The sequence below is a fragment of the Blennius ocellaris genome (genome assembly GCF_963422515.1).
Source record: "Blennius ocellaris genome assembly, chromosome: 24".
Lineage (NCBI taxonomy): Eukaryota > Metazoa > Chordata > Actinopteri > Blenniiformes > Blenniidae > Blennius > Blennius ocellaris.
In genome coordinates this window covers 9810398-9869449 of record NC_137673.1, presented here as the reverse complement: position 1 = coordinate 9869449, position 59052 = coordinate 9810398, and the positions used below count along the sequence as shown (strand labels likewise).

The window sequence follows — 59052 nt, the reverse complement described above, 5'->3', positions numbered from 1 at the left end:
ATGTGGGAATCCAGTGTTTTCTTGTTAAAACATGTCTCAGTTGAATTTGAAAATCTGGAGCTTGAACTTTTTTTCTTGGTTTTTTCTTTATTCGTTGAAAATCAGAACCAGAATCACCCACAAGGGGGCGTCACCCCAAAATGGCAGGTTTTGATTGTCGTCAACACCGGAGGCTAATATCACGAGCCCACTTTAGTCACTTGTTAGCCGCTAATGCTAATGGGTAGCAGTTAGCGGCTATCACGTTGGTTTCAATGTTTATACCAATCCTGTTTGCCGCGAATGCTAATGGATAGCGGTTAAACAAATGAGTGTATTTCAAAAACCGACTGATGACTACTTTCAAATTGTATTTCTTTAACAGTCTCATTCTGTGATGAATGAATGAATGAATGAATGAATGAACCTTCCCTTGGCATGTGGTCAGGTACATTAGTCTGCTCTGCCTCGGGTGCGGAAATATGACAATGGCCGCCCGCTCCCCTCGGGAGGGGTTCCCAGGTAAACGAGCCCCGCTAAGTGCTTCCACCGCCACACCGGAGCTCTTTCTCTGGAGGAGAGGAAGCCAAACGTCTGCAGGGGACAGGTCGTCTCCATTCTACACATTTACCTCCAGCGTGTATAGCAGGAAAACAAGCCAGGGAGTGAAGTTCCTCCACAAATGGATTCAAGAACTGCAGCAGCTTTTTTTCACTTCAAAGGGCACCAAGACTTAAGGAGTTGAACATATGAAGGATATGACAGCTCCGTGAAATGTCAATTATAGAGTCGAATCTCTTGAAACGGGACCTAAATTCCAACTCCATTTCACCATTTGTTGGTCTTTGTTTGCTTTGGTTTTCTGAGGGATTCGGCTCATGCTTGTGTAGCTCCTCTTTATTCGTTCGATCTTGATTTAAAAGACTTGTTTTAATCCGGCAGCTTTGTTCGGGGATTACTGTCAACTCTTCCACAGAAGAGTGAGATTGGATGTAAATATGACGGTCTGGTCCTGCTCTCAGCGTCCCTCCTGTCAAAGAAACAGCCGCAATGGAGACGTGATGAACTCCGCCTGAGCATATGGCTGCCTGAAACGTTATTACAGCAACGTCCACCCGGGGGATTAGCGCTGGACCGACTCTCGCCTAATTAAACCTTGAGCCGCCCGACACGCTGCGCTCTGTCAGCCCGGCTGAAAACGGCATCCAGCAACAATCCCTGGTTGTTGTAAAAAAAAAACGTCATTTTCGTCCAGGCGGCTGTTTTAGTCACAAATTCTGGATGTTTTCATTGTTCCGGAAAAAAAAAAGTTAGGCTTCCAGGAGGCCGACCTGCCGCCTCCGCCAGCTCTGCCTGCTTTTATTCGTTCCCCCACCTGCGTATCTGTCTGTCTGTCATGGCCGCCTCGGTAATATATCGAAGCTCGCCTTTGTCTGCCGGCACGTTATTGATCGCGGCTGAATGCTGGCCCAGGGCTGGAGGACGAGGACGGGAATGAAATGTCCCTGTTTGGCTTTCAGCGGGAGATCTCAGGTGAATGGATGACGCAGTGAAGCTTCTCCAGAGAACACATATTCATGTGTTAAGGAACCGAACGAAGAACCTGTCCATACGCACCATAACCAACTGTTTCCCATCCACGCGACACCGTGAAAATGACAAAACGATGGAGTACATATGCCAGACGGATAGGTGGCACTGTAACGCTGCTACAGAAATGCATCAATAAATGGGAAATAAGACGCAGAGAACTAAGTAAGCTACAAATCTAACACCTGGCCTTATTAAAGTGGCGAGCATCGGTAGTTTGTGCAGCTCCACCCAGAGGGTTTTCGCTAATTTCCAGACCAGAAGCCGCTACTTTTCTCACACCCTTTAAAACCTGCGGCTCGAACAACAACGCAGCTTATTTATGGATTTTTGCGGGTGAACGAGCTTCATGAGGCTGATACATGGACGATGCGTTCAGGTGCATCACGTAACTCCAACATTTCTTCTTTTTTTTTTTACGTTTTGCGTTTTCGCGTTTATAGTGCTTATAAAATGCTCTCCAGAAAAAAAACAAAAAACGATTGGACTCCTGTTACGAGATCTCACAGAAGACTTCACCAGACTTTATTATTTGGGGAATACTTGATTTCTTTTTCTTTCTCAGAAGCTGTTGCGAGCAGACAAACCGCTCGGCGACAGGAGCCACTGGCGCTCTGAATAATGCATGTCAGTCCCGGTTAATAATAGCTCATTTAGCTGTGCGTTACTCTTGGTTTTGAGTGAAGCCGTTATGAAAACAAACGTGGCGGCGGCCTGCGGCGTGTGTGTCCCTTTAATCAGATTAAATCGTTACTTCTCTCCCAGTGTTGTCACGTCCTGCGGGAATAATAAAAGTCTCCGGGGACAAAACAATTTCTCACTAATCAGATTAGGTCCCCTCTGCTGACGACGGCGTTTTCATCCATCCGCTGAATCCTGACGGTGTCAAGCACACTGTCTTCTAGGAATCGATTTCAATTGTTTGGATCAAGTTTGATGAATGATGAATCAGAAACAGTTTTATTGCCAGGTACTATAAAAAAGTGGGGGGTGTGAGAGCTCAGTGCTGCTTCTCTCTGTGTTATGAGAAGGTCGTGGCCTCCCTTCACTCAAACATGAGGTTGTAGTTAATGAGAGGAGTGTTTCTCACTCCTCAGAGATGGAAAGAATGCCAAAACTCTCTCCTCACCTCGACACCGCCCTCATTTTGGACTCTCTGGTTTTGATTTGTGATTGTATTGCTTTGCAGTAGATCTAAGCTTCCAGCATCTGTGGTGACTCTCGCTGGGAAAAAGACTTACTGCACTTACTGAACTCATTTTCCAACACTGTCTCTAAATGAGTAATGGTTTTCTTGAGCAGCAGATGACCTTAACTGTGGGAAAAATATCTCCGATTTACTCAGTATGAGTAACTAAAGGTGGACAATGTCTTGAACCAGATCCTGACTCATCCTGTCATCAATAAGTAAATCAAGACAAACTGTTGATGAATCCTTCATTTGTCTGTCGTCTCCCAGATGAAGAGCCGTGGCTGAGTCTTCGTCAGTTTTTGGCCATGGCTGCCCATCGAATCATCCGAGTCGCTAACAACAACCACATCCTCCCCCGCTGCAAGTCGGAGGGCACGCTCATCGACCTGGACGAAGGGGTCGCCGGCGCCGGCCTCAACGATGTCAAAGGTCCGTGTTTCGCTCCAATATTCTCTCCCTGAGATGCAAATCATTCGTCATTTTAATTAAAAAAATGTTTTGCGCTTTTCTTGTTCTCCCAATTAAACTATTCAGTTGGAAAAATGGTGTTGCGTTCGCTCCGCTGGTTTTTCTCGTCATCACAGCTTTGTTTACATGCTCCATATACGCTAATGAGGCGAACTAAAAATAGATAGTTATGCTCATCTGCTCACTCGTATCTTAAAAAAGTCACTGACGGTCAGCTGATCAGAAATAAGCTCATAGTCATTTTAGTTTTATTCAATTTGTTTAGATTTTTTTTTTTTCCCAAAAGAAAAGACCTATTTGAACATAAAATCACATCATCTCATGAGCTTACGTGCTTCATTAGTTGAATTATATCTGTGTTTGGTTATGAGACAAGCACTGTTAACTGTAGTAATCAGCCAGTGAGTGTTTCAGTGTCTTTATCACAATGAGTGATTATAATCATAAAGCTCAATTTTGAGTGGAACTTCTAAATAGTGCTTCATAAATCACAACACAAATGCATATATATATATATATATATATATATATATATATATATATATATATATATATATATATATATATATATATATAAATATAATTAAACTAACCTTCACACTGTATTTACTTTAATTGTTTGATTACAGTATTACCTCATATTGTCACCTTCATATATTCGACTCAGTTTGAGATACAATTGTTCATCTGGAAGAGGCTGTTTCAAAAACGATGAATCGAGTGTATTTCCAGTGACGGCCTCTCTCTCTCTCCGGTTCAGTGCCTTCTCCCAGTGCCTTACGGCTGGACACGTCGTCCTCCTACGGAGCGGCGCAGGAAGTGGTCGCCATCAAGGATTATTGCCCGAGCAGCTTCACCACGCTCAAGTTCTCTAAAGGCGACCGCCTCTACGTGCTGGACACGTCCGGGGGCGAGTGGTGGTACGCCCACAACAACACCGAGATGGGATACATCCCCGCCGCCTACGTCCAGCCCGTCAACTTCAGGAACTCTTCGTTCAGCGACAGCGGGATGATCGACAGCCTCGGGGAGGGGTACGAGGAGGGGTCCAAGGAGTTCTGTGGTCTCGGGGAGTGGAAGTTGTCCCCGGTCTACAACAACGCCCCCTACTCTGTAAATCCCTTCGTCTGCCCGTTGGATCAGAACCACCAAGACGCAGGCGTGAGGGGCTCGGCAGATCTGATTGTCTTTGATTCTCTGGCGTCGCCCTCATCTTGTTCCAACTCCAACTTCAGCAGTGGACATTTTAACAATCCCACCAGCCCCAGCCAAGAGGTTGAACCCAACCTACACAGGGACAACCCCTTTTTTAGAAGTAAACGCTCCCACAGTCTGTCGGAGCTGTCCGTCCTGCAGGCACAGTCCAATCCAACCTTGCCGTCCTCGGGATTCTTCACGGGCCTCAACGCTCCGTCGCCGGAGCAGTTCCAGAGCAGGGAGGACTTCAGGACCGCGTGGTTGAACCACAGGAAGCTGGCCAGGTCCTGCCACGACCTGGACTCCCTGGGCCAGAGTCCCGGGTGGGGCCAGACGCAACCGGTGGAGACCAACATCGTATGCATGTTGGACAGCAGCGGCGGGGTGGTTCAGCTCCCAGACACCAACATAAATGTCCACATCCCGGAGGGGCACGTCAGCCAGGGAGACCACCAGCAAATCTCCATGAAAGCCTTACTGGACCCGCCACTGGAGCTCAACAGTGACCACTGCTCTACCCTCAGCCCCGTGGTTGAGATCAAGCTCAGCAACATGGAGATCAAGTCCTTCATCACGCTGGAAATGAAGGTGTCCGTCAGTGTCAAGAAAGAGAGCTGTCACACCACAGAGGTGCTTTGTGTTCGGAGTGACTGCAAAGAGGGGCCTTATGCGCCGATCCCCAATGCTTACGTTTACAAGGACACCGTTCAGGTGCAGCTGGATAGCCTGGAGCCGTGCATGTATGTGGCTGTGGTGGTTCAGGCGCAGTACGTTACCCGGAATACCACCGTTTGGGACCACGTTCAGAGGAAGGTGACTCTGGGTGTGTATGGACCCAAGCACATCCACCCTTCTTTTAAGACAGTCGTGGCCATGTTCGGGCACGACTGCGCGCCCAAAACGTTACTGGTGAGTGAGGTGGGTCGGCAGGCTGCGTCGACGCCGCCCGTGGCCCTCCAGCTGTGGGGGAAACATCAGTTCATGTTGGGATTCCCTCAGGACCTGCAGGTGGGACTGTACTCCAACATGTCCAACTATCAGGTGAAAGCCAGCGAGGGCGGCGGCGTGATCCGGGGATTCCAGATCAAACTGGGCAAGGTCAGCAGGCTTCTCTACATGATCACATCCCACAATCCGAGCAGCATCGCGGACTTTACCCTAAGAGTTCAGGTCAAGGACGCACTGGACTGTATCCTCACGCAGTTCTGCGTCCAGACGCCTCAACCACCACCAAAGAGTGGGGCGAGGATTACCGGACAGAGGAGGTTTCTAAAAAAAAATGAGGTGGATAAGATTGTCCTGTCCCCGCTCGCTGTCACGTCTAAATATCCAAAGTTTCAGGAGCGGTGCATTACCAGTCTGAAGTTTGGCAAGTTGATCAAGACGGTGATCAGGCAGCACAAGAGCACATACCTGTTGGAGTACAAGAAGGGGGATGTTATCGCTCTGCTCAGCGAGGACAAAATCAAACTGCGAGGGCAGCTGCGGACCAAAGAGTGGTACATCGGATACTATCAGGGCAAGATGGGGCTCGTCCACGCCAAGAACGTGTTGGTTCTGGGTAAAGTCAAGCCCATCTACTGGTGCGGGCCGGACCTCACCACGACCGTGCTGCTGGAGCAGATCCTCAAGCCCTGTAAGTTCCTCACGTACATCTACGCCACCGTGCGGACGGTTTTGATGGAGAACGTGGGAAACTGGCGGGCGTTCGCAGACGCCCTGGGTTACGTGAATTTGCCGCTCAATTTCTTCTGCCGGACCGAGCTGGACAACGAGCCGGAGAAGGTGGCGTCGGTTCTGGAGAAGCTGAAAGAAGAGTCGACCAACATGGAGAACAAAGAGAGGAAGTCCTTCCAGAGAGAACTCATGATGGTGAGTCTTTGCTATATTGAAAGTAGGGATGGGTACCGAATCCGGTACTTTTAAACGTACCGAATTTTCTGCTTTTGTAGATACCAAATCCGATACTTTTATATATGCAGACCAAATTCTGTTGGTACTAACGAGTAGCGATTCAAATCGAACGGTACAGTGTTTCGGTATTTAAACATGACCTTGTGACTGAGAGGGACTGGCAGAGAGAAAGCGCTCAAAAGTATGGCTCCACCTTTAAAAATGCTAGGCAGATTTTACACTCGCTCCGATGTTTTTGACGTAAAATGCGAGGCTCGCAGCAAGAATACTGCTAATATGAGGAAGCACTCGGCTTAGTATAAGATTCCTCTTGAGACACTGACTCCCTTTACAAAGACAGGGAACCTTTTCTGTTTTTGAAATTTAAATATTATGTTATTATACAAATGAACATGTATTACCACGTAAACACACACTAAAGTACCCGAAAATTGGTACCATTGTGCGCCGATATCAATTCCCAGGTACAGGGTATCGGTACCGTACCAGTTGAATTGTGAAACGTAACGTCCATCCCTAATTGAAAGCAACGCAAAATAGTTCAACTTATGTTGCCTCAAGTCTTGATGAGTTATGGTGATTTTCTGTACAACAAACCAACTATTCTTCTCTTTATATGCTGGCTCAGCAGCTGTATGACAAAAGCAAAAATAACAGTGCAGAAAAAAGCAGAATGTCTAATAAAGAATGAGTTGCTGCATATATCACGCTGTCGATTTCTGCCATTGAGCTGCTGCGACAATCACTGAGTCACAGTAGAAGTGCTGATGACGAGTTTCCTGAGCCAAACTCTCACGTTTAGGATTTTTTTTCTTGCATAATCCTCCGGGAGTAATGCAAGTTCACAATCAATGAATTGTCCTTGTGCAGAATAATAACCCAATGGAATGAAATTGCTCCCTTTGGCCTCCGACTGTAATGGCCGACTGAGAAATACCATCGTGCTCAGCATAAAAAAAAAAAGAAACGGAAGGAAAAGCAATAAGGTAGAGTTTCCGTTTGTGTTTAAAATAGTGTCAGAGTCTGTGGCTGCCGCAGCCCGAGGCGCCTCCACACCTGGAACATGAAACTTGAAGCATCTGGAGGAGAAATTGTAGCGCGCGTGCAGGCGTCGATGTGTGTTCTAGTCCCGAGACACTTCCTTTGGCTCAAAGGGTAAACCTGATGAAGCCTCAAGGCCAGTTCGTCCTCCAAAAGAAGCAGGTGAACGTTTCGACGCTCGAGGGACTGAGGCAACAAATAACGCTACTTTGAGAGCCCTGAAGCTCGTTAGCATGTAGTGAGGATCGGAGTTTACGCGATGCCCCTGAACGCATCACTCGTGCTGCAGTTTAAACCGTTCAACATGGCGACTCGGACACAAACTTTCTATTCTTGAACACTTCAGCAAAGTGTGTTTTCCGAAGACATTTGAAGTGACAAAATAAGCTGCACCGTTGGAAAAGTTAAGATGCCGCTGTGAGAGGACATGGCCTGCGAGGTTCGCCCAGCTCGGCAAATCCTGACAAAGACGACATTTTTTTTCTGCTGCTGCGACCACTTTTGGTAGTACACAGGGGCGCTTCGCCTCCGCTGAGGTGCGGGGAACTTACTTTGTGCTTTTCCCCTGCAGCTGCCTCGCTGCGTTTGGCTGCAGGTCACACCGTCCGTACCGTACGAGCCCGAAGAGAGTGAGCTTTGCTTTTATGTCTTGTGAAAGGCTTTTGTTCTGACGGCTACCTGCCACCCCCGCCGAGGCTCTCTCTCTCTCTCTCTCTCTCGCAAAAGGCACTCTGGGTTTTGTTATCTCCACACCAGACTTCATCCTTGACTCCGACGAAACAAGGACACACTCACACGTCCTTCACTGAAGTTTCCCTCTGAAGTCAGAAACACTTTGATCACCAGCGAGGCGAGATTTTGTCTCGCTGGCCTCGATGGGAAGATTTGTTTACATCTTTTTAAAGTGTTATTTATCTCCTGACCTTCATCCAGAAAAGTAATCTTATTCCCTCCTTCACTTTGACGCTCCATTCAAGTCTCAGTTTCATGAGGATTTAAAATCACTTTTAGAGTTACATTTATACGAGGTCATCAGTGGTCGGTTTTAGGCATCATTTATGCGTTTTACACTGCAACAAAAGGTAGCCCAAACATAAGATATAAACACTACATTTTAAAAGAGAAATACTTAAAAAGACTACAATTATGTGTCCGTCCAGCAAGTCAATTTTACTTTGTAAGATTAAACATTATACTATAAAACTATTTATAAAGATAGGTGAATAAATTCTAATAATAATAATTGGATGCCAATTTTTTTCTCATTTTTCTTTTTCTTTATTTCTTTTTACCTTTTTTCTTTTAGTTTATATTTTTCTCTTTTTCCCTCTTTTTCCCTGTTTCTACCCCCCCCCCCCCCTTTTTTTCAGTTTATTTTTTTCCTCGTGGCCCAACAGTAAAGCCACATCACTTTCAGTGTTTCTGGCGTTTCCATGGAAACGCACATCGTTTTCAAAACATTGCCATGTAAAATCGTTAAACTAAAATAAACTGTCCTTTTCTTCTTTTTTTCAATTTTTTTCTGTTTTTTTTTTCTTTTCTTTTTTGTGACCCAACATGAAAAATACATCACTTTCAGTATTTCCATGGAAACGCACACCATTTTCAAAACTTTTCTAAAGCAAAAAAAAAACAATATTTTGAAAGGGAGTCACGTAAACGGGACCTCAATATGAACTGATGAACAACCCTAACACGTTTTATTAGCTCTACGTTGATGAGCTCAATTACTGTTGCCAGACGTGGTCATTAAAACATGAAAACTTGTGATTTTACAGCGTCGTAGAGCAAATAAGTCTCACTCAGCAGGAGCGGAGCATTAAAGTGATTCTACATCCTGACACATGCTGTTAAAAGCCTCCCTAAGCCCCCCCCCCCCCCCCCCCCCCCCAGAGCCACAACTTGTCACAATCAGGCTGAAACAGGCTTGAATTACCAAGCAGTCTCCTCAAAGGGGGAAAAAATAACTCGTGTTACACAATACTTGCTTACTTCGCCCATAAAAGTCGGGCGTAGGTTTCGTTTTTGTCCAATTTGTACTACTTTTCACAAAAAAAAACTATTGACCCCAATTGCATGAGATTCTCGGGGATGGTTTGTCTTTAACGTTCGTGCGCTCCACCAAGTGGCCTTTGGAGTTAGAAATGTATGGGAAAATACTTGGAATTACACAAGAACACAACCTTCCATTTGAGACGATTTGAAGAAAAAATCTCGGAGAATGACAATAAATTAAAGCTATAAGATTAAGTCCTCGCAAGTTTCACCAAGAGCTACGGAATTCGGTGCACATATGTAACACCACAAGACGTACAAAAAAGTCTCCGACACACGTACCAAAAATGTAACAGGAAGTCAGCTATTTTGAAAAATGGGGCGGATTTTGGCCGAAATGTACACATTTTATGGAGCAAACTCGTCCTGGAGGCGATACTCCATATTACCTCAAATTTGGCCAGTTGATAGAAAAGGAGATCAGCAAAGGTTCATGAGGTCATCCTTAATATGGTTCTGCAAATTAAACTGTCACAGATGATGTTTATATTATAAAGTATGCAGCAGCTGACATTGCAGTAAATAAATGACATGCTTTAAGCAATCGAATCATTCGTTGGGTAGTTTGGGAGCTGCAGTCGAAGTTTGTTTCCTCAGTGGAGGTAAAAAGACACTTCAAAGTCGCAGTTTGCACCTTTATTAGGCCCTGCAGGCTCAGCGTTTGATTAAAGCCCTTTATTGCTTCAGCCATGATTCCTCAGCAGCTTTGTGTTCGACGTCCATTGATCCACTTCAGTCTGTTTGTTTCTTCATCGCTCCTGCTGAAGCTTCACCTTTTATTAAAGCGGCACGTTGAGGCCAGATGTCTTCTATTTTATTCATTCAACAATGTTTTTATGGTTTAAAAGTCGCAGTCAGCTCTGCTCGCTCTCCTCCTGATCGGCTTACATAATCGTCCCAAATCCATCCATATCTCCAGTTTTTTCTCTCGAACAAAGGCAGCGCCAACAATGATGCCGCAGTCTGCAGTCTCCTGTGTGACCACACACGTGCTCATTTATTCACTTTGATAGCAGTGTTTCGATTAAAACTGCATATACAGATCTATTAGACGCTTCTAGAAATGGACAGAATTGTCAATTAACTGGAGAAAAGTACACAATAATATTTAAAAAAGCAACTAAAACTTACACATTTATATTGACATTCTGCCCATTTTAAGCTTTAAAAAAGCTTCTTTTTTTAATTTATAAAAATAATTTATAAATTAGAAAATTTAAGAACTATAATACATTAAAAACTAATTTTTAAATATTTTTTAACAAGGACAAAAATGAGGGGAAAAAGCCAATTTATTGTATTAAATTAACAATATATATTTAAATAATAAGAAAAGTTGCAAATATAAAATCTCAATTAATCTCAAATGTATGTAAAATTTAAAAAAAAAGATCAGTCTTGTGAAAACAAAAACACAAATACTTATGGGGAAAAACCGCGTTTTGGTTGCGGTTCTCTGAAGAAAAGGAAAGAAAAAGAAAAACTGGAAAAAAGTATAAATAAAATAAAAACGGCAAATGGGGGGGGGTACATTTTAAAAAGTTTAAAAATTAAAAACAAGGGATACTCGATTGTTTTTTTTAATAAATAAAAGAACATTTGGAAAAGAAAAAGGAAACTTCAGGGAAAAAAATTTAAATATTAAAAAATAAAGAAAAAGGGCCAATTGGAAACATCTTCAAAGAAAAAATCGAAGAAAAATAAAGTCTAGTGAAGCTAAAGCTGTTCGGACCATTGGGAAACATACAGCAACAACAAGCAGCTGACGGGGGAGGGGCTAAAAATGTAATAAAATATATGTAATTTACACATTAATGATCAATTATTTTTCTATATTTTAGCATGTTTTGTGGCTCCGGACTAATTTCATTTGTTGGAATATGATGAAAATGGTTCTTTTGGTCATAAAGGTTCCAGACGCCTGCCTTATGTTCTGCCTGCTGGGGAAGTGTGTGTGAGACACGAGGGAAGATGCTGACAGAGGTAGAACCTGTCAGGAAATCTTTAAAAAGACGAACAAGCAGCGGCGCCAGCAAGATCTACGACGGCCGCCTCCTGCGCTGCCCGTCATCCGACAGGTGTTCCCGTGTGAAATGTGATCGGGGCATTGATCAGGAGGGGAGACATGGAGCCTCGCGGCAGGAGGGGGGGGACCATGACTCCAGTTACAGGACGAGAAAGAGAGGCTGAAAGGCCAGGAGCTGCCTTAATAATAGATCGCTGCACAACGTAATCCATCCTCCCATCCACCAAAAAACTAGAGATAAGAGTCGGAAAAAGGCTCCACAAACATGCAGCCGTGTCAATTCTGATCAGTGGATACCATCATTTTACCGCAGTTTCACAACGTCACCAGTGTGTTGCTTTAAAAACATTCAAGTTTGACAAAAGCTACATTTTCATAGCAATAGCATAAATCTGGGTTTCTGAGAATATTTTTTTTATATGTATTATATGATATATTGCAAAACACAAAGCGTAAATTAAAAAAAAAAAAAAAGCACATTGACAATCGCAAACTAAAACAATGAGGGACCAACAATAGAGCCCTGAGGCACACTGTTACTGAAGGTGTGCTTCACTAATGGTATTAATGGTTACTATAGCAACAACATATCATCAGTAGGGTAAAACTGACCTGTCTCACAGCGGTCTAATTTACAGGATACATGCACACACAAAAAAATGATGATTTTACATGGTAAATATTACCGATTTACACTGAGAATTTACAAAAAGGTATTGCGAAGGAAATGAGGGGAAAATACTCTGCGTAAAGCTGGAAATGAGCACAGGAACACAAAATACAAATTCAAGATATTCTTGAAAGATTATCTGAACTCATAATGGAGAACATTTTCAAAAATCCACACATTTTACAATATTTCTATATATATATATATATATATATATATATATATATATATATATATATATATATATATATATATATAATTAAGTGACAAAAATGTCCAGAAGTGGTTACACATATAGCGTTTGTTTAACAGTTCTAAATCTTCAACTTAAATTATGTAATAAATAAGTATCATAAAAGTGTTTAAATGCACTTTACATGTATTGTCTTTCATATTTATTTATTTTTATTTTTTTTGGGAGGGGGGGGGGGGTTGCGATCACTGTCCTCACAAGCGTCTCAAAGTGACGGCCGTCCACCCGCACCGTCTGTCCTCCCTCATGGTCACTCTTCAGCCGCTCGCCAAGCAGCTTCAGATTCATGTCGCCAGTAAATCAGCTGGAAAAATGGAGGACGGATAACGAACCAAGCCGTGGAGCGGCAAGTTTGTCTTGTGGGAATTTTTGGAGCGTTTCCCTGCGTTTAATCTTCAGTGGTGGTGGTGGTGTGCCTCAGGGCTCCGTTGTTGGTCCCTTACTGTTTACATTCAACACAGTTCATGATCGTCACTGTGCTTTTTATGTTCAGCTTTTTCGTTGTTGTTGTTTTGGAAGCACACAAACATACGAGCATATACGTGAATATAACATTACATTCTATCTTAAGCTATTTTCACACACAGAAATAAAGATTCAGTGGTTTATTGTAAAAGATATTGCGTCAGTGTCAATACATACAATTCACAGTGAGATTTAGTTTAGATATGTTTTGTCAAAATAAAATAATGGATAAACAACTTTCTCAATATAATATGGAAAAAAACTTCCTCGTGTTGTAAAACTGATGCATCTTCAGCCAAAGAAAAGCCCAAAATGTTGAGAAACTGCATCTTAATGTAAATGATAGAAATCACATTTTACTGTGATTTATATCTGTATTTTTATTTTTTAAGTTTTTCTCAATACATTTAAAGGACTCATGTGGGAATCCCATGTTTCCTAATTTCTGCTCATTTTAGTGCTGTTACATGACGAAAAGTTGCATTATTTTTGTGCTATTTCATAGTTGTAGTTTTTGTTGTTTTTTTTTGTCAATGATTCAAATGTGAATTCAAATTGCAACTGGTTCTTACGATCAGGAACGTGAAGTGGTGAAACGGCGTCGCCGTTGAAGGAAGTTCAAACCTAAACGTCTCCAGCTGGAGCTCAAACAACAGCTGACAGAGTCCTTGAGCAACGGGTCGACCTATGACCTCCATCTGCTCCTGTCTGTGACTCGGAAACCTAAAATACATTTCTGACCTCCAGACTTCTTCCTGCAGCTCAACCCCCTCCCCGCCCCGTCTCAGCACCCAACCCCCCCCCCCCCCCCCCCCGTTGATTTTTAATCCTTTCCGGGCTTTAAGCGTCAAAGCTCGCCGGCCTGCACCTGAACGCACCGCCGGGGTTTCTATGGCCGCCGGCGTCTAAATTTAGAGCGGCAGACGGAGGACGTCACGGCCAGGAGAGCACAAGAGGAACTCTGCAGGAGTTTGGTTTGACCTGTGGACGTCGGTCACAACTTCTTCTTTTTAATGGATTTATACAGACCACACAATATGACGTTTTACACACCTTATTGCAGTTTATCATTAAGAAAAAAATATTTAATGTTTTAGCCTTTTTTTCCCAGCCTTTTACAGTGTTAACGTTTTATAATGTCAGTTGATTATTGACAAATAATATGGACTTAACTGGTTTTTAATCCATCCATCCATCCATTTGCTGCCGCTTATCTGGGGCCTCCTACCGGAGGGACATGCCCGGGACGCCTCCCTAGAGAGGCGTCCGGGGGGAGGGCATCCACAACAGGTGCCCGAGCCACCTCAGCTGGCTCTTCTGGATGTGGAGGAGCAGCGGCTCTACTCCGAGCTCCTCCCTGGTGACTGAGCTCCTCACCCTATCTCTAAGGGTGACTGAGCTCCTCACCCTATCTCTAAGGGTGACTGAGCTCCTCACCCTGTCTCTAAGGGTGACTGAGCTCCTCACCCTATCTCTAAGGGTGCGCCCAGCCACCCTTCAGAGGAAGCTTATTTCAGCCACTTGTATCCGGGATCTCGTTTCTTCAGTCATGACCATAGGTGAGGGTAGGAACGAAGATCGACCGGTAAATCGAGAGCTTCGCTTTTTGGCTCAGCTCCTTCTTCACCACGACGGACCGATACAACTTCCGCATAACTGCAGACGCTGCACCGATCCGCCTGTCGATCTCACGCTCCATCTTTCCCCAACTCCTGAACAAGACCCCGAGATACTTGAACTCCTCCACCTGTGACAAGGGCACTCAACCGACCTGGAGGGGGCAAGCCACCTTTTTCCAGTTGAGAACCATGGCCTGGGATTTAGAGGTGCTGATCCTCATCCCAGCTGCTTCTCACTCGGCTGCGAACCGCGTCAGTGTATGCTGAAGGTCCAGGTTTGATGGAGCCAACAGAACCACATCATCCACAAATGGCAGAGATGAGATCCTGTGGTCCCCAACTGGACCCCCTCCGGCCCCTGGCTGTGCCTAAAAATTCTGTCCATATATATTAGGAACAGAATTGGTGATAAAGGACACCCCTGCCGGAGGCCAACGCGCACTGGGAACAGGTCCGACTTACTGCCGGCCATTCGAACCAAGCTCCTGCTCTGGGCGTACAAGGACCGAACAGCCCTTAACAAACTCCCGGAGCACCCCCCAACAGGATGTCTCGAGTAGAACGGCGAGGTAGAACGCCTTCTCCAGATCAACAAAACACATGTGGACTGGTTGGGCGAACTTCCATGAACCCTCAAGCACCTGGTGGAGGGTATAGAGCTGGTCCAGTGTTCCACGACCAGGACGAAAACCGCATTGTTCCTCTTGGATCCGAGGTTCGACTAACGGCCGGACCCTCCTCTCCAGTACCCTGGAATAGACTTTCCCGGGGAGGCTGAGGAGTGTGATCCCTCTGTAGTTGGAACACACCCTCCGATCCCCCTTCTTGAAGAGGGGGACCACCACCCCAGTCTGCCAGTCCAGAGATCTCTAAAACAAAAAGCAATAAAAGTGATGAAAAAAATTACTTTTATGTTAATATGAGTTTCTGTCATGGTGGAAAATACATTTTAATCGTTTTTTTTAATGAAACAGAAAAAATATGTTTAATGGCTTTTCATCTTTTAGTTGAAGTCTGAGTTTGACCTTTGATGGTCCTGCTTTGTCCTTCCAAGCTTTTTTTCCAAACATCTTTAGAGTTGCTTCATCAGTGATGATAATATTCGACAGTCGCAGCAGTTAAGTAAAACTCTCAGAATGTAGTCGGATCCTCGTCAGCAGAGACTTTGTGAAACGGAGAGCCGTGAAATAAATCCACTCGTTAATCATCTCATGTCAATAATTAATGGCTGCTGCACCGCTTTCCAAGAGCCACTCAGCGCAGTTCAAAGACGCTCCATGCTTCTTTTTTTTCTTTTTCTTTTTTTGCACTCAATAAAAACGATGTATGTCTCAGTCTGCAGATTAAAAGACGTCAGCACATTTCCTTCCTGCAGCTCGGGGTGTTAATGTGAGAATAAATAAAGTAAAAATGTATAGAAAATAGTCACATTAATTCATATTTATAAATCACAACAATCTCAAAGTGCTACACAAACCAGATAAAACAAAATTTAAAAAAATATATAAAGTTAAATAATTGAATGCAGTGCCAGTAATTCAGCTGTTTTTCTAGCTGTGTGTGTTAAGCTGCAACTGAATCAGTAAAAAAAAAAAAAAAAAGATTCGATATCCATCACATTAAGCTCCATGTTCTTATTTTAGTTTAGGGTTTTTTTTGTCCTCTTCTGACATGATTTCCATAAAACTCTGGAGAATGGTTTGGCAGGATGAGACGAGGTCGTGACAGGAGGAGCTTAAAATAACTCCACAGAGACTTCGCTTCAGCCTCGGAACGCCTCGGGCATCAAACCTCACATGACTTCATCTTTACTGTACTGGATCTGAGTCATGTCTCTTTTTTTTTGTTTTTTTTTTTTGCTAATGGCCACAAAGAAGTGTAAGTATGTAGTGTGCAGCTTGTTTCCTAAGGTTTCTCTTTGCTTTCAGCTCGGGAAATTCACACCGTAAACAGCTTGTTGCACTTATTACAAGGCTGTGTAATACGCCGATAGGAACCCACTGGTTAGGAAGATGTGAGGTTTCGACAATTTTTGTCAGACACAATTAAAAGCGTCTATCTTAAACTCACCAGGCGCTGCTGAAGATGGACTGCCAGGGTCTGGTTGCCAGGTTGGTCCTCGACTTCGTCTTGCTGACCACGGCAGTGGAGGTAGCGTCCCGGTGGAGGGAGCTGGCCGAGAAGCTGGCCCGGGTGTCCCGGCAGCAGATGGAGGCGTACGAGGCTCCACATCGAGACAAGAATGGTCTGCTGGACAACGAGGTGAGAGGCCGGCACGTTTGCACCCTCTGAGGAGAAAATGAAACAATCTGCAGTCGCTTGATGCCCAAAGAGAAGTTAAAAGCAGTGTGTTTTCTTTGTCTTCAGATTTTGTACAAATTGAAGTAAATCTTGAACTTTTTCCCTTTATCTTCTTCATCTCAAACCCTTAACCTTCAACTCTTCACCTTACACCTAAACCCTTCACCATCAAACCTTCATCTTCAACCCTTTACATTCAACCCTTAACTGTCAACACAAACTCTTCACCTTCAACCTTTCACCTTCAACCCAAACCCTACACCTTCAACCCTTCACCTTCAACCCTTAACCTTCAACCCAAACCCTTTACCTTCAACCCTTAACCGTCAACGCAAACCCTTCACCTTCAACCCTTTCTCTTCAACCCTTTACTTTCAACCCTTCACCTTCAACCCTTTACCTTCAATCTCAACCTTCACCCACCCTCCTCCCTGACTACCCCATTTTTACCAAACCGTCCGGAACATTTCAGTCGATGTGGAAACCGGCCTACGACTTCCTACTGACGTGGGCGGCGCACGTTGGGGATAGCTACCGGGACGTGATCCAGGAGCTCCACCTGGGCCTGGACAAGATGAGGAACCCCATCACTAAGAGGTGGAAGCACCTGACGGGCACGCTCATCCTTGTCAACTGCCTGGACACCCTCCGCAGCGCCGCCTTCTGCCCCACCGGATACGGGGACTTTGCCGTTTGAGGGTTTTGACGTCACTGGAGCTATTCAGACGGATTAAACGACTCAGTCTGTGGAATCCAGAGGTTTCAGGTTATATTTGGAACAGACACACCAAGATTTCTTATCCTGGATTTGTATTTTCTACCCGTCGCTTTCCATCATCCTTTTTATGCAACCTTTGGGCTTCCCTCCCTTTTCCTATTTCACCATTCACTTCAGCTCTTTCTGTATTTTGGATGCATTCTGCTGTTTTTGTTTAATGTCCTTAGTTTCTTCCTGGACCCTTCAGGACAATGTCAGAGACCTCAACCACTTCATCCTGTGACTCGGACGTCATCTTCACAAAGCTGGTTGACCTTCTCAACAGAATTCACACACGATCTTAAAGGAGTCATCGGCTGCTATCCCCACGTATCCCTTCTCAAACTGTCTTTAAATCAATTTTTCAAATTTATTAGGAAAAAAAACAACAACCATTGAGCTCATTCACATGGGATTTCCACCTCATGACTCTTTTAATATCCCTCTTTCTGACAGTTTTCAGCCCAAACAGAGAGAGGAGGGCAGGTACGTTCAGTTTTAGTGACTAGTTTGCCAAAAGAAAGTGCAGGATATTCGATTACCAGCAGTGTTGTGTCGTTTTAGTTCCCCTATATCTGCAGTATTTCCAACCAGGAATCCAACTTTAATCTGGTTCTGCTGAGTCTGAAGTAAAGTTTGTAAACAAATCCATCTAAAGTATTCCACTCGTAATCCAATTCAAGTACCAACTACCACACAACACGCATGCGATACGTCCATTTAGTTGAATGTCTTTGAAAAAAGAAAAGCCTTTTTGTTATTCTTCTGCTTTTTGTTTCTCTGTTGCTCATTTCCGCTTTGTCTTTGTAAAGTTTTTGAGTGTTTGAAATCAAACAGCAAACATCGGAGGAGTTTATATATTTGTATTGACACACTGGACGTTGTAGTAAAAAATCTGTTTAGGACGGCTCCGAATAAAAGTTTTCACTTGGACGTGATGGAGATTGTTATTGAGAGCAGGTCAAAGTGTGTAAACACACACATGAGCACACACACACACACACACACAGGGTTTAAGGGACTTAATTAAAGTAGATAATGACTCTCCCGCTGCATTCCTGCTCTTCTCCCGGACACCAACCTCCCTGAGGCCTGCTCCTCATCTAAAGACTGTAAAAAAAATCTCAACGGTCCATTTAACACCGAGGTTTCATTACATGCTCGTAAAACTTTTAAATACTAATACTCATTGTATTAGTACAATGTTTTGTGGCTTAGATGCTGTGCACAGCGTCTGATTTTAATCGCTGTGTGGGTGAATAGAAGATGAAGAGGAGTCATAAAAGAGAAGCTGTTTTTAATGACCCGTTTCCATGTCAACGTTTCACGTGACAACACCTTGGCTGTTAAAGAAAAGTGTTGCATTCCCACTGCAGCAGCAGACACACCAACAATGATGTAGTTAGTATGCCGGGCCACAAGGGGGTGCTGGTGCTGGTTTTTGTAATCAAATCACACACTTGTACAAAGAACAATACGCCATAAACGTGAATATAATGGCGAGAATCCAACATTGAAAAAGACTAATGATGAATTGGATGCTATTAGGAGTGAATCTCAAGAATAAAACTACCAATATAAACAATAAAACTACCAATAGAGACGATATAACTACCAATATAGACGATAAAACTATCAATTTAGACAATAAAACTACCAATATAGATGACAAAACTACCAATAGACAATAAAACTACCAATATAGATGATATAACTACCAATATAGATGACAAAACTACCAATAGACAATAAAACTACCAATATAGATGATATAACTACCAATATAGATGACAAAACTACCAATATAGATGATAAAACTATCAATATAGACAATAAAGCTTCCAATATAGATAACAAAACTACCAATGTAGACAATAAAACTACCAATATAGATATAACTACCAATATAGAGAATAAAACTACCAATATAGATGATATAACTGCCAATATAGATGATATAACTACCAATATAGACGATAAAAGTACCAATATAGATGACAAAACTACCAATATAGACGATAAAACTATCAATTTAGACAATAAAACTACCAATATAGATGACAAAACTACCAATAGACAATAAAACTACCAATATAGATGATATAACTACCAATATAGATGACAAAACTACCAATAGACAATAAAACTACCAATATAGATGATATAACTACCAATATAGATGACAAAACTACCAATATAGATGATAAAACTATCAATATAGACAATAAAGCTTCCAATATAGATAACAAAACTACCAATGTAGACAATAAAACTACCAATATAGATGATATAACTACCAATATAGAGAATAAAACTACCAATATAGATGATATAACTGCCAATATAGATGATATAACTACCAATATAGACGATAAAAGTACCAATATAGATGACAAAACTACCAATATAGAGAATAAAACTACCAATATAGAGAATAAAACTATAAATATAGTTGATAAAACTACCAATACAGACAATAAAACTACCAATATAGATGACCAAACTACCAATATGGACAACAAACTACTCATAAGAACAATAAAACTAGAATACGTCATGGAGGCCGCCATGTTTGTTACTCACACATGAGCAGAAGGAACTATTTACCACGGTGGAGGAACTGGTGCACACTAGCAGCGCTCTGTCGCCTCCACCTTTGGAGCCGAAATAAAAAAGTCATGGTTGCAGTGGATCTGAGCATCGCTGTGTGTAAATGGACGTTTTGCCACTACACTCGTTTTCGTTGCCGTGGGGCCTCAGTGTGTATCAGTACTAACGTCTGCAGATTAATCAGCTTTCGATCTCATGATGTGAGGTTTAATATCACCTGCATTAAGAGCTGAATGAAGCAGCTGATTAGAGAGTGGCGAGGCGGCGACCTTTCCCTGTAATCATCCTCCTCACCCGTAATCAGCGGGAGGAGATCGTCCTCCACCCGTCCGTCAAATCACCAGATCACAGATACTGGAGGTGGGGGAACACAGACTTTCTCCTCCCTTCATTAATTCAGGACAAATTGTCCGGCAATGAGCAGCTTTTGAAAATGCAAAGCAGGTGGTGAGATGAAAAGCTTCTGGGACGAGTCGTCAGGCTTTTTCATCTGCTCTTGTTGTTGTTGTTGTTGTTGTTCTGATATCACGAGGAGGACGAGGGAGATGGAGGGGGCAACGAAATGAATCAAACCACGTCAAGACACAGAAATGAAGAGGAAGCAATGAAGAAAAATGAACAAAGGGGGGGGGGGGGGGGAACAATGAAGAAGCATTGACAAATTGAAGAAGAAAAAAGGAAAAAAGCATTTTAAAAAATCAAGGAAAACTTTAGGAAAAAGGGTGGGGGAAAAAGAACATAATGGATGAAAAAGAGTAAAATTGAGAAAGGGAAAAAAGAATAAACTGACAGAAATAAGGAAGGAAAATAGAAAAATGTAGCAACAAAAGAGCAAAGAATGTACAAAAAATGAAAGAAAGGGGGGGAAAGGGAACAAATTGAATGAAAAAGGGATATTATAGAGAAAGGGAAAAAAGAATAAACTATGACAGAAAAAAGGAAGGAAAACAGAAAAAATGTAGCAACAAAAGAGCAAAAAATATATAAAAATGATGGAAAAAAGGGGGAGAGGGAACAAAATGAATGAAAAGGGGTAAAAAAGGATATTATAGGGAAAAAAGGGAGGAAAATAGAAAAAATGTAGCAAAACAAAGAGCAAAAAATTTAGGAAAAAAATTGCAAAAAAGAGGAGATAGATAAATAAGGAAAAATTGAAAAACTAAGAAATGAGTCAAGGGGAGAACAGACTTTCATTCATTCAAGACAAATTGTCCGGCGACGAGCAGCTTTTGAAAATGCAAAGCAGGTGGTGAGATGAAAAGCTTCTGGGACGAGTCGTCAGTCTGTTTCATCTGCTGTTGTTGTTGTTGTTCTGATTTCACGAGGAGGACGAGGGAGGCGAGGGGGGGTGGGGGGGCGAACGAAATGATCCACTTCATGGAGTCACAGGGAGGCGCCGTTATCAAGTGGAAACTCCACAAAATGACAATAAAGTGACCAAACTCAAGTAGATATACAAGCCTCAAAGCTCCTGGTTTGTTTTTACGAGCGTTTCTATTCTTCAAGAAATGTTTGCATTTTTTTTCCTGTAAACCTTAATAGTTGTTTGGTTGTGCTTTTTGGTGCAGCCGCTTGCTGCTACCTAACGAATAGCGAGGAGACGCAGGAATAAATTACAAGGAAATGACTCCTGGACGACACCAGTGTATGAGCGAGAGACCTTCAGGCTTGTTGGAGAGAGAGAGAGAGAGAGGAGTTAGTTGGGAGATTGTGTTTGTGTCCACACCCTGTTTATAATTCCTTTTATTGATCACACACACACTCATTAGGAGGCAGATCAATGCCAGAGGGAACAATTAGTGCCGCTTTTCAAAAATGGTCGAATCTCCAGGAATAAAACAAAACGGTTAAGTGAGACATAGATTTAATGAAAAGAAAGAAAGGGAGAAAAGAAGACAAGGGGAAAAAAATGGGGAAGAGGAAAATAAAGAAAAAATAGAAAATAGGGGAAAGGGAAAATGAAGGAAAAAATGGAAATTAATATTCTGTTGATTTCTTTCCTTTTTTCCCATTTTTTTTCCTTCAGAAGAGAAACGACTAGTATAGCTAAAACCGCTCCAACCATTGTGGCGAAAATGGTTAAATAAAACAACTTTAAAAAATGGGCACAACAGCTAAAAAAAATCGTAAAATATCTCTAAATTGTAAACTGACCTTCATAAGTTTTTTTGTATGTATATCAATTCTTTAAAGATGATTCTTTTTCTGTATTTTATCATGTTTTGTGGCTCCAGACTAATTTCATTTGGTGGAAAATGGTGAAAACAGCTCTTTTGATCATAAAGGCTGCAGACCCCTGACCTTTACACTCCGCCCTTTTATCTCAATTAATCATTTTCCATTTGAAATTCGTTCAAACAGAAAACCACCCAATAATTCACTCTTTTTGGGAGGTATTTGTAATAGAAAATCTGCATTTAAGTATTAGAAATATTTACCTGAAACACACGTCATGTTTGGTGCTCTCCTCAGAGTTGAATGTAAGACTCTGGCTCCACCTACTGGCGTGACAGTGGTATTACTTTATGTTTTTGTAACGGGAGTCTATTATAAAATGAGGAAATAAACATTTGTCAACAGGAAATATCTTTATATATGATTTTTGTATATCATCATCCAAATTATCCACCAGAATATCTTGATTGCTAGTGTCTCGATCAAGTAAATAACAATAATAACCTACTCAACTCAATGAGTAATGTAGTGGAGTATTGCATTCACGTGAAAAAAATAAAAATCAACTAGGTTTTTACCAATTAATTAGATACTTATCTCATAATCAGGAGAAAAAAATTATTATATTAAAAACAATTGATTCTGTTATTCTGAATTGGTTTTCGGAAGAAATCAAAACTAATCAGCTCAGTCACAACCAGAAACTTTTTGAGGTAACAGACAAAAAATGGAGGAGTTAATAATGTAAAAAATATGCTAGTATTAATATTATTATTGTTATTATTAGTAGTAGTAGTAGTATTATTAGTATTATTATTATGTAAATGTAGGTAACTGACATATTTCTATACACAATGACGCATGCGAGTTAAATATGTATGTCATGTAAAACACGCATGCATTGTTTCTCTATTTGTCCACTCGATGTCGCTGTTCGCGCGCTGCGTGTCTCAACTGCGCATAGGAAACGCTTGACCAGGATGACCTTCAGAATAAGAGCTTCTTCGCTCATATCATTGTGTTTGGTCTGCTACCGGTTGGATTTTATTCTGTGAACCGGGCGAAAACGCGTCACGCGACGTCACTGGTGTTTTTCTCGGGCAGCTGAAGACGCGCAGACACGATGTGACTCTCCGTGAACCGTGCCGTAAAAGCTGGAGAGCGGCGCGTGATTGCGCCCCGCTTCCACACGTTGGGATGATTTAGCGCCTGTTCCTTGTCTTTTTTTAGTTATTATTTTTGCTGGATTGGATCCAGGGATGCTCCTGCTGCCGCTGCGGCTTGTTAGGCTGCCGGAGTGCCGCCAAGCAACGGGAAAGGCTGCGGCGCGTTTCCCCCGCGCTATGGTCGCGTGAGCTTCTTTTTTTCTTCCCCCTCCTCCTCTGCAGTGGAACCGCCTGCGAACATCATGGGCACGAGCTGGTCCAACCTGGCCGCCTTCCAGTCCCTGCACATCGTCATGCTGGGCCTGGACTCCGCGGGGAAGACCACCGTGCTCTACCGGCTCAAATTCGACGAGTTCGTCAACACGGTGCCCACCATCGGCTTCAACACGGAGCGCGTGAGGCTGGGCGGCGCGGGCGCGTCGCGCGGCATCAGCTGCCACTTCTGGGACGTCGGCGGCCAGGAGAAGCTGCGGCCGCTGTGGAAGCCGTACAGCCGCGGCGCGGACGGCATCGTCTACGTGGTGGACTCCGTGGACGCCGAGCGGCTGGAGGAGGCGCGCGCCGAGCTGCACCGCATCGTCGCGCGCTTCGCGGAGAACCCGGGCGCGCCGCTGCTGGTCGTCGCCAACAAGCAGGACCTGCCGCGCGCGCTGGACGTCGGGGAGATCGAGAGGCAGCTGGCGCTGGCCGAGCTGAGCCCCGCCACGCCGTACCACGTGCAGCCGGCCTGCGCCATCATCGGCGAGGGGCTGCACGAGGGCATGGACAAGCTGTACGAGATGATCGTGAAGAGGAGGAAGAGTCTCAAGCAGAGGAAGAAGAGACAGTGATGGTGGAGGAAGAAAACTTGTGTTCATCACAGGACAAAACAACGAGACGCTTTCACCATTTTACACCAAGTCAAATCAGTCTGGAGCCACAAAACATGTTAGCATAAAGAAAAACAAAATATTTAAAGAATTGCAATATGTAAAGTAATAATGAAGTGTCACAGGTACAATTTAGATATATTTTATTACATATTTTGCTGTTGTGGACATTTTTAAAGTTGTTTATTTTTGCCATTTTATACATCTTATCTATTTTATTCACTTTAGATAGCCAGCTGTTTATTCTGCTGCTTGTTTCCCAGAGCGGTTTTAGCTACACTACACTTTCTCTTTTTTTGTTCATTGTTTTCCTTTGATTTATTTTCATTTTCCAGTTGTCTATTTGTCTGTTTTCTTTATTTTCCTCATTTTCCTTTTTCTATTTTTCCTTAATTTTTTAGACATTCATTTCCTTTTTACATTTTTCTCATTCTATTTTTCTTTTTTTCTGTATCATTCTCATTTCTTTTATCCACTCTTTTTTTCAATTTCCTCTTTTTCTTCATTTATTTTCTTTTGTCTCCTCTTGCTTTCCCTTATATGCCTGACTTAGCAGTTTTATTATATTTAGCTGTTTATATCCTGAAATTAATGCAGAAGGCAATTAAAATAAAAAGAAATGTTAATTTCCATGACATATAATGAAAGCTTCATGGATCGGCTGAAGAGCCACGTGGTTGCAGACCTCGAAGAATGCAGTAAACCACCATCCACATCGCCATGAACTGCATAAAACCACAAAATACAGAATGTTGGTGAAAACACGGATGGTTTGCCTTGATAGACGACTGTTGTACCTCCTTTAGACCAAGCAGAGTGCCTGGGAATATGAATATGATGGTGTCGTCGGCGCATCGGCTGAGTTTAGGAAACGTCATCAGCAGTTCTCCAGAGTCGGAGTGACCCGTTTGGAGTGCATCCAGTGTCTTCCTGTAAAATGACGACTTAGTGAAAACCCAACGACAGGCTGGGACCTGTTGAGCAGCTTGGTAAAATGATATTTAATCAGGAACTCGACTAAATAAAAAAAACCCTGACAGCTCCCGGAATCGTTAGCATTAGGACTGTTGAATGTCTCACCTGGACTCTTCTCTAACTACTTCACATCTGCACGGAAAAAAAAAAATCTAAAGATTAACGACTCCAGCATAAACCTGCAGCATGTTCTCCATATCTGCCGTACCAGTTTCCACCACCAGGGGGCTCTTACGTGAAATATTCCTCCTTCAACTCTGCATGACGCAACGGTTCCGGTTATGTAACGATACAGTTTAGTGGTACAGCCAAGATACAGCAAGACCAAACCATGTATTAAAGAAAAAACAAAGCCAAAATGGTAGAAGAAAGAAGTATTTTTGGGATTAAACTCTTTGTAAGTCAATTTGTGTGTCGGTTTTTTGTGACTCTTCATTGGCAACACAACACCACGGAAACATTTTTCTTACTCGGTTGTACAGATGAAATCTAATTTGACCAAATAAAATTCGTATTTTTAATTGAATGTGATTTTTCTGATAGACATAATCCCAGAAATGACAGACAAAAAGCGCTTTATAAATTTAAAGAAAATTAGATTAATATAATTCCAAATTATCTTGAGTTCTCAAAGTGTCCAAATACACTAGTATTGGCTCGCTGTCTGCTTTTGATGTAAAGTGACTACCAGAAGAGGAGGAGGAGGAAGTCTTTGTGTATTTTGAGATTATGAGCAGTGATAGTCTGCTATCTGGGTGGAAATGGAGAAAACAAACATTTGAGGAACTTCTCGGGGCAGAAATTTTCTGCTGGTTTGTTTATGAAGTCCAGATTTAAAGCACAAAGCTCAAAGAAGAGCTTTTATTTTCTCAGTTTCAGAAAATGATGGCAGGTTTCCTTTACGTCAACAGAGTGACTTTTTTCTTTCACGTTCCAAAGCGAATAATAAACAAGCAAGGAAACAGCAAGTTGAGTGATGAGTGACCAACCAGCCAATCAACCAGCCAGCAAATGTTTTTGTTTTTTTAATTGTATTCCCATATCTAAATATCTGATTCAACTAGTCAACAAAAGATCCAAAATACCAACCAAATGACCACCAACCACAAATAATTAATTAATCAACCAACTAACCAACCACCTGTTGATATGAAGTCATTGACTTCATATCAACTTCTAAATTTAAGTGTTATTGTTTGTTCTTCTGTCTAAAGTTGTAATTTATCATCATGTTGCTATTTAGAGGCTGAACCTGACGAGTGCAGGTCTGATGATCCGTATCTGTTAAACCTAGTTGTTCTGCCATGTGGATTAAAAGTGGGTCTTTGTCCAGACGGCGGCCTCTCCACCCTGTGTGTGTTTACAAACCTTTGCCCTGCAATTCTCCATGAGAGCGGACCGGAGTCTGCAGGGCACGTCCCTGAGAAAACCCTCACAGAGGCAAAACAAATCCCACCTCAGCGTCAAAACCTGCCATGTTTGTTTAAGTGGTTAAGGGTTTTGCTGGAGCGGTAGGTCGCTGCTTTAACTCGCCCCAGTGAGACGAGGTGGAGCCCCTTTGTGTCCCACCTGGAAGAGAAGCTGAGTAAATAAACCCACGGAGGTTCCCACACTATCTGCTGCTTTATCAGCAACACGACCTGCTCCACACCCTTTGTAGCCACAAGAGCCGTTTTCACCATTTTCCACCAAATAAATTAGCCTGGAGCCACAATACATCGTGAATAATAGAAGAAAAAAACATAAATGTTTGCATGTTGAGTGGAACTTGAGACATACGATATGTTGTTTTCATTAAATCAGCTATAACAGTTATTATACATTCCCAGGTTTTCACCCTGTCATAGGATAGTTTTTGTTTCAGACAGTAAAATGCAACTTTCTTCAAATAGAGAAGGAAAAATTAAATGAAATAACTTTTCTTTCAGCGCCATCTTGTGGCTCTTTGTTCATGTTACTCGCCATTATTATTCACTCCTTCTAAGGATTGTACAGTGAGTTAAAGCACATCTCACTTTTATTACATCTGGTTGTAGTGTCCAGTACATTGTGGGGAAATGACTCAGCAGTAAGTAATGACTCATCAAAATAAGAGATTCGAAATAAAATTTAAAAAAACTGCATTTATTGTACCACAAATAATTAATGTGTCTGGTTTTTTTTTTTTTTTCTTCACAAATTAGGATTTAAATCCCAGGTTTATACCTGGGATTTAAATGTACGTTTTTGTCAACAAGTAGGTCCAACCAACTGACCAGCCAACCTACTTCCTGAACGCTGATAAATTGTAGCTGAGTCTCTCGGTTCCAAACCACTGAGCTGAAAGCAAAGTTACAAACTCCCCCAAACAAGCTTTCCAATCGAATCACGGCTTTGCGCCTGTTCCTCCTCATGTGGGTCATGTTTGTTTAATGTCCGCAGAGGTCATGTCAGGTCCCTCAGTAGCAGGCTTTCTGCCATGTGAGACAGGAGGCGCAGCTTCAAAATAAACTTTTTCCGGTCGAGATTGGTGGGGATTGTGTATAGTGGTGGATATATTGTTTTTTCTCTTATTTTATTTTTTTCTTCATTTTCTTTTTTCTTTCTCTTTTCTCATTTCTTTTGTCTTTTTATTTTCTTTGTTGGAGGCATACATTTCATTTTGAAGGAGTCCACGGGCGGCGGGGATGGGAGGTCTTATTCTGAAGGTCTCCACAGACAATGGCGCTGGCCCTTTAAATGCGCTTGACGGTGGACTCCTGCAGTGAGTTGTTGAGTGTTGACAGGGAAATGTCTGCAGGAGGAGAAAGCGACTCTTTGTGCTTCTTCATTAACGGGAAAAAGGTAAAACTCGCTCTTATATCGTCAAATTGTCGTAAGTGTTGCAGGTTTTAGCCGCTTTTAGCTGACTTCTGTCAGAAATGTCCGTTTACGAGCTTCACCTGTGTTTTACTATCTCCCGACATGCATGACAAAGTGATTGTTTTGTTTGCAAGAAGAAGAAAAACTGGGGGGGGGGGGGGGGGAAGTGAACAAAGCCGAAGAAAGGGAGTGTGAAAGTTGGGGGCCTGGTGTTATGCAGAAATCTGTGGGGCATAAGTCAGTGTCTGATGTGTCAGTGTCTGATGACCAAATAAGGACTTCCTCATACTTTACGCGCTCATTATCATATAAAAAATGTTAAACTCGAATTAAATATAAGTTAACAGTTTTTCATTCCGATGAATTACATCTTTAATACTGTTAAGATGAGCAGAGGTCAGCAACACTTCAGCTCCTCTGGACCAGCTCCATGACGACTTTGGCATTATGTAATGTAAATAAACATTGATTTTCGTTATTTTATTTGCACTCCGCACTGATTTTCAAAAATCGTCGGACCTCTAGGATAAAAACAGATCATTATAAGTTGGGCATACCTTTAAGGAAAAGAAAGAGGGGAGAAGTGTAAAAAGAAAATGAAATGACATTATTAAAGAGAAAACGAGTGGAAAAATTGAAAAAGGGGAAACTTTTATCTGGTGGGAAATTGTGAAAACTGCTCTTTTGGCCATAAAGGCTGAGATATACCATTAAATCCATTAGGTTATTGTTTGTCTTCTACATTCTTAATGACAATGATGGTATTGTATTTGTTTTTCCCCTGTCTTATTCGGCAACATTAGGAATAAACGAAAAGAAGACACATTTTATTTGTTCGGTTTATACATTTTATTAGATTTGATTGTAGGAAATTTGATCAATGGTTATTTAGATAGCCAGTGTTTTGTAAATAACCTATTGCCTTCTTTTCTGGACCAGCTAATGATTTGATCCTTATTCGGCTGATTTCCTCAATTATTTCACATCCGATACTTTTTTACATCAATAAATTAATCAGAAATTAATCCCCCAAAATAAATTTGTGTAGATGGATAGAACCAGCAGGTGGCGGTAATGCAACTTTATGGACGCAAACTGCTGTTACGATTTAAAATTGGCTTGTTTTATTTTGGTAGCGCCTTAAAATGACACTACTATCAACAACTAATATTATTCACATGTCGGATAAATAATGTAGGGTCCCAACACTGAACCCTGAGGGACGCCACAAACAATTTCCTGCTTCACAAACTGTTACTTTTTCTGCAAGTAGCTTTAAAATTGCTTGTTTTAAGACTTAATTTCCTAAATAAACTCCTGTTTATCATGTTCAGTGCTACAAGATGTTTAATTATGTCCATTGTTTTATATTAATCACATTCGTTTTATGCCCAATTTATTTCATGTTTTCTCTTTTTAGCCTGTAAACCACTTTGTGAACAACTGTTCTTAAGTGCTTTATGAATAAATAAATAAAACATTTTTAGTAATTTGTGGGCTCTTTTGTCATTTTTAGCACAAAAATGTGTGTTTTTATTATACACTAATTGCTTAAAATACTAACAATAGTGGCAAACGTAATCATCTTCCCATAAAAAATGAAGCTGTTTATTCTCAAAAGTGTTCTAATAAGTGGCCCTAATGAAGACTTTCAGCATTATTGTTTAATATTTAATAGTTGGGAGTTTATGTTTTCTTGTTTGTCGACAGTGAAGTGATAATTGACTTTTGTGAGGGAAAACTAAACGATTTCGAGAGTTTGTGATTTAAAAAAAAATAAAAAAATAAATCAAGTTGAGTGAATTCCCGATGAAACGGCTGTTTTCCGTCCCGCCAGGTGACGGCGCAGGATGTGGACCCGGAGACGACGCTGCTGTCCTTCCTCCGGGAGAAGCGTATCCTTTTTTTTTAAACGGTGGAGGTAGTAATGTGCGTCACGGCGTTCGGCGGCCGCTGGAGCCTTAACCACCGCCACCACAGTGAGGTTGACGGGGACCAAGTCCGGCTGCGGCGGCGGAGGCTGCGGGGCGTGCACCGTCATGGTGTCCCGCTACCGACCCGCCACCAAAACCATCACGTATCCTTCCGCCAGGCCAGGCCACCTTTTTAGAGAAGACAAAAAAATGCCTTGCATATGAAAAAATAATGCCACATTAATGAAGTGTCAAAGGTACAATTTAGATACATTTTATAACATTTTTAGCTGTTATTTTTTTACTCTCGCTCTTGGTTACTGTTTCATGTGACTCTGTCAGTGTTTTAGTTTTAGGTGTCCTTGTTGCCTCAGCACTCTACAATTAAGTAGATTTTACTTTTTTTTTTTTGTTTTCCATAAACCTCTGCCTGACTTTGCCGTTTAATTTTATTTATTTGCTTTTATCCACTCCAGAGTTGCATACCAAATATCTCCCCTTTATGTACAAAATCAGACGTTTATTGGACAAGAGGAGCTCCGAGGGTTTTCTGGTCGTCTTGCCAGCCTCAGCTTCGTCATTTCTCTTCGGCCCGTTAGTGATTTCCCCTCGTGGTTGCACGCCAATGCTGCACAGAGGCAACGGATCACAAATTGAAGACCAGCATAGGAATGGAGGACAGAGATTATCTCAGTGCTCGAACACATCTCACACGCCGATTCGCTAACAGCAGCATTAAAAAAAACAACTAAAATCAGCTGATGTTGTTGTTGAACTCTTTTTCACATCTCATGATCCCACCACAGCTAAACTAATCAAATGGTTCTTATCTGGATGGTTTTGGATGGTTTTTGAGGTTTGACAGCTGTTCAGTGTTATCTTTACCACTGTGGTACCACACATCTACAACCTTTATGACCAAAATGGACATTTACACCATTTTCCATCAAATGAAATGAGTCTGGAGCCACAAAACATGTTAAAATTTAAAGAAAAGTACATCTGTAAATCGTGTTGCATTAATGAAGGTGCAAGGTGCAATTTAGATATTTTATGAAGTTTATAGTTGCTGTAGCCGTTTTATACATGTTGGCTATTTTTCATTTTCCTTTTCCTCTTTTTTAATTTTTCCCTTTTTTTCTCTATTCTATTTTCCTTTTTCCACTTTTTTAATTTTAATTATATATTAAAAAAAATTGCTTTTTCCATTTCTTTTCCTTTTTATAAAAATTTTTTTTTCTTATTTTTCCCTTTTTTATCCAATTTTTTTTTTCCCCCCAACCTAAATGCTAAAATCTGCAGGTTCCAGACCTCTGATGTATAAGAACACAGTGCTCTGTTTTAATTTGAAGTTTTATTGACCTCTTCCCGTTGACCCTTCACTCCCCGCCCAGCCATTACTCGGTCACGGCCTGCCTGCTGCCGCTGTGCCAGCTCCACGGCGCCGCCGTCACCACGGTGGAGGGCGTCGGCAGCACCCGGACCAGGATCCACCCCGTGCAGGTCGCGGCGTTTTGCCGAGTCACTCTGCTCATATAAAACCAAATGGCTGCAGTCGTCCACACAGACCTTTGTTCTCCACCGCGTCACATGCAACCCGCCCCCCCCCACCCCCCCTCCCCCGCTGTGTTTGCTTCCTGCCGCAGCAGCTTCAACTCAAACTATGTGATTAAAGTCTCTGCACGCTCTAAAGGAGTCATTAGTTGATATCTCACGAATCCAGTCTCCGTTAAATGATCTCTAAATCAATTCTTACAATTTATTAGGAAAAAAAAGAAATCCAACATGGAGCTCGTTCCTCATACCGCTACTTCCTCTCTGAGGGCACATGAGGTATTTTGAATGGTACGGGAGTTGGACGCCTGTTAATTGGCTGCAGGGACTGTCAGTCATGGACAGCGATAGCATAGCGATAGCATAGGTCCTTTGCGCATGCAAAAAATAAAACTAAAAAAACCACGAACATCCATGCCAGCGGAGCAACGCACCGCGGAGATTTAACATGAAATACAGGTTCAGGAGGTCAGAACATTTATACAAGTACCGTTCACAGATAGAAGTTAGCGGCTAGGTTTTAACAGCTAGCAGTTAATGGTTAGAGGTTTTTGGTTGTCGGTTCGCAGCTCGGAGATAAATCGCAGTTGGTGGCTAGTTTTTAACAGCCAGTGGTTAATGGCTAGCGATTTGCAGCTATTGGTTACTGACTCGTGGTTCGCGGGTAGTTGTTAGCAGTTAGTGGCTAGTTGTTAGTGGATGGTGGTTAATGGTTAGTGTTTGCAGCTTTTGGTTCCTGACGAGTGGTTAGCAGTTAGCAGCTCCAGATTTGTGGTGAGTGTGTAGCTGTTAGATGTTAGCAGTTAGCAGCTAGTGATTAGTAGTTAATGGTTAGCTCCTTGCAGCTAAATTTACCAGTGGAGATTTTGTGAAATTGGCCTCCACTGTTTACGACAATCTAAAAGCTCTCATTTTGAGGTGACGCCCCCTTGTGGGCGATTCTGGTTTGAACAAAGAGCCCAAACCCACGAAAAATTCTTTCACTTTCAAACAGATTGTTGGTTTCCACTGAGGTTCAACACCAAGATGTGTTTCTGGGTGACGTCTCCTTTGAGATGAGCTCTATTGGTTCACATTTTGCTCTAAAAGTCCTTCCTGACCCGTTTGCTTTTCTCTACCTGCTCTTTCCAGGAGCGCATTGCGAAGGCTCACGGCTCTCAGTGCGGCTTCTGCACGCCGGGCATGGTGATGTCGGTTTACGCTCTGCTGAGGAACAAACCGCAGCCCACCATGGATGACATCACACAGGCGCTGGCCGGTTCGTGCACGTAGTTGTTTTTTACAAAAAATCACTCCCACCTCAGGTTTATCTTGAGCACAGGTCTGCGACTCTGGAGCCACATGAGATTTCACAATATATCATGTAAATGATTTCATTTTTATTTCTGTTCCACGCTGATTTTCAGGATTTCTGAATCAGGGGAAATGGCGAAAGACAGCCAGGACAGCTTTTAGAAAAAGAGGGGGGAAAAACCAAAAAGGGATGGCAAGTAAAAAACGGTATAAGAAAGTTTTAAAAAAGGAAGAAAAAGAGAGAAAAAATTTAAGAAAAGGGGGAAATATGAGAGTAAAAGAACAATATACAAGAAAAAGGGAAAAAATATAGAAAAAGTACATTTAAACAATGTTGAAATAGGAAAGAAAGTTTAAGAAAAAAGGGAAAGAAAGGAGATTAAAAAATAACAATATACAAGGGAAAAGGGAAGAAATATAGAAAGAGTAAATTAAAAAAATTTTGAAAAAGGAAAGAGAAAAAAATTAAGGGAAAGAAAGGAGTAAAAAAGAATGATATTACAAGGAAAAATATAGAAAAAGTACATTTAAAAAATGTTAAAAGAGAAAAATTGAAAAAAAGGAAAGAAAGGGGAGTTGCTGGTATAGTTAAAACTGCTGTCCTCATTAGGAAGCACAGAGCAGCTATTAATAGCTAAATAGCTTTTTTTGTTGTTTGTACGGATCGCAATTGTTTTTCTCCATTCCAGATAATTCACATGTTTTGTGGCTATTTGGTGTAAAATGGTGACAACAGATTTGATGATGTCTGTCAGGCCTGCTGAAGCTCTAAACGCCACTTTCCTCCATGTCATTTTGTTAGTTCCAGTCTGCACTGATGAACTCGGGTCAGTGTTCGCCTCCTCGTGCTTGTTTTTAAAATCATTTATGTGCAACGCATGTGGTTTGCACACATTTGTCTCAAACACAGTTCATTTTGTTCTCCTTCAGCTGACTAGAACTGAGCGTTTCAGTCAAGTGAACTGAAGCGTGTTGTTCGCTTCGTTCCCTCCGGCAATCGGCCGCGATAAGGAGTTGGTGTGACTTATGTCTTTGTGTCAATTTGTGTTCAGGTAACTTATGCCGCTGCACCGGCTATCGGCCCATCGTGGACGGCTGCAGGACTTTCTGTCAGGTTCGTATTCGTCCCTCGCCAACGTCTCATTGGCGGGTAGAAAACAAGTCTTCATACAAGAAACAAGGAATACCCATGATACCTGCAGGGCTCAAAATCTCAAATCAAGAAAGGCAATCAAGGATTAACTGAGGCGCTGCAGAAAAAAGTGGGACAAAAAGTGAAATTTAGATAAAGGAATGAGAGGGGGAGTAAATATTGAAAAATAAATGTATAAATTAAAATGATAAAAGAAATGAAAGGTAAGGAAAAAATATTGGTTAAAATTGATCAAATGGAAAAAGGAAGAAAAAATGTATAAATTAAAAAAGTAAAAGTAAATGATCAAAAATAGAAAAAAAGTTGACAAAAAGGAAAAACAAATGTATAAATTAAAAAAGAAAAAATTGAAAGGTAAAAATGAAAAATCTGTTAAAAAATGTGATCAAAAAGAGGAAAAAAACAAATGAATTCAAAGAAGAACACATTAAAGAAGAACAAATTAAAGAAAGTTGACAAAATAGAAAAAGGAAAACTAAATGTATAAAGAAAAAAATGAAAGGTAAAATTAAAAAAAATTGGTAAATTTTTTTTTTAACCAAATAGAAAAGTTGACAAAATGGGAAAAGGAAAAACAAATGTATATATTAAAAAAAAAAAAAAATTGTAAGGGTAAAAGTGAATTTTTTTTTTTTATAAAATGTTTTTTTTTTAATCAAAATTAGAAAAGAAAAGAAAAGGAAAAAATAAAAATGTCTTTTGTAGCTCAACCTGCCAGCGTTTGTATTATGTTTTCTCACATTCATGTGAATCGACAGGAATCGAACTGCTGCCAGACCAATGGTGGAAACTGCTGCCTCAGCGGGGAGGAGAACTCTGACACACCACAACTCGTGAGCTTTCAGCTTTTTTAAATTTCATTCTTTGCGCTCAAACTAGTCGATTCCCGCTCAAATCCGCTTGTTACCTCGTCCCTGATATGCAGGAAAAGCCTCAGCTCTTCAACAAAGACGACTTCCTGCCTCTGGATCCGACTCAGGAGCTGATCTTCCCCCCGGAGCTGATCGTAAGCCTGAGGAGCGCCGGAGCCTGAAAACGCCACGTGTCTTTTTTTGTTTGTTTGTTTTTTTCACTCTGTGACGCACCACCTCTTGTCCCGCAGCTGATGGCGGAGGCGGCGACGCGGCGGACGCTGCGGTTCCACGGGGAGAGGACGAGCTGGGTGTCACCCGCCTCGCTGGAGGAGCTGGTGGCGCTGAAGAGCCGACACCCCGAGGCGCCGCTGCTGATGGGAAACACCAACATCGGTCAGCACAAAATGAACTTTAAGAATTGATTGAAGGGAGACTGGATATGTGAGAATATCAGCTTGGATAAAAATTATTTCTTGTGTGAAGGTCCGGATATGAAGTTCAAAGGCGTGCGCCACCCGCTGCTGATCTCCCCCGCCGCCGTGCCGGAGCTGTTCCAAGTCTCGGAGACGCCTCACGGTGGGTGACCGTCCACGCGTCCCGCCGCTCTGACCCGCGTCCCGTCGGCCTGACTCTGTGGCTCCCCGCAGGCGTGTGGGTGGGGGCCGGGTGCAGCCTCACCGAGGCGCACCTGCTGCTGGACTCGCTGGTCGCCCGCTTCCCCGAGGAGACCACGGAGGTGTTTAGAGCGCTGGCGCAGCAGCTGAGGAACCTGGGGAGTCAGCAGATCCGGAACATGGCGGTGAGGAGCAGCTCTTAACTCAAACGTTGTCGAGAGTTTCAAAAAGTGTTTCAAAAAGTTTCTTCTTTAGTCTCTCGGAGGAAACATCGCCAGCGCGTATCCCAACTCCGACCTGAACCCTGTCCTTGCCGCCGGAAAGTGCCGAGTCAGCGTCATGTCCACCGGTAAGTCGGAGTAGAGACCACTGAAGAAGAAAGCGGCTGGGTCTCAACTCCAAGTACGCGAGTATGTTTACGCCAACTTTGCGAGTACGCTCTTGGAAGTGCGTGCTTGCAAGTCCATACTTGCAAGTATGTACTAGCGAACTTGGCGAGTACGTTCTTGGGAGTGCGGAATTGCAAGTCCGTACTTACGAGAACGTACTCTCCAAGTACTCAAGTATGTACTCGCAAACTTGGCGAGTACATTCTTGGGAGTGCGGAATTGCAAGTCTGTACTTCGGAGAACATACTTGCAATTATACGAGAATGTATTCTCAAAGTACACAAATATGTACTAGGAAACTTGGCGAGTACGTTCTTGGGAGTGCGTACTTGCAAGTCTGTACTTCGGAGAACATACTTGCAAATACACAAGAACATACTCCCGGGAACGTTTGGTTAAAAAAAAAAAAAAGACCTTAAATGCTGCATTCTAATGCATTGTGGACTAAATACTACATTGTGACCAGTTGATATTGAAGGAACCAAATACTTAATGGAAGAAATATACTTATTTAAAAGCACATAACTGAACCAATGTAAAGATGTATGTATGAATGTTTACAGAATAAATACTAAATTGTTACTTCAGGGGCCACATACAGTCCAGTTTCACCTTGAGCGGGCCGGACCGAAAACGCAATGCTGTTATAACCTTTAAATTTACAATATAAAGTTGTTGGTTTTTTTGTTGTAAATTTACACAAGCTCACAAAAATACTACTGAAAATCGACCACACAAGTCCGGTCGGGATGCGTCCTCGACAAAGTGGGCGGAGCGAGAACACATCTGGTTATTTCATCCGTACTTTGAATTGGATCAGTGCTTGGTCTCCGACTGACGACGTTTCACAAGGAAGAGCGCGAGTCGAAGACGACAAGACGCTTGACGGAGCAGGATGGTGGTGACCGTGTGTGTTGACCCTCCAGGAGGACGGCGGGAGATTCCCCTCGATCAGGACTTCTTCGTTGGGTTTGGGAAAACCGTCCTGAAGCCGGAGGACATAGTCATGGCCGTTTTGATCCCGTTCTCCACAAAGGTCTGAAATACTCTGCAGCTAATGTAAAATATGAGTGTAATTAATTAGAAAAATTCATTGAAATAAAAAATAAATTCAGGTAATTTAAAAATGTGCAGTTATTTTAATTTAAAAAAACATAAATGGTTCCATCTACACAAACCTCAGTATAGGAATGAATTGGTCATAATGATCAATTAACCCGTTTATGTCAAAGCAATAAAAATAGAAGTCTCGATTATCATTTAAATTTAAATGTAATTACCATAAATCCCTCAATGTGATTTAGACTTGTAATGACTGTTCTATCCTGCAGGGGGAGTTTGTGCGAGCTTTCCGTCAGGCCCCCCGTAAGGAGACGTCCTTCGCCACGGTGACCACGGGGATGCGAGTGGTTTTCTCCGAGGGCTCTCGGGTGGTTCAAGACGTCAGCCTGTACTACGGCGGGATGGGACCGACCACCCTGAGCGCCGCCAAGACCTGCGCCGCCATCACGGGGAGGTCGGCGGAACATGGCGGTGACAAAAAAATGTTTCCCCCATTCCGTGCAGATCGTGACTCGACGTTTGTTCCAGACCGTGGGACGACGAGACGCTCAGCCGGGCGTACGACGTCCTCCTGGACGAGCTGGTCCTCCCGCCGGAGGCGCCCGGAGGGAAGGTGGCGTTCCGCCGCTCGCTCACACTCAGCCTGCTCTTCAAGTTCAACCTGGAGGTCCTGCACAAGCTGAGAGAGACGGTAAACTCCGGTTTTGTTTTTGTTTAGGAGGCCCGTACCTGATTGTATTTGTGTTTCTTTGATTCCTCCCCGTCAACGAACCCAAATTTGACCCCCTAAACATGGAATCCTGTAGAGATCAAACCAAAACTCACTTGTTCATCTCGCCAAGACCTAAAAATCGCGCCACGCCACCCCTCACCTAAATCCAACAGGAAGTCCACAATATGCCTTTCAAAATAAGATTTCTGCCCTTAATTGGCGAGCAAAAGATGGTGGCCATCTTGTCACTTCTAGAAATTTTCAGCTCAAGTTGTAATGGGGTAAAATCATGAAAGTTGTGGGATGTCTGAAGACCTGTTTCCACCGAATTTAGTTAAAAAAACCACTTTTCCCTCCCTCTCGATGACATCATCACCTGCGGTCAGGCTGTGACCAGTTGACCTGCATGTCATGACTTTCAAAATAAAAGTCAGTGTGTATTAGAAATGACAATATGAACCTTCACAATAGATATTTCAGGACGAGCTAGGTTGGGGTGTAGCTGGCTTTCAAAATAAAGCTGCTTGCAGTGTTAATTTTATCTGGATCTGTCGGAAGAATGAATGTTATGGTTTGCATTTCTCCAGAACGTCATCGCAGACGAGCTCCCGGAGAAGATGGCGCCGCTACCCAGAGACATCCGCCCCGGCGTGCAGGAGTTCCAGGTCTGAAGGCGCCTCCGTTTGGACGCCGCCGTCCCCACGCGCCACTAACTCCTCCCACCTCCCCGTCTCCAGGCCGTCCCAAAGCACCAGAGCGAGCAGGACCCGGTGGGCCGTCCCATGATGCACCGCTCCGCCGTCAGCCAGGCCACTGGCGAGGCCGTGTACTGCGACGACCTCCCCAAGGTCGACGGCGAGCTCTTCATGGCGCCGGTCACCAGCTCCCGGGCGCGCGCCAAGATCACGTGAGGGGAGACGCCGCGATCCGAAACGTCTGAGACTTCGCTGCGTTGCTGAAGCGTCTCCTCCTCTGTGCCACAGCGGCGTGGACGTGAGCGCGGCGCTGCAGCTGCCAGGCGTGGTGGACGTCATCACCGCTAAAGATATCCCGGGAAAGAAAGTCCGCACGCTGATGGGATACGACGAGGAGCTGCTCGCCCAGGACGAGGTTTTTTTATTTATTTATTTTTTAAAACCATTTTCTGAGCTTCTTCAGACCGTCACGCTGAGCATCTTCCCCCTCGCCGTCTCGCCCGCAGGTGTCCTGCATCGGTCAGCTGGTGTGCGCGGTGCTCGCCGACACGCGGACCCACGCCAAGCGAGGGGCGGCGGCCGTGAAGATCGCCTACGAAGACCTGCCGGACCCCATTTTCACCATCGAGGTTTGTGGGAGTTCGTCGTCCTTAACGTTTTTTTTCCCAACACGGTGAAAACTACTCGAAATGATGTAGTATATATGCCAGGCCTGTAGGTGGCGATGTAACGCTGCCACAGAAATACACCAACAGCGGAGAAGAAGACCAGGGCCTGCAACAAGCAGAAATCCACAAATCTTATCGTTCTGCGGATGTCGTCCGCCATTGTTGTTGTTAAGTGACGTCGTGGGGTTATCATTTCGAGAGGCGTGGCGATGACATCATCTCTTTCAGCTAAGGTGGTTTCACGTTCCCGTCGTTTTTGGCCGATCATCCACACGGCACAGCGTTTCAGGACCCCGAAATCGTTTTGGGACAAACTGCTGTGGCGGCGCCACCTACAGGCCGGGAATATGTACTACATCATTGTTGTGTTTCCATCTGTCCTTTCGCAGGACGCCGTGGCGAAGTCGTCCTTCTTCGAGCCTCTGCGGCTGATCGAGCGAGGGAACGTGAGCGAAGCGTTTAAAGACGTGGATCAGGTTTATGAAGGTGAGCGAGCGAGCGGGGGACGCCGTCCACCGGACCCGTCTCTGAACGTCTCGCGTCTCCAGGAGAGATCCACCTCGGCGGCCAGGAGCACTTCTACATGGAGACGCAGAGCATGCTGGTCGTCCCCGTCGGCGAGGAGGCGGAGTTCAACGTCTACGTCTCTTCCCAGTGGCCGACCATGACGCAGGTACGCCTCGCCGTCCGCGTCCCGCCGGTACAGCGGGGACAATTTCCCTGATGGTGTGTGTGTGTGTGTGTGTGGTCGCAGGACGCGGTGGCGGAGACGTTGGGCATCCCGTCCAACAGGGTGACCTGTCACGTCAAGAGGATCGGGGGCGCCTTCGGGGGCAAGGTCACCAAGACCGCCATCTTGGCTTGTATCACCTCTGTGGCCGCGTGGAAGTAAGACGCACGGAATGTGATCTAGTCTTGTACATCTATATCTTTAGAATCATGTTTCTCGGTTTAAAAAAACGATCTGAATGAGCAACAGACTTCTACATTCATTATCTTGAGTGTGTTTGACGCGAGCAGCGGAGCTCTCGTCCCGCTGACGCTCAAGGCCGAATGAACGCGTTGACGGAATGGGTGGCCATCTTTTCATTTTTGCCGCGAAATTCAGGAGCGGTCGAGCCGTCCGCTGCGTCCTGGAGCGAGGCGACGACATGCTGATCACCGGAGCGCGGCACCCGGTGCAGGCAAAGTACAAGGTGCTCAAGACTCCATGATTGAAATCTGGTTATTTATTATTGTGATGATGTCATCTTTGCTATTATTTGATGTTTGTTCCAGGTGGGCTTCATGAACGACGGGCGGATCGTGGCCGCAGACCTCCAGTACTTCTCCAACGCTGGAAACGCGATTGACGAGTCCGTCCTGGTACGATTCCCGTCTGGTTCACTTCCCGTTCCCCACCCCCGGCGACGACGGAGGTCGTGACCTCTGCTCTCGCGGCTGCAGGTGGTGGAGAAGATCCTCCTCCACATGGACAACGCCTACAACATCCCCAACCTGCGGGGCTCCGGCGCCGCCTGCAGGACCAACCTGCCCTCCAACACGGCGTTCCGGGGCTTCGGCGTGCCGCAGAGCCTGCTGGTGGTGGAGAACATGCTGAACGACGTGGCGGCGGCGCTGCGTCGCCCCGCCGACCAGGTGACCGCCCCCCCCTCCGTTGTTGGGACGTGCCGTCGTCCCGCGACTGCTCATTTTTTTAAAAAATCCTCCTCTCAGATCCGCGAGGTGAACATGTACCGGGGGCCGTCGGTCACCCACTACAAGTACCGCTTCAGCCCCGACAACATGCACCGCTGCTGGGACCTGTGCAAGCTGAGGAGCGGGTACGACGCCCGGCGCCGCGCCGCCGAGCACTTCAACCTGCAGCACCAGTGGAGGAAGAGTGGCCTCGCCATCGTCCCTATCAAGTACGGCATCGCCTTCGCCGAGGGCTTCCTCAACCAGGTACGACCCGACCGCCGCTTTGATGTTTTGTTGGGGGTTTTTTCCCTGACGGGAGCATTTTTTTCTCCGGCAGGCCGCCGCCTTGGTCCACATCTACAAAGACGGCTCGGTCCTGCTGACTCACGGAGGTGCGGAGATGGGGCAGGGCATCCACACCAAGATGCAGCAGGTACCAACTTCCCTTTGGATTTATTTAGCAGGTGATGTATATATTTTTTTTAGGCCTTGATGAGATGAACAAGTGAGTTTTGGTTTGATGTCTCTGCGGCATTCCCGCGGGCCGTGGTGGCGGTTTTAGGGTTTCCAGGTGGCGTTAGAGAGCAGGTTTTGGCACTCTAAGGTTAACTTTTATATTTCATAACATTTTTCACCCGTCTTGATGATCATGCAGACATTTTGTTGAGTCTTTGAGCATGTTTCGGGGTCAAATTTGGGTTTATTTACGTACGAGTAGAAGACGAAACAAAGACAATAGGGTCCTCGCCTACGGTCTTGTGTTTGGTGTTCAGGTGGCGAGTCGCGAGCTTCACATCCCGCCATCAAAGATCTACATCAGTGAAACCAGCACCGCCACCGTACCCAACACCTCCCCCTCCGCGGCGTCCTTCGGCACCGACGCCAACGGCATGGCGGTGAAGGTAGGGCCCTCTTCCTGTCAATGCCGGCGCCATAACCTCTGAGCCGTGTTCCTCTTGTCCTCCGCAGATCGCCTGCGAGATTCTGTACGAGCGGCTGGAGCCCATCAGGCTGAAGAGCCCCGAAGGATCATGGGAGAGCTGGGTAGGAGGGGACGGGAGTCTGCTGGGGGAAAAGTTGGGCTTTAGAATAAACAAAAAGAAAAATGTAAAATCTTTTTTTTTTAATTTCAGATCAAATCAGCTTATTTTGATAAGATCAACCTCTCGGCCACTGGACACTACAGGTGAGTCACAGCTCTGCTCTGCTCGCTCTGATTGGCCAACGAGCACGACCTCCACGTGGACTGGGCAAAGACGGGGGCTTTTCAAAAAGTTGCATTATTCTCATTTTCATGGAGACGAAGAGTTTTCAAAAAGTTGTGCGTTTCCACAGTGAAGGAATGTTTTGTTTTGTTGGGTTTTTTTAAGTGTGTCTTTCCATGGAGATGGAGCATTTTCAAAACTTTGCCTGTTCTCAGGGAAACAGTGTTTTGAAAAAGTTGTGCATTCCCACGGAAACGGTTTTCAAAAAGATTTGTATTTCCATGGAGACATGGAAAAAGTTGCATTTTCCACAGGTTGCACAAAGGCAGTCTCCATGAAAATGGGAAAATCACAACTTTTTGAAAATGCTAAGTGTTTTCACATAGTTGTGTTTCCATGGGGACAGAGTGTTTTCAAAACTTTGCGTGTTGTCAGGGAAACGGTGTTTTGAAAAAGTTGTGCATTCCCACGGAAATGGTTTTCAAAAAGATTTGTATTTCCATGGAGACTACCTTTTTCAAAAAGTTGCATTTTTCCAGAGTTTACACAAAGACAGCATTTTCAAAAAGTTTTGATTTTCCCATTTTCATGGAAACCAAGTGTATTCAAAAAGTTGCCATGAAGATGAGTGTTTATAAAAAATAAGATCTGTGTTCCCACGGAATGGAGCGTTTTTTCCAAAAGTTAAATTTCCCCCCATTTCCACAAAGACGGAACGTGTTCAAAAAGTTGCTTGTTCCCTGGAGTGTTTTCAAAAAGGTTGTTTTCACAGAGATGGAGCGTTTTGAAAAAGTGACGCGTTTCCACGGAGACGGACCATTTTCAAAAAGTTGCGTCCTGTCGCCCCCCAGAGGCCACGACCTCCACATGGACTGGGAGAAGATGGAGGGCGAGCCCTATGCTTACTTCACGTACGGCGTGTCGTGCAGCGAGGTGGAGCTGGACTGCCTGACGGGAGACTACCGGGTCCGCAGCTCCGCCGCCAAGCTCCGACCTGCGCGTGACGCTCGCTCACTTCCTGTTTCTCTTCCGCGCAGACGGTGAGGACCGACATCGTGGTCGACGTCGGACGCAGCGTCAACCCGTCTGTCGACGTCGGACAGGTGATTCGCTTTCTCTGACGATTCAAACAAAGGTCGATGAATGTCTGACGGCTCGCCGCGAGACAGGAAGTGACGCGTTGACGTGCTGCGACTGGCCTTACGCGTGCGCTCAGTCGGTCCACATCACGCTGACAGTCTCCCCGTGCGTCCCGCTCTCAGATTGAGGGCGCCTTCATGCAGGGTTTGGGTCTCTACACTCTGGAGGAGCTGACGTTCTCGCCGTCGGGCCTCCTCTACACCCGCGGTCCTTCGCAGTACAAGATCCCGGCGGTCTGCGACGTGCCGCTGCAGTTCAACGTCCACCTGCTGCCGGACGCCGACAACCCGCACGCCATCTACTCCTCCAAGGTGGGAGACGCTTCTCCACCGGCTCCCGTTCGACTCGGCCGCGCATCACTGTTGGGTGTTTCGGTTTCACTGGTGCCCTTGTTAGCTGGTGACTTCTGCCGGCAGCAGACCTAACGCTCCTCCTCCTGCGTGTGCGCAGGGTATCGGCGAGCCCGTCCTCTTCCTCGGCAGCTCCGTCTTCTTCGCCATCAAAGACGCGGTGGCCGCCGCGCGCGCGCAGTCGGGGCTCGCGGGGCCGTTTTGTCTCGACAGCCCCGCGACGCCGGAACGATCCTGCCTGGCCTGTGCCTCGCCGTTCACCCAGAAGGTAAACACTCGCGCTTTGGTCTGAATATTTATGCATTTATTTGGTAAACTTGGAGAAAATATTTTGAATTTAATGGTTTTTCATAAATGATTGTCGATTACAAGTTAGGAAATAGAAAAAAAAATGCAATTGATTACAGAAAATGTCACGATTAATTAGATCATTTAATCGTTGACAGCTCTAATATATAGTGTGTGCGTATATAAACGCCACCTAGAGGTCAAAATAAGTTTTTATGAGCAAATTAAAATCTGATCCAAGCATTTTAAAACTGTTTCGTTTGATTTTTTAGTTTTTATTTTTCCAGATTCCTGCCGTCAAGCCGGGATGTTTGAAGCCATGGGCCCTGAACGTCTGAACCAATCGATAACCATTGATCATCTCAGCCAGCTGGTCCTGGATCAGCCTGGCAATGTCTGCTTCCACTATTCACTCATGCTGCTATAACACATCTGCTGCCACTTTTTAAACATCTTTTACTTTTTTTACTTCCCCTTTTGTTCTCTTTTCTATTTTTTTCTCTTTCTAACAAGAAAATGATTATATATATATTGTAATATATATATATATATATAAACAATAAAACAAAGCTAATTGTTTAAATTAAAGTGTCTCGGGTGGATGGATTATATTCAAAAAGTGTTTTCCTTTTCCAACTGAATCCAGGAATAAATGTTCTTCACTGGATTATTTAGTTTGTGTGACACGAATATTGTGGAGCAGAAACATCAGCTGATGTTCTATTTTGGGTTTTTATCCTTTAATGCAGATATTTTATTGTACGTTGGGATAAATCAACAGCTAAACTGTCCAACCACAAGGTGACTTTGCTGCTCCTTCCAGCTGCCTTTGAAAGAATGAGTGGGGGTACAGGCCAATCAAATGAAGGAAAACCTGGAGGGCGGGGCTTATATCAGGACTGGTGGCTGTGATTGGTCAGTCCAGGAGGAGCCCGGGGCCCCAGGTGCAGCCGGCAGAAGAGGAGGAGGAGGAAAGTTTTGGTAAAAACTCTGACACGCCTGCGGGTCTGGACACCCTCTTCCTCATCTTCATCCTCCTACTTCTATTCCTCATCTTCATCCTCTTCCTCCTACTCCTCATCCTCCTGCTCTTCATCCTCTTCTTCCTTCTCACCCTCCACATCTTCCTCATCCTCCCCTTCCTTCTCCATCTTCATCCTCCTCATCTTCGTCCTACTCTTCCTTCTTCTCATCTTCATCCTTTCCCTCTTCTTCCTCCTTCATATTATCCTCCTTTTCTTCCTCCTTCTCATCCTCTTCTTCCTCCATATTATCCTCCTTTTCTTGATCCTCCTCTACCTCTTCCTCCTACTCTTCGTCTTCATCCTCCTGTTATTCTCCTTCATCTTCTTCCCCCTTCTCATCCTCCTCATCTTCATCCTTTTCCTCTTCTTCCTCCTCTTCATACCATCCTCATTTTCTTCATCTTCTTCCTTTTCCTCTTCCACCTCCTTCATAAACTCTCTAACCACTGACCTGTCGACTCCCGTCTGGCGCCTCCGGCTGGACGACAGCAGAAGTTGACGTCACCGTCTCAATGTCACGTGTTCATGTCGCGTCTCGGTCTGAAGAATGAAGATCATAAGTAGCAGATCTGCTCCAGTGGAGAGGAAAACAGATTCATTTGGATTTATACTGCACAATTCCTTTTTTTTTTTTTACATCAACAAGCATGAACAGCAAAATTATCAGAATTTGTAAAAACAAAAAACAAATCAGATTATTCAGCAAAAGTCTTGAATTAAAAAAAACAAACAAACAGAATTCTTATGTATTTTAAGTAAGACCCTCTAAATGTTTCTACTCTAAAATATTTCAAGTGAAATATACTTCAAGCTTATTTTTTTTGTAATTAATGAATTTTGTTAATGTGGACAATAAAATGTAACTGGTGCAGTGTATCACTATGGCCAGCAGAGGGCAGCACTCCGCTGGCCACAAACTGGTTTGCACCTGTTCTAGACCTAAAAAACACAGTAAGAATAAAGTTTAAAACACAAGAAATAAATATGTGTAGAAAATAAGTGAAATAAATTAATCAAGTAAATCAAAGTGTAAAAGTAAACTGTGTATTGAGTCTAATGCTTTGGTAACGCCGCCCTGCTGGCAGCAGAGAGAACAGTCCGTGGCTGTTCTTCCTTCCTTTTGAACCTGTTAAGTTTCAAGCTAAATTAAAACAAATGATGTGAACTTTCTTATTAAGTTTTATTGAATAAAAATCTTTTTGAGTGTCAAACAGTGAGAACATGAAACGATTCAAACCGAGATGGAAGGAGAGTCGCGGTGCATTTAAAAAAAAACAACCTTGTGATCCTTTTGGTTTCCATGGTGACAAATGTGGCGTTGGCAAAGTCGTGTGCCCTACCGAGTGTAGTTCTAGTTATGATGGCGTGGCCCAGTTAGCATCACACTGTTTGGCCCCTTAATCAACTAAATTGAGGTTGACCACGCTTCCACACAATGCCAGTACTTTTTTTTTAATTGAGATCACTTCTCGTCTTTCTTTAGTGGAGCTAGACGAATGCTGGAATAAATGTATCTGCAGAGGACGATTAAGAGTGTGTGTGTGTGTGTGTGTGTGTGTGTGTGTGGGGGGGGGGGGGGGGGGTCATGCCCAAGGCTGTTCATTATCAACAGGAGAGATGTAATCATCAACGTGATCCACTTTGAAGCCCGACTTGTGGAAGAAACATTATTCTTACTCTTTACTGGGTCGGCCTTGTTCTGCTTTAGCCCAGTTTGTGTCCCACTTCACTTTCCAGAAGGAGGATAAAGGTTTGGGCTTGATAGTCATTTGTCCTTCCTTGCATGTGCCACATTGGCACTTTAAACAAAACCGAAAAAAAATAAACGAGCACTTTGACTGTCTCACGTCTTTTCTTTATATCAATCACCTTTTTTTTAATCTATGGTGTGTTGTAGAATCTTTTGCTTGTTCCACAATTGGACCACCACTTTTTTTTTTTTTTACTGAAATTCAACGTTCCCTTACTTTGAAAAAGTCAAAGATTTAGTCTGAACACAATTTTGAAGAGTAAAAGTGCACTGAAATTACTTGTCGCAATAAAGTTGAATTGAAGAGTGGAGTCTTAAATATTACCTTCACATTTTCTTTTACATTTCATTTGTTCGGATTGTAATACAAAAGCAATGCTTTGAGCTGAGTTTATATATGTATCTATATATAACTCGGGTAAAGTAGGTAAAAACACTGAAACTATTCTCTAAAAATATAACTTTGTGGTGGTAAAGTAAGACAAATGATAAAAAAAAAAAAAAAACAGAAGTTATTTAAAATGTAAAGTTGTGGTGGTTTGTTTTTAGAATAACTGCGCTGAAATGGTGGGATTCGTCTAAAAATAGGTGAGGCGTTTCAGGCGCCGCCTCCGTTTGGGTGCGTAAAGACGCGTTAAGAAGTGGCACAAGCGGCTGATAATCCACACCGGAGCTGCTTTGGATCAAAGTCTTTCATTGACGAGAGCTGAGCGTGTTTTTCTCCTCACTCTAATTCCATAACACGTCTGATCTTTTATATATATATATATAGAGAGAGATTTTTTTCCCCCTCCATCTTCCTTTGCGGCGATCAGTGGGGATGTTTCGCGCGCGCTCTCCACGGGACTCCCCTCTCCACTCCACTGCATCACCTTGAGGACAGCGGGACTCTGAGCTGCAGGCGTGTGGAGCCTGGATGGACAACATGTCTCCGCAGCAGCAGGACGCTCTGAGCCGCGCAGGGCAACAACAACAACAACAGCAGCAGCAGCAGGACCACAAACGGGTAAAAATAAAATAACCCACTCATTCCCGTGCGTAAAGGTTTGGGTACAGCGCGCGTCCAGAGGTCGGATCAGACCTCAAGGCGTTCGACCAGGGATGCAGACGTGAACAATGCGGGGTTTGTCGTGGCGCGGCTCCATCCGTCGCGACAGACACCGAAATAAACCGTTTCTAATGTGACTTTTGCTGCAATCAAAGAAACAAGCAGGGATTTCTGGGTCATAGTGGACAAAATAAAGCAGGAAAACCGTTTGTCAACCGTTAATCAAAATGAATCGGAGTCAATGAACTGTAGATTCAAACCAACACCGTTGTTATGCTCAAGACAAAAATGTAAAGTCAAATGGTCCAAGAGAAAGAAATCTGCTAAAATGCATTTTACTTGCAACAATTTTGGAATCCTGCTGGATTCATTGTAACTTTAAATATAGATTCAATAGTTTAGAGCAGACTTTAATGCAGGAGGGTGCTTTGAAGCTACTCAATTAAGATAAAAATGTTGTAGAATTCATTCTAAAATTCATGAGAGATAAAACCAACATTTACCAAAAAAATTGAAAATCGAGGATTTAAATTGTAATGTTTTTTTTTTTTTTAAATGATAAATCAAAGTTTTTTTATCATCTTGTCATTATTCTTTTAAGGCAATCCAATATGAGTTTATAGGGTTACCAATTATTATAGAACTACTTAAGTAACTAGATTGGAGTAGATGTAACTCAATACTGCCTCTTTCAAACAATTATAACAAGCATTTAAAAATAATTGGACATAAATTAACTCAGAACTCATGGTTTTCATTTCTTCTCTAGTTTATCCATTTCTAAGAAGAATGTCTAAAAAACTGTTTGTACTGCACAAAACACAGCCAGTTATTATTTAACCGCGATGGTCGCCATCTTGGATGAGTCCCCACTTCTTCTACACTTGAATTTAAGAATGTCTCAAGCAAAATTTCTTATGTACAAAAGCAGCCTGGATAATATAGTTATTATTATTATGCTGATGTTTGTTCGGCACGAAACACAACGAATTATTATTATTTTGTAGAAGACCACCTTCTGCAATAGAAGTCAATGGTGGAGCGAGTCCTCATCCAAGATGGCCGTCTGCACCATCGGGAAAGCCCACAGTTTCTGGTGAGAACTAAAGTACTCAACATGGCAGAGACTAATTACTGGACAATGAAATCCCTTTTCCACACAATTGACAATCAAATTGAATGTAAAGAACTGTTCTCTTTATAACGTGTGCGCGAACATTTATCGTTGCCCAGAGCGGCAGCTTGTCCTATTTTGACGTTTTGAGTTGAAACAATGTGGCCGATTGTGATCATTTCAGTCCCAAATAACTCGTGACCAAACCACAAATGTTCATATATCCATCTGCAGTTTGATTATTGTGATAAACAGAGTCTAAACTTGGCTACAAGACTAAAAGGACACTGACTGAATTACATTTTTTTTTTTTTTTTTACTGCTTTTCTCTCAGATTGTTTTGTTTGTTTCCAAGCTTTTCCCGGCAGCGAGGAGCCGCGCAGACGAATCCTGTGCGGAGGCAGGATCTCTGTCCTTGATTCCACTCGTGATTGTTGCACACTCTCTCTCCAGCTTCTCGTGAGAAAGTGCTGAGTCCACGACTCGCAAACACAAAGTATCGGAGATATTCTTTACCAAGCTGCAGCGGCGCAGTTTCTAGCCCCCGAAGGCTAACGCTGTAGCGCGGGAGCGTGAGGAATGTCTCGCGGCGCCGCCACCCGGCTAAATCAATGATATTACATTGTGAAATGTCAGAAATGTCGGGAGGGGGACTGACGCTTTCACGCGCTCTGGGGCTGAGAGTTGAAGGACTGTGACGTCTGACAGAGACGGATTTCTGTGAAACGTATGAAGCTTTGATGAATCCATGATTGTGGTCTGGAGGGACACGCTTACATTTGGTAAATATGTTTATCGAAAGATTGTTTGTTTTTTGCATTTTTAGTATCTTTCCAGGACAGAAGCTCTTTTTATTTCTACCTTATTTTTTTTCTTTTTCCCCTTCTTTTCTATTTTTTTCCTTTTATTCTTTTTTTTAACAGTTTTTTCCCTCTCTTCATTCACCATTTTATTATTTTTCAGTTTTTTCTTTTTTACTTTTTTATCCTCTTTTCCCCACTTGTTTGCCTTTTTTCTTTTTTATCTATTTTTCTTGCTGTTTTCTCTTTCTTTTTTTACTTTTTCTTTTTCCCCTCATTTCTTTTTTCCTGTTTTGTTTCTTTTCCCTTTTTCTTCTTTATACCTTTTTTCTAATCAGAAGTTAAATGAACAAAAATACTATTTCCTCGGTGGAACACAGGAAAAATGCAAAAATGACCACCATTTTTTTCCCATTTTAACGTCATTTGCATCACAATAAAATCAGATTCACACACTTTATATCAACACACGTGGCGTTCAGGAACACTGAAGCGGTATTGGAATTTAGATCGCTAGCACAATTTCAATCAACTTTATTGAAGTAGAAGATTTGCAAACATACATTTTTCTTTCATAGTGACAAAGACAGATTAGAATGGAGGCGTTCAGGTACAGCTTTAAATGTCGGTTAGTGAGTAAATCCTCTGCTGTGTCTTCCTGGACGTCAGCTGATGTATTCATACAGGCGAGGCGTTCAGGGTCGGAGGTCGTGCTCCAGGTGTTAATCTGACACAAGTAAAGACCTGCAGTGACATCACAGTCCTTTGCTCTATCCTAACACAATCTATATCTCTCGGTTCAAGTTTCTCTTTTCTCTGCTGCTGCTGTTTTTTTTTTTTTTTAAACATTTGTATTTCTTTGTGTTCGCAGCGAATGAAGTCTCAGAGTTACCGCCGCCAGTCTGCGCCGTCCCTGGTCATCACCAAGGCTCTGACCAGGTCCAAGACTCTGTCCAGGTACTCAAAACACTGCGACTGCACATGCTCGCCGCCACCGCATGCTAAAAAAAGTCATGTCCACATTGGTTGTAGTAACCCGTTGTTCTGCACATGCTCAGTAGAGACGATAAGAACAACGTCTCCGCCGTCGTATCATGAGTCCCAGTATATTTTCTCTGGTTAAGTAGTTGACGGTCACCGTAATAACAAACCGTATGATCCCTCCACTATCGTGTGTGTGTGTGTGTGTGTGTGTGTGTGTGTGTGTGTGTGTGTGTGTGTGTGTGTGTGTGTGGTTACATTATAAAGCAACTTGGCACGCGAACTACAGTATTTCTACTACTGTTTCAGAATTTCTGCCGAAATGGACATTGTTTTGAAATCATTGCCATGTAGACATGAAACTTTTCTAAAAACAAAAATGCAAAAATGCAGCGTTTTCACTTGAAACGTTGTCGTGTAAACTCAAAACTTGTTTTGTGCGTTAGCAATCTTCATAGATGAGGCCCCTGGTCAAGTTAAGGAAAATACCTTTGTTTGGTTTAAAGTATTTTGTACTGATTTGGCCAAACAAATTTTTATCATTAACTTGCTGCGTAACGCCATCTTTATTCTCTTTTATGATTACCGTATAATTACCGTATTTTCTGGACTATAAGTCATATCCGTCCCAAAAATTCACCATGGAGATAAAATCTTCTTTTACCTGTTTTCTGCCATATTTGATCATTTTTACTTGAAATTCTGTTTATTTTTGGAGTCATTTTTCTTACAATACAAACTTTTCAATACATGAAAGGAGGTTTTCCTGTAGCAGCTGCTGCCATACGGTGACATCTAGCGGTACGAATCGCTATATTTTGATAGATTTGATGACTAAAAAAGTGTGACTTCTACCCCCCCACACTACCTCCCCCAGGTGAGGCCACACACTCCCGCCCCACACATAACCCTGGGATGGACTTGGAAAGATAATCCTTCTTTTGCCAGACTTATTAGAGGATCAGGCTTCTATTAATAGTGTCTGTCTTTCAACATAAAAGACACCACTCATTTCCAACACGGAGTCGCCCAAATCGATATCTTTACAAACAAACCAGAATTTGTCGCCATCAAACTCTGCTTATGTTTCCCTAAAACAGTCAATACTGTAATTTTTGCATTTATTTCTTGGAAAGAATAAAAAATGTTCACAGTTAAATGTACATACTGGCTTGTTTCCTGCAGTGTAGTAATAACTACAATGTATATCAAGGAACATGGTGATTTGTATATTTATTTGATCAGTGTAGAAATTGATTTACTGTCAATTATACTGGAACAATCTGCCTGGAACCTAATATTTACAGTAATTCCTGGAAACTTTAACAGCATTTTTAGGGAATTTTAACAGAATTTGACTTAGTTAGTAGTTCATATAATTTATACGGTTAATGGTCAAGTGAAAAGCCTTAATATGTCACAAACTCTACATTATACAGTAATGTCATTTTCTTTTAAAATTTTAAAACTAAAAATTTTCTGTGATTTCAACTTCCTTTATTTAGAGTAAAATATGGAATACATTTTTTTAATTCTATATCAACAGTGTCAATATATTTCTTTCTCATAAATGAAGAAAACTGTACTGTAAAAGTGCTTTGCTGTGAAAACAAATAGATTTATGGTGCTTAAATCAATTTTTAATGTGAATTTTTTTTTCTCTCTAAATCTTTTATGCGGTTGTTTTGTTCGGTACACAAACTCATCATGGGTCATTTAAAAAGTTCTGAAGCCAATAATCTAATAAAGCAGCATCAATAGGGGGCCTCGACTTCAGAAGGTCAACAAATTAGAGATAAATGAGAAAGCTGCGGTTCGGCATTAAGAGTCAAAAACAAGCATTGCATAAGAAGTGGGCGGGGCTTGAGCGTGTATGTGGGGGTTATGTATTTTTTAAAGCATGTAAAGCTCTTTGTGCTCCATCTGTATGAAAAGTGCTTTAAAAATTTAAATCAATTTGATTTGAGAAAGTCTGTGTTAATATTTTCGCTTGCGCTGCCGCGACGCCATCTTTGAAATCCCAGGTTTCCTAAGATGGCGTCGGTTAGCGATTGTAATTTGGGTTTATTTGTAAACATATCGACTGGCGGTTCGTGGGAATGAGTGGTGGTGCTCTTGTTTTGGTTTGTCGTCGTCTTTGCAGAAGTGAGACATTTTATGGGAAGTAGATTTTAAAGATTCCTTCTGGTAACGTAGCTTTAAGTCAATGGATTAGAAGAAGTTTGAAGAACTTGATTTATTCAAATGTTATAGAAGCAATAAGTTGGTCCGACTATTTTCTTTTTTCACTGAACTTTAAAGTCCTAGTGAAATGAAAACTAGACCTCCAAAACACTCTGGCTATCGCTTCTAGGATCCTTTTAATGCTAACTGGCCGAAGGGTAAAATGTTAAAACACGGCAATCTGCGGTATTTCCGCTGCTGGGCGGAGCTTCTGACAATAATAGAGTGACATCACGAGTTGTGCACACGCCCCAGTTGTGTTTACATTATGGAGGATCAGAGTTTTGACCACGAAGAGGCTGAATTTAACCATATTTCATCATCATCGGGCGTTTCAAACCCAGTGATTGATGAAGAAGACACAGAATGTGTCGTTCTGCCATCGGTGACCCCGTCTGGAACATGTTTGAGGAAGCAGAAGACGCGTCGTCCTCCATTCGTCCTCGTCTCCTCGTCTCCTCAGCCTCAGCAGCCACCAGTTTTCCCCTTTGAGGCTTTGAGGCTTTGAGGCTCATGACTTTTGGCAGAACGACCGGCTTCCTGGATCCAACACGTCGAAGCGCTTTTCCGACTGCGCGGAATCACCGAATATGAGTCCAGGTATTACTTGATCGTCTACTAGCCGTCCAACCTCGCGGCTCCCGCTAGCCGCTAGCCGTGCGAGCTAACGGCTAGCCGCTCTCGCCGCCTGTGCTCCTTTTCTCGTCTCTCAGGTCTCTTCCAGGCTCAATCTTTCGTCAAGGCTCATAAAACGCAGACTATAACTTCAACACACTGTAAAAACTTGGATATTTAAGAGGGAAACAAGCCGATATAAACACAACAGATGGAGATCTGCACATCTCTTGACGTCACGCCCACGAAGAAGGATTCCCCCGACTTCCTCGGCTGGAGATTCAAAATTCAAATAACTTTGTTCTGCGACAACAGTGGTGGGGCAGAGTCGGAGGAACCTTAGAAGTAGTAGCCCAGCTATCGTTTTTTGCGAAGTAGTGTTTTACATTTCATTAGGTCTTTAAATACGTACTAATGATGTGAGTGTAAAAACAACAGGTTGTCAAATATTGACCCGAAACACGACATTGACGATATATTTTGTGTGTTTTTTTGTGTTTTTTTGTGTGTGTGTGTGTGTGTGTGTGTCCTCAGGGACACATTCCTGGTCCCCGTTTGTCCCGAGACATGTCCACTGGTCCAGTCCTTCCTGAGCGCCCCCTGCAGGTCCTTCCTCCTCCACGCTCACGCTCAGCTCAAGACGGGCATGCAGACGCAGGACCGACACCTCTTCCTCTTCTCCGACCTCCTGGTGCTCGCCAAGGCCAAGTAAGGCCCGGAACCACGTTTGCGTGAGGTAGGGAGGGGGCTTTTGTGAATTGTGGCGTCTGGTGACCGGCGGCTGCATTCCAGGTCGGCCAGTCACTTCAAGCAGAAGGCCCAGGCCAGCGTGTGCGAGATGTGGACGGCGGGCTGCATGGACGAGGTGTGTGAGGGCAGCACCAGCCCGGAGAGGAGCTTCGTGGTGGGCTGGCCCACCTGCAACTGTGTGGCCACGTTCAGGTGACACCTGCAGGGAAGAACCGCTCCCGCATCCGGACGCCATCATGTTGAGGGCAACTTTATCGAAAGTGATCAATAATCATAATAATGATCAAAGATGGTTAATAGTTTTTACCAAAGAAAATGTCGTCTGGCCTGATAACCTCGAAGCACCTGGTGCAGAGGAAACGATACCGGTCTCACAAGATATATAATCCCACAGGTCTGGAACCTGTGAAGTTCTCACTGTATGACGTGGAAATTATTATTTGTTTTCTTGATATCTTTTTTTTTTTTTTTACCCGTTCCACGCTGATTTTCAAAACCGATAAATAAGAGAAAACAGCCGAAACAGCTTTGAGGAAAAAGAAAAAAAAGGGAAAAATCAAAACAGAAAGGAAAAAGTGGGGAAAAAAGGAAAAAATTTAAAAAGTGTGGGGGGAAAGGAGAAAGAGAAAAAAATAGGAACAAAAGATATACAGTTTTTATGTCAAAAACTGTCCAATTTCAAAGCCTAAAACCACATTTTTGTCAGATCAAAGCAATATTTTATAGTGATAGGACCTTATCAGATTATTCCTGCATCCTCAAGCCACTTAAATGCTTCATACTGATGATCCCGATACTTTATTCCCTGCATCTACTTTAACTTTTTATGTATCAAACATATGAAAAGACGTACTAACCGCTAAAAAATAAAGTAATAACAGTGGTTGTAAAATTCAAAATAAATATGTAATTATATATGTAAACTCACATACATAAGAATTTTTTTAAACTACTAATACAAGGATATGAAGTAATAGATTAAAATTAAAGTGAGAAAAAGAAAATACACAAAGAAAAACTTATATGCTTCAGGTATACACACAAAGTGGCAGATTCCCATGTGTGAAAGTACCTTTATTCCAATCACCTGCAATCGCCAGAGACTTTTATTTTGACAATCACCTAACTGTAGCACCATGGCAGGACCACATGACACACAACACCTTCTTCACTCCTGGTTGCCAACTTCTAAATATTAAACTAAACTCGATCAACTAACTCCATGAACGAAGCAACACAATCATTACCAACACTAACAAGCCTCATATAACCACGAATAAAGACATTTGAAACACCGTGACGCTACAATATTATTCGCAAAATCAAGATGGTAAAACACCATTAAAGAAACGTAAACAATTATCCAATAGCAGCCTTCAGACTCTCCCAACCAGATAAATCTCACCTTCTTTATGTTGGAAACACGGAGAAAATGACAACAACTCTGACGGCGGAGCTGTCCGCGGTGCTGAAACCACTCCTGCCGAGCGTCTGCTCCCCAAATTGACATAAAAGTACAAACAATTTTCTGAGCTTCCCTTTGCTGAAGGTCTGGTAGCTCAGGTGTTCGTCTCCCATCTTTTAGAAGCTGCTGTTTTTCCTCAAAGGAAAGTTGGTCAAATGTCTTTATCGTCTCTTGTGCTGTCATCCTGACTGTTAACCCGCCAACTAGCTAGAGAGCGCAGCAGCGCTGGATCAATTCACTAATGCACTGTGAACGTACATATAGCATTTAGCATAGCATGGTTACGTCCAAAGGCAGCGTAGCGATCGGCCTTTTTATGTAAATGAGTTTCATATTGGGGAACTGACTGCGCATGAGCAAACACACCCAGACACTGGAGGAGAGGGTGTGGCCTCAAGGAGGGGGTGTGGCCTTCACAGTAAGAGCGCAGGAGTGAGAGTCTTGTGCAGCTTCTCTGCCATACCAGGAAATAGTGGGGTTGAGTCATTTGGGCTACGAAAAGCACAAAATGCTGACACTTTCAAACATATAGGTACTGTAAGCTACCAGAAATTGAAAAATAAATTAGAATTAAATTAGAATTAAAAACAAATAATCAAAATGAATATTTGATTTATTTCAATTCGGCCTTAGGGAGGCACTGCCTCCCCTGCCTGCACATCACTGGGTACTTAAACATTGTTACACTGATGACAAAATACTTTGTCGACAAATTTTCAAACTACTTGGGGGGGGGGGGCTGAAATGGGAGTTCTAGGCCCAAGATTAAATGCTACGCTCTTCTCTGCAGCTCCGTGGAACAAAAGGAGAAGTGGCTCTCACTCCTCAAGAGGTAAAATAATTATTTAATCTGAACACAGACAGCTGCATGGTTTGAGTCTCACTGCCCCTCGTTGCCTCTGCAGTCGCATCAGAGACGAGAAAGAGAAGGAGGAGCCTAAAACCATCCCTCTGAGGGTGTACGGGAAGGGAATCAACACCTTTGCTGTTGTGAGTTGATGTTCCGGGGTGGGGATGCGAGGTCGTGACTTTACGCTCATCCTCTACCGTCTCCCATCTCTGATTAGACCAAGACGCTTCCTGTCAGCAACTCTGACTCCACCAACGAGGTGATCCGGCTGGCGCTGCAGCAGTTCGGCATCATCGTGAGTAGCAGAGTGTTGTGCAGAGATGAACAGAGAGCCGTGTTTCAGCGGTACCCCTCGAACGCAGAAAACACGTGACCCGAGTCCTCGTCGATTCCCCTCAAAGATTTCCTCTGCCACTAACTTTGGCCGGTTCTCAATATGTGTACTCTGCCCCTGACTTGCGTTCTGGCATACTTCGTCAAACGTCATCAGTCGGAGACCAAGTACTGATCGAATTCAAAGTACACACCTGGCCAAGTACGCAGGAAATACCTGGATGTGTTCTCGCTTCGTCCATTTTATCGAGGCCGCATCGACTTCGGACCTGGGAAGCCAAATTATCCATAATGTATTTGGAAATAAATTCCGAAAGCCCATAATTTCCGAGAACGTACTTGCAAGTACGTACTGGCATACTTGTCGAGTATGGCATACTTTTCGAGTAGGTGGCAAGTACATACTTGGCGAGTGTTCTTGCTCCGCCCACTTTATCGAGGACACTTAGTAAGCCAAACTAGCCATAATGCGTGAAGATGGACATTCCGAAAGTCTGTACTTGCAAGAACGTACTTTGTACATATTTGCATACTTGCCGAGTACGCACTTGCTTACTCGGAATTGAGAAACGGCCTTTATCTGTGTTTGGCTCAGGGAAACATCAAGGACTACCAGCTGTGGGTCGTCTCCAGGAGAGACAACACCCCCTACCCTCTGATCGGTGCGTAAGACTCATAGACTAAAAATCCAGCGAGGTTCTGATAACGTAGTGCCGACGCCTTCGGGGACTTAAGCGACTCAAACAGCATGTGTTCTTTGTCAGGTCATGAGTTTCCCTTCAGCATTCAGATGAGTCATGTGAGACAGTCGAGGCCTCCCGAAGGAGGAGGTGGAGGAGGAGGACTGGACACCGCCAACAGGCAGGTGGAGCACATGCAGGTGTACAAGCAGTGCCAGTTCATCCTTAGGCCTCGACCCGCTGGACCGCCGCAGCACAACGTACCCGCAGGTAAGAGCTTATCTGCACATGCTTTGTAAACTCTGGCTTACAAAGCACGTCCCTCTCGCACCCCCCTGCCGTGGCTTTTTCAGATTTCTCCCAGAAAACGCTGAAGAGGCGGCGCTCACTCATTGCCTGGGCGTTCTGGCGAGGCTCCGCCTCCCACCTGAACGAGCTGTCCCTCGCCGGCGTGGCTCGGGGCGCCTTGTTCGGCCGCCCGCTCAGCTCCGTTTGCTTTGAGGACGCTCTGCCCAAACCCGTCATGGTGAGGCGACGACGACACTGGAGTGAACCAATATTTATATTGGAAAATAAAAAGCTTGATTGATGTAATGAAGCCAATATTGACGATAAATTCAGTGTGATTGAGGAAATCCATCCCAATCCGGTTCCCCTTTGAGTATTGAACTGTGTCCCCCCCAGGACATGCTGGCGTTCCTGTACCACGAGGGAGCGTGCACGCGGGGGATCTTCCGCCGGCCGGCCGGCGCCCGGGCCGTCCGGGAGCTGCGGGACTCTCTGGACGCCGGAGAGACTCATCTTCCTCTGACACATGACCACGTCTTCATCATCGCTGGAGTCTTCAAGGTGCCGTTTGTGTACCAACCCCCCCCCCACTGACCCATATCTCGTTAATGAGCCTCCTTCTTACTCAGCCCTAGCGCGACTCGGTCCGTGGCCACGCTGGGCAGGACAAGCTGTTCATTAGAGGAGCTTTTTAATGTAATCTGGATTATAATCGCTTATTATCTGAGGGGATAACAGAGCGTCGGCGCATGGGATTGTAAACTGTGTCACGTACAAGAGGGTTGATGTACACATTAACTTTTGTTGTTTTGTTTTGGGGGTTTTTATTCTCCGGAGGCCTTGGTTTACACAACAACGTTTCATGTGACGATATCTTAACCATTAAAGAAAAGTGTTGCGTTTCCACTGCAGCAGCAGAAACACTAACAATGGTGTAATTAGTATGCCAGGCCACAGGGGGGCGATGTTAGTTGTTTTTTTAATGAAACCACACAAGACGTCTGCAGAGAACAATATGCTCTAAACGTTGACACAATGGAGAATACCCAACATTCGTATGAACTGATGATGCTATTAGAGGAGAATCTCCACTTTAAAACTCATTATAGACGATAAAACTACCACTATGGACTATAAAACTACTGATATCGACTATAAAACTACTGATATAGATAATAAAACTACCACTATGGACTATAAAACTACTGATATCGACTATAAAACTACTGATATAGATAATAAAACTACCACTATGGACTATAAAACTACTGATATCGACTATAAAACTACTGATATAGATAATAAAACTACCACTATGGACTATAAAACTACTGATATAGATAATAAAACTACCACTATGGACTATAAAACTACTGATATAGATAATAAAACTACCA

General features: G+C 43.4%; 3 protein-coding genes across 4 annotated transcripts; all 3 read left to right on the top strand.

The window, feature by feature from the left end:
• Positions 1 to 3066: 3066 nt before the first annotated feature.
• Positions 3067 to 17467, top strand: sh3bp4a (SH3-domain binding protein 4a; the record flags this gene model as incomplete). Its single annotated transcript, XM_080520048.1, has 4 exons — positions 3067 to 3190; positions 3990 to 6298; positions 16543 to 16731; positions 17243 to 17467. 4 exons carry the CDS (start codon positions 3067 to 3069, stop codon positions 17465 to 17467), a joined length of 2847 nt encoding a protein of 948 aa, XP_080376174.1.
• A 5948-nt stretch (positions 17468 to 23415) lies between these two features.
• Positions 23416 to 25728, top strand: LOC308147367 (ADP-ribosylation factor-like protein 4C). Its single transcript, XM_080519487.1, has one exon. The coding sequence runs from the start codon at positions 23721 to 23723 to the stop codon at positions 24306 to 24308; it is 588 nt and encodes a 195-aa protein (XP_080375613.1). The 5' UTR covers positions 23416 to 23720; the 3' UTR covers positions 24309 to 25728.
• Positions 25729 to 28040: 2312 nt separating this feature from the next.
• On the top strand, positions 28041 to 44235 carry aox6 (aldehyde oxidase 6; the record flags this gene model as incomplete). 2 transcript variants are annotated; one of them, XM_080519909.1, is made up of 35 exons in its annotated part: positions 28041 to 28145; positions 30001 to 30058; positions 30144 to 30240; positions 31471 to 31579; positions 32762 to 32888; positions 33976 to 34037; positions 34835 to 34909; positions 35002 to 35082; positions 35179 to 35323; positions 35414 to 35506; positions 35578 to 35729; positions 35800 to 35893; positions 36860 to 36969; positions 37265 to 37449; positions 37524 to 37686; positions 38295 to 38372; positions 38445 to 38614; positions 38691 to 38817; positions 38909 to 39031; positions 39460 to 39556; positions 39619 to 39743; positions 39825 to 39958; positions 40179 to 40266; positions 40349 to 40435; positions 40517 to 40708; positions 40787 to 41014; positions 41088 to 41183; positions 41524 to 41652; positions 41720 to 41794; positions 41884 to 41936; positions 42807 to 42921; positions 42993 to 43058; positions 43218 to 43406; positions 43546 to 43713; positions 44021 to 44235. In XM_080519909.1, 35 exons carry the CDS (start codon positions 28041 to 28043, stop codon positions 44069 to 44071), a joined length of 4047 nt encoding a protein of 1348 aa, XP_080376035.1. In that variant the 3' UTR covers positions 44072 to 44235. The 2 variants fall into 2 exon arrangements, with proteins under 2 accessions (XP_080376035.1, XP_080376034.1); XM_080519908.1 differs by having other exon boundaries at positions 40517 to 41014.
• Positions 44236 to 59052: the final 14817 nt, after the last annotated feature.

Bases quoted from the DNA above. Each gene is read 5' to 3' on its own strand.
- LOC308147367 (XM_080519487.1), top strand. From the start codon at position 23,721: ATGGGCACGAGCTGGTCCAACCTGGCCGCCTTCCAGTCCCTGCACATC.